Here is a 72089-nt window from a genome sequence, read left to right on the forward strand (position 1 = left end):
CGTTCAATGTTATTAGAGAATTCTTGATGGGAGGGTGTCGTTATAGATTAATTAATATCTGCACTGATTTCTTCGACAAAAACTGTGGGAATGAGGGGGGGGGGGGGGTGTTGTGTATGTGGTATGTGTACAGCAAATTCCAAACGACGCAATGGCAGCTTCAGGCACCTGCGCCGGTATTAAGACATAGCATGACATCACGAAGGAAAGTGACCATTTTCAAAAATATGTGTAGTCTGTAAAATGCTGAGCATGTCGGTGAGGATAAAGTCATTAAGTGGAAGCAAGCTGACTTTATTATTACAAAATTACGCGCTTTGGACGCTGCCATCAGGAGATCTGTAGGAAACAAGATAAAAATTTCTAGAATTGGTTACAAAACCAAGATAATCAGGCACATAAAAATATTACGAATCATCAGAAGACACACGTCCCGGAACATCATGTTCCTCACGGATGTCAAAAGCATTAAACGTTGTGGACGACGCCGGCTTGGCCCGGCGCTCCACCGTATGCTGAGCACCGTGGGGCATGAGACTGCCACCACCCACCTACGTACCTCATTGTTTGCCTCTTCTTACTTTACTGCTTTAATATTGTCGGTTCGAATGACGTTCGTAACATTTTCAGTTTCCTCACTTTTACTGTTACGTATATCCCGGCTAGAAAGTATTTTCATTCTGCTATTGATTTAGCCGTTAATGGAGATGGCGCGTGGGGGTCGAGGGGACGGGGGTGAGAGAAGAGGGAGAGCCAGATGTGGATGAGGTGTGGCTCGTCGTAGACAAGCCCTCAGAGAGGCGTCCTCAGCTCCTGATATGCATATCGGCCCGATTCATGTACTCTCCAAACCATTCCTCATCTTTGGTATCAATACTGCTTTTAAGGACTCAGTCCTTCGTACTACCACAATTCCATCAGATTTCTGGCTGACACTACTGACGCCAGATCGACTGTATTTTAAACAATGAACTGAAGAAGTCGCTGTTCAGTCCCTTCACCCCAGCTACCAACCAACGAACCCACACACGCCTGAATACCACCACCCTCCCTTCCTCCCTCATTTCACCTATAGAACGACTTCAACGCACACGTTACGGCACCCAGCTTGAACACAGCGTTAAAAGATTAGTTTTTTTTTTAATCTGTGGAACTATGTTTTTTCACGTCTTACAGTAAAATGTACTCGCATTTGGGAGGATGGCGTCTTAAATTTTCGTCCGGCCGTACGGATCAAACTTGTCCGTCATTTCCCTAAATCGCTTCTGGAGTATGCTGGGATGGTTCCTTTGAAAAGGGCACTTCCGGTTTGCTTCCGCATCCTTTCGTAATCCAAGCTAATGAGCTAAAATTTTAATCTTCCTTCCTTCCTCCCTTCCTCCCTACCTACCTACCTCCATTCCTTCTTTCCTTCCTTCGTTTTCTCACAGAAGGGAATGCCTCGTGCTCTTTTCAAGTAGTATCGCGCGTTGGCTATGCGATAGGACAGTTCTAAAGTTTAAATTGGCTCTGAGCACTATGGGAGTTAACTGCTGAGGTCATCAGTCCGCTAGAACTTAGAACTACTTAAAACTAAATAACTTAAGGACATCACACACATCCATGCCCGAGGCAGCATTCGAACCTGCGACCTTAGCAGTCGCGCGGTTCAAGACTGTAGCGCCTAGAACCGCTCGACCACTTCGGCCGGCGCTTAAATTCCTATCAGCGATAACATCGTTACGAACGGCGAATCTTACACGCCGGGCATGTTGCGATCAGGAGTAGTGGAGCGGCTGCTGCGGAGACGCGTGCACAGACGCAGCAGCACCATCAGCCGCCGTAGAGTGGCGCTTCTGCGGCTGGTCCGGCGCGGCGGCAAGTAGCCGGCCGGTCATCCACCCGGCGCGGCTGGCGGGGGCGGCGTTGGCGGAATGTGGAGCGTCTGGCCGGCCACGCCCCCGGGTCGCCGGCCTCTCCCCCTCCCCCCACTCTCCCCTCTGCCCACCACGTCTGCCTTCCTAGACGGCGCGCAGAGGCATGCCGCTGCAGCCAACTTCCGGCTATCGAGATTTACACGGATTCCTCGTCTGTGCGGAATGTGCGGCCTGTGTGTATTCCTCGTAAAGCTGTAGCCGTAAAAGGTTCCACCACAATGAAGAGATCCAACTTCCCAGCGCTTTACAGGTCATCAGAGACGCACCATTCGCTCTGTTAGAGAAGGAAGAAATACCCTGTAGTCTCCTTCGTGGAACTAAGAAAAGGAAAGCTGCCGGCAACTCGAATACTACAACCAGATAGAGGGACACTTGTAGTTTAACGTGGACTGCGAACCACGTCATATTTCGCAAAAAAATGGTTCAAATGGCTCTGAGCAGTATGGGACTTAACAGCTGTGGTCATCAGTCCCCTAGAACTTAGAACTACTTAAACCTAACTAACCTAAGGACATCACACACATCCATGCCCGAGGCAGGATTCGAACCTGCGACCGTAGCAGCCGCGGGGTTCCGGACTGCGCGCCTAGAACCGCGAGACCACCGCGGCCGGCCATATTTCGCATATTTCACTTTAATAAATTGTTTCGCGTGACGAAACAAATGATAAATCCTAGAACTAACTGGAGTCGAGCCTCGATCTGACACTAATCCACTTTTTATGGATATTCCTTTTTATTAACTGTAACATTTCGTGCAAGGTAAAGTCATCTATTTATTTAAATATCTTCAACATTTCAATATCCTGTCAGCAACTGTATAAATATTAATTTTAATAATGAACAGCCTCAGTTGCACCGTTTACCTAGAAATTTACGTAGGTTTCAGGCGGGATAACCCAACCTTCTTCAGAATAACAGTATCTATTGTTTGTCCATAGTGGACTTCATCAAACTAAAACTACAAATCCATAAATTATCGTCAGAATGTAAAACTTATCTGGCACTGCCTCGGCCCCACTTCGCGACCGCGATGCGGCAGCCACGATTGCTGTACTGGAACTTCCTGAGGAAGGATTCGAACCTGCGACCGTAGCGGTCGTACGGTTCCAGACTAAAGCGCCTAGAACCATTCGACCACATGGGCCGGCGATGGTTTACACTATTAGTTCATTTCAAGTTCGGGGGTTAAAAGGAAATCATCACATTTTAACTGTATTCGTCAAAAGGATACAGTACTGATGAATAACACTGGAAAAATGTATTCCATTCTGAAAGTGATGTGCAGACACAAAGTAAATATCTCCTTTGACAGGGAAGTGGTAACGTAACCGAAAATGTTTATCAGTAACTACATATAACGCAACAAACCAAAGAGAACATTATGCACAAAGTTACACACATTCTTTTTTATGTACATGTGCTGGATAATGCTTACGAATACCAGCTCAAAATTTCGCTGTATAACTATGGAGTAAAAAAACCTTTTGGAATTGAGAATATTGCTGTCGCGACTGGTTTAATCAGGTACATTAAATGGTGTTCAGCCAACAAATAATTCATCAAAGAAGAATTACTTACTGGGAAATAATACCGAACTTCTAAAACGCACTCTAAAACGAAAAAGACGCACCATGAAGGAATAATCCGAATGGCATGAAATTGGTATGCGTGATGTAGATATGAAGACAAATAAATGAGTACAATTTCAGAAAAAATGGACGATTTATTAAAGAGAGAGAGAGATTCACAAACTAAGTAAAAAATGCGTAGGTCCACCTCTGACCTTTATACAGGGCTGTTAGGTAGTTATTACACGACGTCCTGAGGGATATCGTGCCAAAGTCTTTCCGATTGGCGCATAACATCGTCAAAATTCCGACCTGGTTAGAGGGCACTACCCATAATGCTCTAAACGTTCTTAAATGGGGATAGACCCACCGACTTTACTGGTATGGTATGGTTTGGCAAGTACGAAGATAAGGAGTGGAAACTCTCGTCGTGTGCGGGCTGGCATTATCTTGCTGTGATAGTTTGCCACGGAGGGCAATAAAACGGGGTGTAGATCACCGTCGACCTACCACTGTGCTCTAAGGTTGGCGCGAAAGACAACCAAGGGGCCACTGTTACGAAAAGAAATGGCATCCCACACCATCACTTCCGGCTGTCGAGTCGTATGTCAGGTTGGTATCCCAACACAATCCGGACCGTCTGCACACACATCTTCGCTGTTTATCGGGGTTAAGTCTACATCTACATCTAGTTCGCAAGCCACCGTACGGTGCGTGACGGAGGGTATTCTGTAGCACTACTAGATACTCCCAAACAGAGTGAGGAAAAAACGACTGTCTATATGCGTCCGTGTGAACCCTAGTTTCTTGTATCTCCGTGTGAAAAAAGTCAAAATTATTTTTCTTTTTAAACACTGAGCTACAGAATTTTCCCTGAGAAAGACAACTCAAACTTCACCTATTCATTTATTACTCACAATATACGAGCCCAATGTAATATGACTGCTATACATTGACAACAAGACTTCCAATAATTAGCACAAAAGAATGGCTATGAATTGCAAGAAATCCTAACAACAATACAAATCAAAAATACGAAATTAAAGAAATAGGAAACTACCTCCAAGCCTGTTAATTGCCTAAACTTATTTAAACCTCGAATCCCAACAGTGCAAACCCCATTCTTTTTCATAAGTTACCTGCCTCACAAAAAATCTTCATAACACGAACTATAGCAACTACAACAAGTAACAACTGCAGCCAGCTAAATAAAATGATTCTAATTACTATAGACTCTAACTACTAGGAGGCAAATGGTTAGCAAAATAAAGATTTCGTTAAAGAGCAAACGATGTATTTAGAAAATTTTACCTTATTCATGTGACACATAGATCCAAAAATTATATACATTATCAACAAATCATCCATCATCATACACTTCCTAGCGTATTTTCTTATAAACACAGAATTTCATATCACTTTACAATGCATGTCCTACCAACACAGAGTCTCCAGTAAGAATATCATGTCCATACACTACCATATCCACTCGCTAACTGCTAGTCCGCCCACCACAGAATCTCTTGCCGAGGGCGCAGAGCGCTGTCAGCGATATTAACACAGTCTATTCGCTGCCAACATACAAACAGGCTACTTACACGTGGACCTTAAGCGGAATGTGTATTGGTGGCGGCAGTTAGCTTCAAATGCCGGTTCTATAAATTTATAAATTTTCTCAGTAGTGTTTCTTGAAAACAATGTCGCCTTCCCTCCAGCGATTGCCATTTGAGTTCCCGAATCATCTCCGTAACACTTACGTGTTGTTCGAATCTACCGGTAACAAATGGAGCAGCCGGTCTCTTTGATTTGCAACGATGTCTCCCTTCACTCCAACCTGGTAGGGATCCCAAACACTCGAGCAGTACGCAAGAATAGGTCGCACCAGCGTCCCTTATGCGGTCTCCTTCATAGGTGAACCATTCTTTCATAAAATTCTCCCAATAAACCGAAGTCGACCGTTCGCCCTCCATACCACAGTTCTCACATGCTCGTTCCACTTCATCTCGCTTTGCAACGTTACGCCCTGATATTTAAACAACTTGACTGTGTCAACCAAGACACCAGTAATACTCGCTTCGAGCATTTCAGGTTGGATCTACCTACTCAACATTTTAGCTGCCATTCATCACACCAACTAGAAATTTTGTCAAAGTCGTCTTGTATCTTCCTACAGTCACTCAACTTCGATACCTTACCGTACACCACGGCATTGTCAGCAAACAACCGCAAACTGCTGCCCATCGTGTCCACCAAATCATTTATGTATATAGAGAACAACAGCGATCCCATCACTCTGCCCTGGGGCACTCCTGACGATACCCTTGCCTATGATGAATTTCGCCGTCGAGGACAGCATTCGGGGTTCTATTATTTTAGAAGTCTTCGAGCCACTAGCATATCCGTGAACTTATTCCACACGCTCGTACCTTAGTTCGAAGCGTAACTCATCACTGAAGGTAATTCTACCCCAACCAATGAGATTTCAGACCGAAGACGTGTCTGGAGATGTCCCGGACAGAGGGGGGGTATCAACCGGATTGTCGCCGCCGTGTGGCCCCACAACCAGGACTGATGGTCTGCGGCACCAGCTCTTCTCACGGCGGGACTCCTTTGGTTGTCATACGCGGCATGCTTACAGCCCAGCGTTGTCGCTGTTGTTATTGTTACCTTCAGTCCGAAGAGGGCTACTCAAGCTAGTGCAAGCCTTCTGAGCTCCAAATAACTACTGCAACCGACAACCTTCTGAATCTGCTTGCTCTACTTATCTCTTGGTCTCCCTCTATTATTTTTACCTCATACTCTTCCCTCCAATACTATATCAGTGATCGCTTGATGTCCCAGAATGTGTCCTACCAACCAATCCCTTCTTCTAGTCAGTTTGTGCCACAAATTTCTCTTTCCCATAGTTCTATCCAGTACCTCCTCATTAGTTACGTGATCTACCCATCTAATCTTCAGTATTCTTCTGTAGCAGCATATTTCAAACCTACTAATCTCTTTCTGTCTAAACTATTGATCGTCCATGTTTAACTTCGTTACATGGCTACACTCCATACTAATACTTTCAGACAGGATTTCCTGACACTTAAATCTATACTCGATGTTAACAAATTTCTTTTCTTCAGAAACGCTTTCTTGCAATTGCCAATTAAATGTTATAGCCTCCCTACTTCCGCCATCAGTTACTTTGCTGCCCAAATAGTAAAACTCATCTACATTATCTCATTTCCTAATCTAATTCCTCACTGGTTTGTTTGTGGTTGTTATTGTTATTGTTGCTGTTTTTGTACTGCTGGAGGGTCCTGGAACAACATCAGAGGTAAAGGATTGTTTCCTTGTTGCATTCACAGCATTACCATTGGTAGAAATGGCCAAATCACAAAGCGCAGTAACATTGAACTGACTTGCTGGTAATTTATCTACACTTGGATTATCTTCAGCACCCGATTCTTCATCTGTTACGTCATCAGTTGAATTTAGAGGAGGGTGTAACGCTACATTCACACCAGTATTAGGTATTTCCTCACCTTTTGATTCTAACATGTCCAAAAAGTCCATCAGTGTACATCGTTTTCTGTGAATACAAAATGACAACATTTAACCCTGACGCTCTTCTGGAAGAACGGTTGAAAACATTATTGAATTACAACTGACGAAAACTTTCAAACGTAATATGAACCCATAAATAATATAGGTTAATTCTTTAAGATATTATATGACAAGTTTCAGAATTATTGACGCAATATGAAAGAAAATATACATACCCATCGATGACAAGGTCAGTCAGTTCGTCCATGGTAAAAGCGGCCCTATTTTCAAGACACAGTTTCTTACTATGAACGGCAGCGTCAAACTGACTGTCGCAGCGTGCAACTGACTCTGCCTACTTCATATAACAATGCGGCACAGTCCGTTGCAACAATGCGTTATTCGCAAAAATAAATAATTTCAACAGTGAGTGACGTCGTCCTTCCAGAAGGACGTCAGGGTTATATGGGTTTGTCCTCTGGCCATTCCTGCTTAGCCATTTTGCGCTTCCTTTCAGCCTCATGTTTTAGGCATTTACATTTCATTCCATCTGTTTCATTTGCTACATTTTTAAATTTTCTCCTTTCTTCAATTAAATCAAATATCTCTTATGTTACCAAGGATTTCTACTAGGCCTGGTCTTTTTACCTCTTTGATCCTCTGTTGCCTTCACTATTTCATGTCTTAAAGCTACCCGTTCGTGTTCTACTGTGTTCCTTTCTCCTGTTATAGTCATTCGTTGCCTAATGCTCCCTCTGAAACTCTCAGCAACTTCTGTTTCTTTCAACTTATCCAGGTCCCATCTCCTTTATTTCTTACATTTTTGTAATTTATTCAGCTTTAATCTACAGTTCATAACCAATAAATTGTAGTCAGAATACACATGTGCCACTGGAAACGTCTTACAGTTTAAAATCTGTGAAAATTATTGCATTGCATTGTAGCAGTTCCCAATTATTTCAGAATAAAACGGTCATTTAATGTCAGTGACACCATCTTTCTGAGGCATCTACATCTACATCTACATCTACATTGATACTCCGCAAGCCACCCAACGGTGTGTGGCGGAGGGCACTTTACGTGCCACTGTCATTACCTCCCTTTCCTGTTCCAGTCGCGTATGGTTCGCGGGAAGAACGACTGTCTGAAAGCCTCCGTGCGCGCTCTAATCTCTCTAATTTTACATTCGTGATCTCCTCGGGAGGTATAAGTAGGGGGAAGCAATATATTCGATACCTCATCCAGAAACGCACCCTCTCGAAACCTGGACAGCAAGCTACACCGCAATGCAGAGCGCCTCTCTTGCAGAGTCTGCCACTTGAGTTTATTAAACATCTCCGTAACGCTATCACGGTTACCAAATAACCCGGTGAAACCAATCAATTAGTAGCAAACAGAGGAAGGGACATCACTACGTTAGGTAAAATGATCTGAAAATAATAGCTTACGTGAAAGTAGCTGGATATGAAACTCATCCGGTTTTATAGCGATATAAAACGGAAAATTAACAGCAGTAACTGCACTTGTAGCTCAGTCGTCATAAAAACACAGGTAGACATAGTTAAGAGAAAGGAAAACCGCCAATATATCATCAAGATTGCACAGAACGGTGCCGGTGTCAGATGGTACTTGCAAGGTAACATGCGACGGTCTGTGAAATTTTTCCGCCACCTTTCTGTAGATTCTTGATGATACATTGGCGGTTTTATTTCGTTTTTAATTGGGTCTTCCTACCATTTTATGTTTTTATGACGGCTAGAATCACACTTCCAGTTACTGTTGCGTCCATTTTCCATTTCATATGGCTTTATGACGGATGGGTATCATATCCAGCTACTTTTATGTAGGTTTCTATTTATTTTCAGTTCTTTTTACCTACGTAGTGGTGCAAGACAGGACCATATCTCTTCCTCTGTTTGTTACTAATTGGTTTCTTGTTTTTATAGACAATACGATGATCCTCCAAAAGAGTGAAAGCGTGATTTTCATTAAATAATCTAGCAGTCAAAACAGTTTTTATTGTGTAATATAAAATCTGGATCAGAAATCTGTCTTACCATTATATATTCAGTCTGAAACCTTCCAGTGTCTCCAGGTCTCTTCCACGTATACATCTTTCTTTCATGATTCTTAAACAAAGTGTTTCCTATGATTAAGTTATGCTCTTTGAAAAATTCTACCAGGCGGCTTCCTCTTTCATTAGTTTCTCCAAATCCATATCCACCTACTATTTTTCCTTCTCTTCCTTCTAGTATCGAATTCCAGTTCGTCATCACAACTAAATTTTCGTCTCCCTTGGCTGTTTGAATAATTTCTTTTATGTCATCACGCATTTATTCGATCTCTTCATCTGCGGAGCTAGTTGCTATGTAGAATTGTACTACTGTAGTGGGTGTGGGCCCGGTATCTATCTTGGTTATGATAATGCGCTCACTAGGCCGTTCATATTAGCTTATCCGCATTCCTATTTCCTTATTCATTACTAAACCTACTCCTGCATTACCTTTATTTGATATACTGATACACCTGTATTTACCTTACCAGAAGTCCTGTTCCTCCCGCCACCAAAATTCACTAATCCCCCCCCCCCCTATAAGTAACTTCAGCCTATGCATTTCTCTTTATAAATTTTCTAACCTACCTGTGCGATTAAGGGATGTTAGATTCCACTCCCCGATCCATAGATTGTCAGTTCTGTTTTTTTCCATTATAATTACTGAGTCCGTAGCGAGCCAGTGGGTATGTTGGACCTTCCATCGAGCTACGGACCCCCTTGAAGTTGTCTCCCGCAATCGGAGACGAAACGTTGGGAATTGATACAGAATTCATCAACCGACCACGGCATAACAGCCCGGATAATTATAATGGACATGATATTTCCGGCCGTGAAAGTATACATTTTAGTATCAGTTCTCTTTTCCCTAATGAAGAATCCTCCTGAGTAGTCCTCGCTCGGAGATCCGAATGGGGGACTATTTTACCTCCAGAATATTTTACGAAAGAGGATGCCATCATCATTTAAGCATACAGTAGAGCTTGCATGCCTTTTGGAAAAATTACGGCTGGAGTTTCTCCTTCGTTTCTTCTGTTCGCAGTACCAGCACAGCAAGGCTGTTTTGGTGTATATTACAAGGCCAATCAATCTATCAATCATACAACTGTTGCCCCTGCGACTACTGAAAAGCTTGCTGCCCCTCTTCAGTAACCACACGTTTGTCTGGCCTGCCGGCTGGAGTGGTCGAGCGGTTATAGGCGCTACAGTCTGGAACCGCGCGACCGCTACGGTCGCAGGTTCGAATCCTGCCTCGGCCATGGATGTGTGTGACGTCCTTACGTTAGTTAGGTTTAATTAGTTCCAAGTTCTAGGGGACTCATGACCAAAGAAGTTAAGTCCCATAGTGCTCAGAGCCATTTTTTTTTTTTTTTTTTTGTCTGGCCTCTTAACAGATACCCCTCCGTTGTGGTTGCACCTACGGTACGGCTATCTGTATCGCTGAGGCACGCAAGCCTCCCCACCGACGGCATGGTCCATGGTCCATGGGCCATGGGCTGCAGCCTAGCGATGTGTGGAGAATATTCTATTCCCCGTCTTGTTGCCCTTCATGGCAAGCTATCCAAGCAAGATAATTATCTCCCACACATGGCGAGAATTTCTACCGTTTGTGTTCCTACTTGCTAAACCGAACCCTGGCCAACAAGGTCGCACAATTTCTCCCCAGCTGAGAACGTTTGGAGCATTATGGGTAGAGTCCTGCCACCAGGTCGGGATTCTGACGCTCTAAACGCACCGTTCGGACATAATATGACAGGATATCCCTGATGACATCCAACAACTCTATCAATCAATGACAAGCGGAAAAACTGCTTGCTTAGTGTCAGACGTGGACTAACGCGTTACTAGTTTGTTCAATTCGTAAAGCTCTTTCGCTTGAACAAATCATACAGCTTTTTGAAATTGTAATCATTTGTTTGTCTATACATGTACATCACGTCTACTGATTTCCGTTCCCATTCTGATTGCCGGCCGTAGTGGCCGAGCGGTTCTAGGCGCTACAGTCTGGAACCGCGCGACCGCTACGGTCGCAGGTTCAAATCCTGCCTTGGATGTGGATGTGTGTGATGTCATTAGGTTAGTTAGGTTTAAGTAGTTCTAAGTTCTAGGGGACTGATGACCTCAGAAGTTAAGTCCCATAGTGCTCAGAGCCATTTGAACCATTTTTGAACCCATTCTGATAATTCCTTCGTAAAATAATTCCTTTGTAAAAAAAAAAAAAATACGGATGTCTTAGCTCGCCTGATACACGAATATAGACTAAAGTAATGGTTACATAAAGCACAAACTGTTTGGGAGCGCATAAAATGCCTCGTGAGTAGATTAGTGACGACTTCTTCTCACTAACAAAGTTTAACGACGTATCTTATTTCCACCATTATTATTACTTCATTTACAACAAACAGAAGTTATTGGTCGAAAACCGCTTCGGCTCTCCTTATTTAGCCGTAAGCCAATGTAGTTTCCACGCAGTGCATAATTTGAACAACTTTTTACTAATGGGTGCGATTGATGTCATTGAACGTATTTTTATGGGGGTGATTTACCATTTGGTTAAAGGTTGAGAAATTTTTTATGGTATGACACATTTAAAGCAGCCTCGGCCTTCCTGAAGACTAGAAAAGCAACCATTTATTTTCATTGTAGGATGTAGGATGACAGTAACGGGAAAAATGGAGTTCGTTCTATTAATACTTAACGCTTGGGTAGATTATTGCTTAAAAGGATGCACTACTAGCATCTTAATACCCACAACGATGAACAAAGCAAAATAACTTGCCATAGTAAGTTCTGCAATTCAGAGACTCTTCTGTATTTGCTTTACATAATCATTTACAATGATTTCAATAACATAAAGATGCTTTTCGATTATGTATACGAAATTTTTAATTTAACAATATTCACAATGTTCAGGACGAATGCTTTGATATTTATGAACGGATATTTGAATAATATCCCAGAAATTAATTAGTTTTTACGACAAATATGGTGCAGCTCTAACTTTGTCTTGAAAGAATTATAGATCTTTGTTATATACTGCGTGGCCACTATTCGAATTAGTGTTACTCTTGCACATCTAGTAGTGCTTCACCAGTCGGTCTTCAGCTTGTTAAAACATCGGGCATATGTATTTTGGGATAAACCGATAACACCCAGTACTCTTCCAGTTCTTAATGGGCAATTTGGGACTGAGCAGAGTGTAAATGCCGTATAAAAGTGGTGGATGACACGGAAATTGGTGAAGCCACGAGAAGAGCAAATAGTCTTAAAAATGTAATCCAAATTTTCTGAAACTGAGGGCATATGTAGGTGCTGTTACTGTTCGCTCTTGAAAGCAAGTTGGTAGGTGTTAAACACAGTGTCGTTTATTTCAAGTAACTGATTATAACTGTAGTTTCTACTGCTACCTTACTTTCTGATATCGCGGTTTTCTAAAGTCACGCCACTCAATTAGCGAAAGAGGTTCTTAATACCGGAAGCGTGTGGCGTAGGACGAAACCAAATGCATCCTTAGATAGGCTATAAAAGAGTCATTCAGCAAACGATGAGGACTGCTGGACTCCACGAGCGTCTCGATGACTCACTGGTATTGAAATTCTTTTAATAGTTACGGATGTATAACCTGATCGGTGTGTTGTCATAACGCATTTGAAGGTAGTTTCAAAATCTCTGATGGCAACGCACAGTCCTTGTTCGTGTAAATGTTCTCGAAACTGAGTACAAACAAATGTTACACTACATGCCGATAATAAGCTAACATTGTATAAAGTAACTCCGGTTTCCGAAAGTAACTTTGATTTTGTGACTGCGAGGATGCCTCTGTGTGAGTGAGCAGGGACGTTCTTTGTAATGGCGCTAGACACACACACACACACACACACACACACACACACACACACACACACACACACACACAGTACATTTATATGATTTTTCGCGATATTAACTATTTTATCAGCTATAATTCTATTACGCGTTGCATAACTCTTTTTGTCATATAATGTACTAATTTATTCATACACAATTAGATTAGTATACCTAACAAAGAATAATATTAATAATAATAAGCATATGTACACAATATGAAGCAATAAGGTGCTAATACCAAACTTTTGTTTTTAGATGGTGTTCTATGTTGTAACCGTTCATCTTTAGAACCTAAAAGGGATGTAGTGGAGATTGGTAACGAAAGATGCAACTGGTTTAATTTCAGGTATAATTTTGTATGTGGTCTGCATTTGCTTCGAGACTGTTATGAACACATAAATAGCGAAGTTTAAAACTAATTTTTCAGAGGCAATTGTGATGATGTACGTGTCCTAATATCAAGCATACTCAGCTTTTTCAACTGAAAAACTGAATGTCGCTGAGGGTGCTAGTTACACGCTCATATGAGATGAGTTGCACCTCGAAACTCATTCAGATGTCAGTGCGATTCTCTTCTGCTGCAAAAGTGTGAATTTTATCATTTCATCAGAAGAAATTTCAACCAGGCGAACAATTCTAAGTATCTACTCAAGTGCTGCCAGGGTCCACATGCACTTCTCTCAGCTCAGTTACTGAGTCACAGTCGATTTTCTTTATTTTATTTTTAAATAATGGAATTATCACGGAGGCTAACAAGAGTACCTTGCGTACTTACCCTCACCGATTTGATTCATGTTGATATGGTGTGTAGAGTATAGCTAGAACTTAGAAAATTTTGGAAATTTGTGATTAAGGTCTTATGGGACCAAACTGCTGAGCTCATCGGTCCCTAAGCTTACGCACTACCTAATCTAACTTAAGCTAACATACGCTAAGGACAACACACACACACACCCACACATTCCCGAGGAAGGACTCGAACCTCCGACGGAGAGAGCCGCGTGGACCGTGACAAGGCGCCCTAAGTCACGCGCATTTGCGGTGCGGTGCTAGAACTTAAACTTCCCTATAGAGGAAGGAGCAACTCTCAACCGTTTTCGAGAAAATAGTGTTTGAAAGCTTTAGACATGCGTGTATATACTATTGTGTGGTCGCTAAGAGGCAAAAAGTCAGTAACCAAGTGATGATTAAGTGCTTCATTTTTTAAGCGCAAGGTCTCTGGATCGAATGTCGCTCCTGGTGATTCTTTTTTTATTCTCATGTAAATCTAACAACAGATTTATTATGGCTGTCCGAACTATCAGTATTTGATATGATACGATTTATTCAAATGGCTCTGAGCACTATGGGACTTAACAGCTGTGGTCATCAGTCCCCCAGAACTTAGAACTACTTAAACCTAACTAACCTAAGGACATCACACACATCCATGCCCGAGGCAGGATTCGAACCTGCCACCATAGCAGTCGCGCGGTTCCGGACTGCGCGCCTAGAACCGCGAGACCACCGCGGCCGGCTTATGATTTATTATCTGCATATATTTATGCCGAAAAATAAGGAACAAAATATTTTTGTAAGGACAATGGAAACAAAGGATACACGACCATTTTGAATCAGATCAGTATATCTTCGTACATCCATAGTTGAAATTGGGGACAGTGGGACGTCAGCTGGTATAAATTTATATTAAACATGAGGAAATTCCTCCAGCTGTATTTAAGGTGTCGATTTTATTTTGGCAACTAGTTTCAACGTTGTAACAACGTCATCTTCAGGCCCATACACTTGTTGACGTCATCTGCGTGCGGCTGATGCTAGAAGTCAGTGGTGAGATACGGACATGCTGCGCCTTGAAGGTTGTTAGTAACTCAACTACTAACTCAACTTACTAGCCACCTTCCACATGTAGCACGTCCGTATCTCACCACTGGCTTCTAGTACCAGCTTCACGCAGATAACGTCAACAAGTGTATGGGCCTGAAGATGACGTTATTACAACGTTGAAACTAGTTGCCAAAATAAAATCGATACCTTAATACAGCAGGAGGAATTTCTTCATTTATAATACAAACCAGAATAGTCTTTTTATTGACATTATTGTACCTTAATTTGTGACACGTGTGAAGCACTACACGAATCAGGATGATACTGATGGCAGAAACATGTAAAACTATACTTATTGTCGCATACAGCACACGTAATGAACGCAGAAGTTTTGCACGAGAATGTTTTTTTTCCCTCAATGTTTGTACTGCAAAAAACTTTCTTTTCCTTCATAAAGTTTTCGGTCACCGCAGTTTCGCGGTGTAACACGTATATCCGACATCACCGAATATTGTTGCAAATAACTGATACTGTAAGATTGAATTTTTATGCGGTGTTCTCTTGAAGCTATCTCTCTGTCGTGTTCGATTATGTACGAGCAATTCTGTAGTCACTTTATAAAGTTTTTTACCTGCCTGTAAAAATAAACGTCACACGGCTGCACCCACGGAGTACATTTAGGATGAATTACATTAATACTGCACGTTGGCAGACCCTCCCGATCTTGAAAGATTTCGTCATACATAATCGGGTTCGTTTGCCCTCCCCATGAATCGAGGAGGAAAAGAAATTCTTCTCCCACATGTGGCTTCGAGATGTCAATTACAAATTCTTTGTATAGAAATGTTGTGAATTTGCCGGACTTCTAAGATGTTGTCATAAAGTTTTTGAGTTTGTGTGCGAACTCAAAAGCTGTTCTTTGCAGCCAGTAGTCTCTTGCAAGCAAACTAATGTCGTTGGTAGTAATTTTTCAGATAAGGTGACAGCGTACTGCGCAGTGTACATATACTCACAAATTAGCGTCGTATGGACTGTAAAAATAGTGTCGTAACTGTTGTAAATGAACCGGGTACTTTTATTTGTATTTGTGTAATAAGTAATTGATTCCGGCATGAGGACTAGTCTGCACGCAGAAATTTTCTGCTGCGTCAAGGACTTGTTGCAGTGAAGCGCTATCCTCCTCGGATACAGAACTGGTAATTTTCTCTGGCGAATCTGATGTTTTCTTTTGAAAAGCACGACCCACGAGTCAGAAGCTTGAACATTTAAGTTATGAAATTGGGTAGCAACAGCAAGAGTCCGTTGCTGCAGATTTCTCGTCGTCACCTGCTAATTACATTCTCGAGCTTCCATGAAGCGACCGTAGGGCTACGAATCAGCTGTTTTAAGTTTCTCATGGCTTGTTTTAGCTTATTTTACATGTTCTTCTTATCTTTTCAAATATTTTGTGCTTCTGAGGCGTGAAGCTCCCCTTCTACGAAGGAGAATATTGCTCATGATTGTGGTGTCCACGACAAATAGGTCTAGCAGCGGATATTGCACGCATAGAAGGAAGGGCGTTACGAATGGCCACAGGTTTGCTTGACTCACGGAGGGCGTCAAGGAAAAAACCTGAAATGGCAGAGTCTATGAGAAAGGCTTCGATTGTCCCTCGAAAGTCTGCTCCCAAAGTTTCTAGAATCAGTATTCAGTGAATAATCTGGAAATAAAATTCAGCATCCAGCGTATCGCTCCCGTGTCGTCCACGAAGACAAAATTACGGTAATTAAAGTACTCACAGCGGCAGTCATATATAATCTCGTGCAGTGGTAATTAATGCACATACGAAGCGAGCTACACCGATCAGTTAAGGCAGGTGCCAAAGAAACTGCGTGTTTTACCTGTTTGAATTAAAAAGAAGTACAACTGTCGTACCGAACAACAAAATTTCTCAAGAGTCCATACGACATTACCAGAGTAACAGATGTCTCCGTATGACCTGGGCATTTCCTACAACTTCAGTAATTTTGAGTACATGCTTTTGGCTACTGGGTCATAAACCAAAACCTAGTGTCTACTCGCTACTGTGCTTGGAGAATCAGCGTATGGGCCGTACGAGACGAGTCTGCACACTGCACGAGCTAGCTGCAGCGTGGGTCCTTTTCCTTGCTCTGTAAGCCTTCTGCCCCTCGGCACGCTTCCTTTTTGTCAATTTTACCCTCTCCCTCTCTCCCCGCCCCTCTCGCGTTCCTGACCTGAGAGACCAGATTAGTGAGCAGCGCGCCGACCCTTTGAGTCTGCAGTGACCCTTCGCCCATTGTGCCTTCTACCCTTCCCCATCGCGGCATTATCGACCGACTATCGGGGTGTCATTTCGATCGCTTCGAGGGGGGAAAAATCCAATCGCAGCTCCGCACGGGGCGTTGCCTGTCCAGCCTAGCCAGCTGATTGGGGGAATTCTCCACGCAGTCGCCGTCGAGGCACAACGCGGTTGGCTGGGGAAACAGCTGGCCTGTTGGCGATTCTTTTGTTCGCGTTTCCATACTACACGCCAGCTGCACAGGGAACTAATCCAACTTGCGATGTATCTTACTAGAGGGGAAGCGAACCGGGGCATTGTCAGCGTTAATCTATTAAAAATATCCGCATGGGTGGGGATGTACTATATGATCCCGACGCCGAAACGTTTACAGATTTTGCGAAAACTTTGCTAAAGCGTACAATTTAGCATTAATGCTAAAGCGCAAATTATTTGTTTTGAGTACAGTGTTTGTGTTCATCCGTCTGCACATATTGATTACTCAGTACAGATGGTTAACCGTAGTGCTAAGTGGAAATATAACACGCTATGCTGAGTTGATTGTCCATGGTCCTATGGTAAACGCGAGAGATTATCCTAATGAGTGACCGCTGCCTCACGGGGTGCCAATACTGGAGACGTGTGTCTGAGGACGACTCCACTATGGCTGCCGCCAATGTCGACTTAAGAAACCAGAGCCGCTGCTTCTCCTTCAGGTAGCTCTGCAGTTGCGCAAACGGATGTGGGTAGCCCCTGGTTCCACTCCGCACACCAAGGAAACAGCCTTGTAGAAATCACTGATGGAACTCGGGTCCTGCCATCTACAGAACAGGACAGGTTGTATTATTAAAATGTGAAATAATTTCTGTAGAACTAGCTACATTAATTACAGGACAAAATTGCAATACTGACTGTGATTGTTCTTTATCGTTGAGAGTGAACTTTCTGCTTTCAACATCGTCGGCTGTTGCGTCGGGGCTACTGTGATGTCATGCTCTGGTTCCGCACCTTACACTTCGTGTGCGCAGCATGTACACACTCCGTGGAAGTCAACGGAGTGCTGCGTCAACGGCGTCGATTTACCATAGGGTCGAAAGTTAACGTTCCTGCTGTGACACCACAGTGGCAGCAAACAGCAAACATACACTACACCCAACCAACTCGCTTGTGCCTTTCGTCGGTTACACTTCACAAACCACATCACTGTTCTGAAACTCGAAGAGATTACAGTAAACTTTCAAAATGCATGCATGTTTTAAAAATCTGTAGACTTTATGAAATGAAAAGTTATATTCGGCAAGGTTTCTTTTTATTTTGAGAGCTGTTTCTGTAGCTTTAAAGGAAATCGGTTAAAAAAGATGGCCATTCATGTCGAAACGTTTATGGAAATTATGCTACTCACTCAAATAGCGAACTTACATTTGCCTACTTACGGAATTTTATACCGTTGTGTCCTACAATTTCGCTGATAGGACCACAAAGATCTCGGCTCAGGTGCAAACAGCTCTATGAATGGTGCAGCTTCTTGAGTAAGAAGTGTTTAAGAAATACTATGCGATTTCCATCTATAATTGTAACAGATGTATATCTCGGACAATTATGGAAAGGGTTAACGTTGAAACAAATCATTCTCCATTGTATGCTGGCATATTGCTCAAATCCGTACTACTGTGGACGAGCATAGGATACTAAGATAGCGAAAATTGTGAAAGGCCTGTTTTTCCCAAGGAATATTGACAGGTAAGGTGAAAAACATAGTACTCAAAGGTATTAGCAAAACCTAAGACAAAGCAACAATAATAAACGCTGCAACTAGCCGCACTTTTCGTTGAGTAAACAAATATGTTTTCGTGTACATCAGTACCCACATTAAATTAGGATGATTTAAAATTAGCGTACTGAAAATCATTAAACAAAATAAATTAAGAATGCAATTTTTATACTTGCTTGATTATTGTTCGAAATGTTCTACTATGTTTGGCAAAAAACATTAGAAAATTTTGCGCTTGAACAACAAATAATTATTCCCACGCTCGATCAGTGCACGAAATAGAAATAATTCTTATGATACATTATAGGAGACTCATCTAGTGTCTAAGACTTTTCAACGGGTTTTCTGCAAGAATGTTTCAGAGTAGCCCAGTGGTATAGGTACATCACATTTTTGTTATTACGTTGAATCACCGAGAAGACCAGTAGCTCGATATTATTTTTGGTTGTGCAACCAACGGGGAGGTATGTGCTTACACTGGAGGAGGGGGAGGGGGGGAATCGATTGCTACCCACAGTGTAACCTATTAAAAAGTTTACACTCATTGTATTTGTTTATTAATATTACCCCGTAGAGAAATTTTTCTCAGGAATTATCCTCAAATTGTCAGAAACTAAGTTTCTGATGATGTATTCTCAGTGTCATTATCAGAACTGCAGTTATTGCAAGCGTAATTATTCTCGAATTTTGCTTAAAACGCATGAGCCCATTCCGTACATGCACCTCGAGCACTGAAACCACTGTTTTCGTAGCCTCGATTTCAAGTACGGTTCATTACACTCAACGCAGGAACAGTTGCAGTCGCCTTCGGGTGGCCTGACGCTGGTCACCATCAATCCTGCCGAGATACTTCCTGGCGTTGCTGCATTGGGCAGGAACTGAAGGAATATCATAGTTCACTTACTCTTCCACCCATCACGTGCACTGTAAGTGAACTTCTTGAAAGGCACAAACATTTCACTGAGAGTTGGTTTTCGCGTCATGCCTCTGTTCTTCTTATTGAAATTTCTCATGTCTTGTAAAGAAAATGCAGAAGTGGCAGCATTTGACATGGGGGAGGGTGTTACATTGTAACAACTACCTCCAACACAAGTGTAAAACTGGACTCTACATGTGGGCATTTTGTAACTGCGTGAAACCTAGCATCAGTTTTCTTTTATACACAGACTTTAAACTTACAAATCATGCAATACGGGACTTCAGCTGATACAGATACAGGCTACGCCATTATTTAAAGAAAATAAACCCTACTCGTAGACGGTAAAATTAGGAGCAGACGCAGAAACGTACCGTCCGTGGCTCAGGTAAAGTAGTATCAGCAAGTGGCGCAGGATCTCAAATGAAAGTACTAATATCATTTAGAAGGAAGTTGAGTTGCTGCCGTCGATTGATTCAAAATTAGAAGGTAACATTTTGCCACGCGTAGATAATAGCCCAGCTATTGCCTCCATAAAATAAAAAGAAACCGGGAATGATAAACTTTCAAGGAAGGTGGTGATTGCCGGCCACTGTGACCGAGCGTTTCTAGGCGCTTCACTCCGGAACCGCGCTGCTGCTACGGTCGCAGGTTCGAATCCTGCCTCGGGCATGGATGTGTGTGTGGTGTCCTTAGGTTAATTACGTTTTAGTAGTTCTATGTCTAGGGGGCTGATGACCTCAGATGTTAAGTCCCATAGTGCTTAGAGCCATTTGAAGCATTTTGAAGATGGCGATTTTCTGCCTGATAGTTGCCAAATCAGAGCTTTCGTTCCGTCTATTAGTACCCCTTAGTCAGTGGAACGATAATCCATAAGATCCTTCGTGTTGATACGTTATAAGAAAATATGCTCTTTTCACCCTTTTTAGTGGTATTATTAGTTTACCAGTGACGTAATTTTCCTCCAGTGCCAATGTTGCAGTCCGGTATAAGGCGTGACGTGCAGCTGACTCTGCACAGTCCTTATTGGAAGTAACATATATCTTCCATTACTCCTGCCTAAATTGTAAATGAAGTTGTGTCCACCGAGGCATCAGAAGTACGAGCGTTAAGTCGATAAGCATGAGAAACTAATTTTTTAAACAATGGAAAATCCAGGATGGAATGTAACGATATTATGAAAAGGAAAGTTGCTACTCTCCATGTAGCGGAGATGCTGAGTCGCAGATAGGCACAACAAAAAGCGTCACAAATAAAGCTTTCGGCTAACAAGGACATTGAGAAAAATTAAAGGCACACGCGCACGCGCAGCTCACACACAATGACTGCAGTCTCTGGCAACTGAAGTGTGGCTTCAACAAGAGAACACAATTTTCAACGGTACTGATCTGCAACAGCCACCATGATTTCCGATGAACTTGGTCCACCGTTACACAAGTTTTTCGGTATCCTCCGAAATAAAAAAATGTTGCACAGCAAGCCACGTATACAATGCTTCCTCAACCGGTTTATTAGAGCTGAATCGACGGCCTCTTAAAGCATCTTTAAGGCAACCACCTCCAGTGATAATGCCTTTCAGAAAAGTTTCACCTTCGTTAGCATGGTGGTACAGTGAGTGCTGAACAGATTTTCATTTCTCTAGTGCGTTGCGTCAAGTTAGTTTGGACCACATATCGCACCTACTTTGTGAAAGTTGAGCCTGTTCTGCATGACTTCATATGCTGAACTGTGACTAATCTGCATATGGTTCGACACGTCAACAACAGTCTTTCGTCTGTCATGCAGAACTAAGGCACTAACTTGTTCAATACAAGCATCAGTTGTGGCTGTAGCTGGACGACATGCTCTTTGCTCATCCTTCACGTTTGTTCTACAGCTTTTGATCTGTTCAGCCCACTGGTAAACACTTCACTGTGACGAAACATTGTCCCCACATTGTGCAACCTTCAATGAATTGACGCTTCTGTAAACCACAAAAAAAAGTACAGAACTGGTGCAAACAGAGTGGGGGTGGAGCGAACTTTGATGTATAATGAACACCATTACGGTCGACAGTTAAATTGCACCACACCAGAAAAGTTCAGAAAGTAAAGGGTCTGATTGATCGAGACTGTAAACAGACCATCAAATAGCTCTGAAACACTATGAGAATAAGCTACGGTACATGTGAACGTGTTCTGTTCGAAGAACTAAACATGAGGATTACGGCGAAGTTTGTGCCACAGCAGCAGTACGATCCAGATTTTCTTTTAAAGCTTGTCATTTGTGACTTAAGTTAGATTTATGGCTGCGGCTCTGAAACTACGCTGCCCGCGGCTCAAGGTCTAGATCACAGGTTCAATTCCCGGCTGGGTCGGGAGTTTTCTCCGCCCGAGGACTGACTGTTTGTGTTGCCCTCATCATCATTCGAGAAGTGCAGAGACTGGAAATGGAAAGATTTCGAACTTGTACGCGCGCTGACGACCACGATGTTGAGCGGCCCACAAACCAACGTCGTCGTCGTCATCATCTGAAACTAAGATATGGAGAAGTCGTCCTTTACTTCTCAAAAAATCAAAAGTCGAGAGTAACTCAGCAGAGCGGTTCATTTTTGAATAGTATTGACGGGATTGTTCATAAGGGATTCGTCGCTCCTGGTCAGACGGTCACTTAAGAGTTCTGTCGCGACGTTCTAAGACCTTCGAAAGATAGAAAACATCTACAAGAAGTGGTACACAAACAATTGGATACTCCACGTTCACAGTGCACGACGGCACCGGTTCTATATTATTCAGGAATATCTGACCAAAAAGTAGATGACAGTTGTTCTCCAGCAGGCCCACACACAAGACTTAGCTACGTGAGAATACTTTCTACTTCGCGAGATGAAAATAATGTTCAAGTAGTGAAGGCTGGTAACATGCGGGAAGTTAAAGCTGAATCGCAGATGGTAGTAAACACCATATGAAATATACTTCCACGGTGTATTTCAAAAACGGGACAAACGTTGAGATCGGTATATTTGCTCCCAAGAGGGTTACTTCCTATATGATGGCAAGATCTAGCCAAGACTTAATTTTATTTCCGTTTCGCCAATCTGTGGACTCGAAATTTTGACTGAACTTTTCCTTCTCCTTGAGCCTGCCACTCAACTTTAACCCAGTACTCCGCATTCGTTTAGTATTCTGTTGCCACCTCGCGTCAGATTTTTGTTTTCCTTCGTAATGAAGGTGCTCTTGGAGTTTCTACTTGAGCTAAATGTGCTTATGAATATCCTCCAGTGTTGCGCCAATTTCTCACAGTTTTTCTTCCACCTCAGTGGAACATGCCTACTTGGTCTTATTGTTGAGAGAGAAATGAAAGATCCGATGGTCCTGCCCTGTAGGACTATGGGCGTGGAAAACAGTCTTTGTCTACGAGTGGTATTTGTGATATTTTCTTCATGCATAGAGTTGATGGTGATGTAAATTGTATCACGATTTTCTTTCAATGGGGCTAAAAATTTCGATAAGGCCTGTCTTCTATTTTAAGTTTTTCGATCATACATTGCCTATTCGTAGCAAGGCATTCTGAGGCATGTATGGTCTCCGGCCGTATTACTGCACAGTAGTGTAGTACCTTGGAGTCGACAGTAGTTTTGTCTCGTAAACACTCTGGTTTCGCTGATATGCTGTTTCTATTTTTCTGATTGGTGCTGCACAGGTGATGCATAGGTGTGCGGCTCTATCCACTCTTCCCGCTATATAAGCTTCGCCGGCAGGAGTGGCCATGCGGTTCTAGCCACTACAGTCTGGAACCGAGCGACCGCTACGGTCGCAGGTTCGAATCCTGCCTCGGGCATGGATGTGTGTGATGTCCTTAGGTTAGTTAGGTTTAAGTAGTTCTAAGTACTAGGGGACTGATGACCTCAGAAGTTAAGTCGCATAGTGCTCAGAGCCATTTGAACCATATATAAGCTTCTCCGTCCGCTGATCTCCGATTCCTATACCTCTAGTGCTATATTGACATTTCTTGAAGTAGATCCAGTGTCTTGTCTTTGCTGGTTGTGTCGCCATTCAACAATTCGTTTTGCAGTTGTGTCTAACGAATCGGAACAAATTGCGAGGTCATCTGAAAAGGCCAGTAGTCAACTGTCAAATTTTAAAGATGTTTGTCACTTATTCTTTGTCGGAGCAAATGGAGTAAGGCACATTGTGGACTATGATTTACAATACTGCACCGAACTGCGAACGCTGATGTTGCTGGGCGAGCCCGTAGGAAACATCGGTTACCCACTCCACAGAAGATTGTCATGCCACATGGACCGACAGTGTGGGAAAGCGATTAGAGTAGTCTGCGTTGTCGTCGAACGACGGCATGTGGCAGGGTGGGACTTCTCAGTTTTGACCCCAAGATGGTTAACTTCTAGTACTAATATTTAATCGTCTTTTATTCTGTTTTCCGTAGTTCCTTAATTGCTTCAAAATTCATGGAGGTATGTTCCGTTTATGCAACTAAATGAAAGTCCGTCTTGTTTATTACCATACCCGTTTAGCTTCTTTCATTTGTGAAGCATCTTTAGAGCCCGTTATCAGATTTGATGCCAAAGAAGATTAAGAAACCAATTTGACAATGCTGACGCCTTACCGACACTGACGTCTATATAACTAAAATTCTGTTATTAAAAACTGACCTGGACAGGTTAACAAAAGAGTTATTTTAATATTGTGAATGAATGGAAGACTTAACGAACCTGTCAAGAATGTGCGCCCTGTGATGACAGACCGGAAGGAGTTAGGATGACACACCCTAGTACTGTGCTGACTTCCAGATGCGGAATGCATACAGATCACGAGTGCTACATTTCGCTTACGAAAAGAAACTTAATTAAAATTTGAATAGGGCGTCGCTTTGAGATCGAGAAACATGAACATAAATACTGTTCAATGTTTCTCGAATGTTTCTCAAAGATTACAATCGGATCCCACAATCGTCAGTATGGTTAGTAAGTTGAGACTGGCTCTCATAAAGGATTCATCGTGAAGACGCAATTTCTTCATTTGGGTTTTAAATAATAAATTTGGTGCATCCGATGTATTGACACTTTATTGTGGCACTGTAGTAGGATCCCCGAAAGCCACTATGAAATTCACCGTCCATAAATAGCATGCTATAATCTGAACCCTACGGAGAAACGAGTGGTTAGTGCGTCCGACGTGGCCAGCTCGTTACGGCAGGCACTTACAATTAGTCTCATTTAAGAACGGAAACGGTACATAGTTAGGTATCACCTGGTTGAGATCACTGCTGAAAAGTTAGAGAGAGAGTTCATGTCCTTCTCCGATTCGCGACGTGATTTCAAAAGTATCTGAAATCGCACAGACTTCAGATGTGGTGTTTGTCAGATAAAAGCCCTAATTTTATTATCTAACTAGGAGGGGGCCTCCGAGGTGAATCTCAAGGCACCTGCACAACCTTGTAAGGTAGGGTCACCGGCATCGCACTCTAGTCATTCATCAAAGTAGGTCTTCACTTGCGAGCAATCGACGAAACTTTCCTTTCATGCTCTAGAACCTTAGGAGTAAGTTTTGCAAAGTTGATATGTAATGCGCCGGCCGGAGTGGCCGAGCGGTTCTAGGCGCTTCAGTCTAGAACCGCTACGGTCGCAGGTTCGAATCCTGCCTCGGGCATGGATGTGTGTGATGTCCTTAAGTTAGTTAGGTTTAAGTAGTTCTAAGTTCTAGGGGACTGATGACCTCAGATGTTAAATCCCATAGTGCTCAGAGCCATTTGAACCGATACTGCATGAGTAGGGCAGGAGTAAGTGAAGAGCGAGAGCGAGAGAGAGAGAGAGAGAGAGAGAGAGAGAGAGAGAGAGAGAGAGAGAGAGAGACTGAGACTGAGAGTTCGGTTCGTGGCCTCGGTGTGGGGCGTGGGCAGCGGGCAGCGGGCCCCTGTGGTACCCGGAAGGTGGCGGGCGGCGACCGGTGCGGAGCGCCCTCCACTTCCTCCAGCTGTACGCATTCCGAGACGTTCTCAGGCGGTATAAAGAGCGGGCGGACAATGGCTGGCGGCCGGCCAGACGGCAGCCGGGCACAAAAACGGCGGCGCGCGCGCTGCTCGCTGCTCGGCGCTCATTATCCCAGCCTAGGCCCCGGCCGCTCCACACTCTCTCAGCTGACGCGGTCAGCGCGCCGCGGCCGCCCGCATATAATGCACTCGCCGCGCCGCGCCGCGCTCTCACGCACCAAAACACGGCCCGCCTGCACCGGCTGCTCCACCTGTGGCCACATCCTCATCTCGCGCACTCCTCAACTCAACACGCACCTCACCTAGAGCAACCCATACAGTACGTGATAACTTGCGTTCGCACATGGGAGGAACTGCGAAAGACGGAGGGTACGCCTCTGCAGGGCGAGGCACAGAAAGGGTTTCAGCGAATATACTCAGCTGGGCACATAGTATCGACTGCGGCATTCAAGTTAGTAGGTCTCCTGATGTAATGATATACACTACTGGCCATTAAAATTGCTACACGACGAAGATGACGTGCTACAGACGCGAAATTGAACCGACAGGAAGAGGATGCTGTGATATGCAAATGATTAGCTTTTCAGAGCATTCACACAAGGTTGGAGCCGGTGGCGACACCAACAACGTGCTGATATGAGGAAAGTTTCCAACCGATTTCTCATACACAAACAGCAGTTGACCGGCGTTGCTTGGTGAAACGTTGTTTTCATGCCTCGTGAAAGGAGGATCAATGCGTACCATCACGTTTCTGACTTTGATAAAGGTCGGATTGTACCCTATCGCGATTGCGGTTTATCGTATAGCGACATTGCTCCTCGCGTCGGTGGAGATGCAATGACTGTTGGCAGAATATGGAATCGATGGGTTCAGGACGGTAATACGGAACGCCGTTCCGGATCCCAATGGCCTCGTTTCACTAGCAGTCGAGATGACAGGCAGCCACGTCTCGATCCCTGAGTCAACAGATGGGGACGTTTGCAAGACAACAACCATCTGCACGAACAGTTCGACGACGTTTGCAGCAGCATGGACTATCAGCTCGGAGACCATGGCTGCGGTTACCCTTGACGCTGTATCACAGACAGCAGCGCCTGCGATGGTGTACTCAACGACGAACCTGGGTGCACTAATGGCATAACGTCATTTTTTCGGATAAATCCAGGTTGTTTTTACAGTCTTATGATGGTTGCATCCGTGTTTGGAGACATCAAGGTGAACGCTCATTGGAAGCGTGTATTCGTCATCGCCCTACTGGCGTATCACCCGGCGTGATGGTATGGGGTGCCATTGGTTACATGTCTCGGTCACCTCTTGTTCAGATTGACGGCACTTTGAACAGTGGACGTTACATTTCAGATGTATTACGACCCGTGGCTCTACCCTTCATTCGATCCCTGCGATACCCTACATTTCAGCAGGATAACGCACGGCCGCATGTTGCAGGTCCTGTACTGGCATTTCTGGATACAGAAAATGTTCGACAGCTGCCCTGGCCAGCACATTCTCCATATCTCTCACCAATTGAAAACGTCTGGTCAATGGTGGCCGAGCAACTGGCTCGTCACAATACGCCAGTCACTACTCTTGATGAACTGTGGTATCGTGTTGAAGCTGCATGGGCAGCTGTACCTGTACACGCCATCCAAGCTCTGTTTGACTCAATGCCCAGGCGTATCAAGGCCGTTATTACGGCGAGAGGTGGTTGTTCTGGGTACTGATTTCTCAGGATCTATGCACTCAAATTGCGTGAAAATGTAATCACATGTCAGTTGTAGTATAATATATTTGTCCAATGAATACCCGTTTAACATCTGCATTTCTTCTTGGTGTAGCAGTTTTAATGGCCTGAGTGTACTTTTTTAACTGCATACGATTGCTCGTGTGAACACGCTTGTAACCGTTCAGTAGCTGGCACGTATGTATCCGTGCAGTTGTCATCTCTCCAATTCCAACGACGTACGCAGGGTGGTAAGAAACAGTCTGCAAAGCCCTTAAAGGTGGGTCGTGCTGGGAAATAATTAAGAAGAAAATTGGTACGTCGTGCCGTTTCCGATTTAATTAGCATTTACGTTAGCCAATCAGGTCATTTCGAGCGCAAATTCAAGCGCTCCCCTAAGTGCGGTAATGCACAGACATCTGTGTGTCCGTGAGTTACCACTCCTTCAAATGCTCATCACCAGTTGAAACGTGCTTTCTTCGTAAGCGATAAATTTAAATTAGGAAACCAAACTAAGAATACTTTTGGTGACAATGTCTCTGACAGGGTACTTGACTTTCGCAAACAGCAAACTGATCTGCTCGACTAACGTCAGTGCTAATTAAATCGGAAATGGCGTAATGTATCAGATTTTTTTCTTTGGTACTAAGGGCAAACCACCCTTCAAAGCGTTTCAGACCGTTTCTGACCACCGTGTATAAGAGACGGGAGCCGACCGTGCCGTGAGTGCTAACGTCAGCTGTATACTTTTCGAGGTTTTTTTACTAAATGTACTCTACAAAATACACACTGGGTGTGGACAATTTGCACCAAAATCCGTATCTCTTGCTTTACTTGCATGAAGGAACAACTACTGCAGTGGAAACAGTTCGCATCAACAGAAAGGTACGTGAAAACTTAAAGCCTTAATGAAAACAGGTCAGATGGAATTTAGGCCGACACTTCGAAGTGACTTGGCAAGATATATGTATGTACGTCATACATACCATACAACTGCAAGGATACTAGCTGTAAAACGGACCGCCGAACTAAAGAAAATTTAAACTAAAAAGTGCGTTCAGTTAAGGTGTAGTAAATAAATGCATGCAACTTAGATGACGAAATGTGTTCGCCAAAACCCACATTGTACATGTGAGTGTTGAATTCTTGCGTTATTCAAAAAGTTTATATCGGAAAGAATAATTCAGTCACAGAATTTCATTTCGGCCTCATTCGTCAGATTTTAAAGACATGCCACCAATAGTAAAAAGCATGGGGAAACCGTCGATCAGGCGAGGATAATTCATTGCGGCGCAGAGAAAAGCACTTTACAACCATAGTTTAATGGTCAGTAAAACAACACGGAATTGTAAGGAGATGCATCATATGCAGTACCCATACACAAAAAAAAATAGTTATCAGTTTACTGATGTAAATGATGTTATGTGGGACTGTGTGTTGCGCGTAGCTCCCAAATATAGCAAATAACAAAATTCATGAAACAAGTTTGTTTGTACGGTTATCTTGCTTTAGGAACTGCAACTACAAAGAATATTCAAAATACAATTTATTATTGGTGAGGATAAATAGAGAAAAGCGTGCGATGCTAACGACTCGGCAGTGTGAAAGAGTTTTGTGGAGCTGAAACGTTGCGCAAAAATATCACACAGATGTGCTAAAATTGAAAGGTAAGACGGTGGAAATCGGCTACTGCGCTATAAACACGGCCAATTTCGCTCTCCGTCGTTGTGTGAAGCCTTTAGACCTCTTGTTTACGCAAAACCTGACGCCTATACCTGAGTACGTGTGCACATTTGAAATTATGTTGAATAATTTATACTGCTGCAGTCACTTTTTACTAATTTTTTACTAGTACAATGCATTTCGCCAGCATGCTGCCATCATCAGGTGCATTATACAGTTACTTATACATTAGCTGACTGGTTATGTACATTAGCTGTATGTGCCAGTGGTGTTAGGAATCAAAAAATACACCTGTGTGGAAGGATAAATCTGTTACAGTGTGTACATTATGCGAATAGCATGATTAGGTAATATATTAATACGTTTACTTACATTTCTGGTGGCTATTTCATTTTCTGGCACACAGAGCACAGTAACAGGTAAATCACAACTTAGCATTTTCACAAACATCTGTTTACATCGTTCCAAAGAGTTTTAAAATCTAAGATAAACTACTTACATTTTCAAAGACTGTTCACATCGTTCCAGGGAGTTATAAAATCTAAACTAAATTACTTACAGTTTCAAACACAGTAATATATACCTGTAGTGAAGATAAGGACTTTTTTCTAGATGTATTGGCAATATGGAGAATGTTACATGGATACTTAATGAAAACTATTCTGTCAATGAAATAAACATTTAATGTTGGAGAAGTTTTTGAAGAAGTCAACATTATTACTTTCAAGCTTATCGTTTAATGATACATCCCCATGTGCTGTGCCATGAATGAAGAATTCCAGTTCTTCATGTAAGTCCATTCGTCAAGTCTATTCTTCAAAAACTTCTCCAAATTTGGACAACGAGCACAAACGCCCGTAATAATCGTTACGAGACCAGTTAAAAGTGCTGCTGTATTTTGTAACAAAAGTTACTCGATTGAAGCTGGCCAGAAGATAACGTAGTATATCGTCGAAACTGGTAGCCTAGAAATAAACCTAAATAACGGCGTTTGGTATTGTTTTATTGGATATTGAACAGCCGTAGTCCCATACTCCAGCCAGAAGATGGAGTTACATTTATGTCATCTAACTCCCACACCGTAAACTCACTGCTATGTTCATTGGTAAAAAATTACTGGAGAAAATCAGCTTATATCGAAGGCAAAATTCTCAGAAGAAAGAAAAAAGAAGAAAACACTACTTTCTACAACGGTTACCACAATTCCCTTGTTTCCTACATAATTAATCAGAAAATTACACACACTCCATCTACTTCCATTATCTTAACACGAATGGTAACTTACGTAAGGCTTGCGTGAGAGTTTTCATAACCTCACTGCTCTCATTACGTGCAATAGTGCATCTGTCCTGTTAAAGGACAAACATGCCCACGTGGACAATGGTGCTGTCAATTGACACTTAACATTCACTACTGACGTCATGTGCACAATGTGTTACAGCGTACCACTACGTAATACATTTCTTCATACAACCTCTTGTTGTGTACCAGCTAGATAATACCACGCATTGACCAACATTATGCTATTAAAATTTACCACTATGACATCCCAATTTTGCGCTGATGCTGGAGTGCCTTAGTATTCACTTTCTGTACTTGCTTCCACACATGGTTTACTGTTTCAGCAAAGTTTAGTACAAGTTACTTGTTTGTTCCCACCGTCTTTTAGTAACTTCGGATGGTAATTGTATCTTCCTTCCATACACTAAATTGTAAGGTGAGAGACCAACATAACATGCGCTTTTGTATTATATGTGGTCATGACATGGGGTAGGTGAACATCCCACTCATTATGGTGACTACTCATGCAATCACGATTGCTTTGTAGAAAAGTTTAGTCCTCCCGTCAGCGTATGGGTGCTACGGACTATTTCTTATTTATTACACACGCAATCATGGGTGACGCAGTTGTTTGTCAATTTAGACATGAAGTTAGTGCCCTGATCCGTTATCGCTAATTCAGGTATGTCAAACTGCATCAGCCAGTTGTTTACCATCGCTTGCGCTAGTGTACTTGGTTGCTCACATTATGAAAAATGGTATATGATAGAATGTAGTGGTTTGAATCTGGCATACATCTAAACATACGCAATCATCTCTAGTGATATTGTTGCCTCCGGTAACCTCTGAAGTGGTGCTTGTTGATTACTGAGGTATGGATGTTGTGTGCATCATACTGATCAGCATTCTATTTTCATGTCCTCCACCAATAATGGTCAGTTAACCTTGAATGTTCATGAGTTTCTTTTAACTCTTTGTTACGTTGCAGCAGTTACTACAACACATGGCTCAAGCCTCACGAAACATGAATTTATAATTTGCAGTTGGTCGTTTTCACTGTCACAGCAAGCCACCTAAGTGAGCACTGGAATAGTTCTTGGCTAGGGGGTGTGGTTACTGGCGTTTGTGATGGAGTAAACGTTACTTCGAGCGTCGATGGACTGGTGTGAAGTAGAGAAGGGATTTTTTTATTTTACTTTTTTTTTTTACAGCAATGTGGATACATCTCCCGGAATTGAGTGCCAAGACTTTGGGGCAGTAATGAGGAAGTCTGTGGCGTTATTGACGGTCAGCATTGGTCGTTTCCAAGCTGCTGGGGCAGCAGCCGGGATTCTACAGGCGGGTTACACTTGGAGGTGTGGACAGAGGAGCAATAGAAGTGGCGACAACAACACGGGTCCGTGTCGAAAGCTGTGGTATATGTGGCTGGCAAGTTGTGCTGGACTGACAGGCCAGTAATGGGATGTTGGCCAGACTTATTTCAGATCAGTGTAGCAGGCCGAAGATGTGACAGCGGACACATTTGCAGCTGTGGGGGTTACGAGATAGATGGAATGCGAGTCAGTTGGTGCAGGGCCGAGAACAGATAGCCTTCTAGGAGCTGGTATACGAAGCTTTTGAACCCAATGATCATTTTAACGTTGCGTTTTCTGAATCTCTTGACATGCAGATAACAACTGAATTGTGACAATATATTATACTCAGCATTTCCTTTCTATACTCAATTCCTCTCAGTCTTATTTAATTACCTTCATGTATAAGCGACTTGATTTTCCCCGCTGTAAAGGCGTTGTGGATGACAACTAAAGGAGTCTTGTTATGAAAAGAAATAGCACATCAGACAGTCACTCCACGGTATTGGGCTGTATGGCGGCTGACAGTCACGTTCGTATCCCAACAGCAACACGTCTTGGCTTGCCGTCGAGGATCAGTTCGAAGCAAGACTCGTCACTAAAGATAATTCTATTTGTTGTGGGTTGGCAGGAGAGCCAACATCGGGTACTAGAGGAAGCCGAAAGGCACGCGTTTTAGCTCACGCAGGCTGGCGTGAGGTCTGGAACAGGACAAGGAAATTAGACTTAAGAAAAACGGACGTAGCTGGTGGAATACTTAACTTTAATCCATTAATGATGAGCGTCGCTCTTGACGGTACATGATTACAGTATCAATAGTAACTGGTAATGGCGCCTTGCTATTGACGTAGCTGAAGGCTATGCTAACTATCGTCTCGGCAAATGAGAGCGTATTTTGTCAGTGAACCATCGCTAGCAAGTCGGTTGTACAACTGGGGCGAGTGCTAGGAAGTCTCTCTAGACCTGCCGTGTGGCGGCACTCGGTCTGCAATCACTGATAGTGGCGACACGCGGGTCCGACGTATACTAACGGACCGCGGCCGATTTGAAGGCTACCACCTAGCAAGTGTGGTGTCTGGCTGTGACACCACATTCCTCCCGCGCAAATCGGCGGACGGTTGTGGCATAAGGCTTCCGCCCGACGTGGGGAGGACCCCATGTTGACGTATGCGACGAGGTGGGGTGCCTAACAACAGGCGAGGCTGTGCCACCCGCACCCTGCCATTCGGACCGCGGGGAGCTGGGAAACGCCTGAAAACCTGCTCCAGGGTGCACGCCAACATGCGGTGTATGCGCCCGCAGAGAGACAGGAGGGGCTGAAGGGTCGACCTCCATCGGGCCGGGGCACCCGACGGGCGAAGACGACATACGGTCCGGAGCGGGCAAGAGCTCCATGTCGGAGGACAACTGGTCACGGGAAGCGATCGGCGGCGCGTGACCCAGGGAGGCGCCCGGCGGTTGCAGCGACGCGTCCACCACGGGCGTCGCCGGCGGGAGAACAGGCGGCGGCGGCGGCGTCGCCATGGGGCAAAATGGAAGGCAGCGTCGGTAACACCTGGGGCTAAGGCGTGCCAGTAGATGGGTCCCCAGGGCGCTGACCGGACGGCACCGTCGCTGAAAACAGACGGGGAGCGGCAGATCCCGTGCGACGACAGAGACGCAGCTGATTGAGATGCCGACGCACCTCACCAGAGGCCCCCAAAACCAGATACATAGCGCAGCTGAGGCAGCGAAGAATGCACCCTTCGAACCAACGCCGTGAACCTCGGTAGTTGCGGTAGTAGACAACGTCACCTGGGGCAAAAGTAGGCGGCTGCCACTGCACAGGAACCTGATGCGGCGGATGTAGCAAAGACATCAAGGTTCGATGAGGGCGACCGTGGAGCAACTCAGCCGGCGAGCGAACATCGCGGGGCTGAGAGCGATACGAGGACAAAAAGAGCAATAACGCTTCCTCCCGAGAATGCGACTCTTTCAACTTCAACATCTGTGACTTGAAAGTCCTGACCAATCGTTCAGCGGCACCGTTTCACTGCGGTGAAAACGTCGCGGACGTCAGATGTTGAATACCATTGGCCTTGCAGAATGACTGAAATTCTGCGGACACGAATTGTGGGCCATTGTCGGAAACAATAGTCGGTGGAAGACCTTCAATGCAAAAGATAGCGGATAACGCTTGGATGGTGGCAGATGACGTCGTGGAAGACATCTGGACAACAAAAGGAAAATTACTGAATGAATCTACCACAATCAACCATCGAGCATTCCAGAATGGACCAGCAAAATCGATGTGTAAGCGTTGCCAAGGGGAAGTGGCTTTTGGCCATGCAAAGAATTTCCGCGGTGGTGCTGATTGTTGTTTGGCACACACCATGCAAGAAGAGCACGTATTCGTAATCGCGTCATCGATTCCGAACCAAGTACAGTGCTGACGAGCAAGTTGATTCGTTCTCACTATACCCCAATGTCCTTGGTGGAGAAGCTGTAAGACAGAAGACTGTAACGAACGTGGGACCACGACCCTGGACTGATCATTATCAGAACGCAACAGCAAAACACCACGTCATACAAAAAGTCTCTCCTTGTGAGCAAAAAATCGGCGAACCAACGGATCCCCGATCCGTGACTTTGACAAGGGCCATTGCGTAGCAACAAAACGCAGAACGGTAGCAAGGACAGGGTCGGCAGCTGTGGCTGTAGCTACACGACGAAAATCAATCGGAAACGATTCGACCACGTCATCGGTTTCCGAATCAATGAACATGCAAGCAAGTTCGGAGGAATCGAATGCTCTATCCTCAGCAACAGGCAAACGGGACAACGCATTGGCGTTTCCGTGCTTAGCAGTGGAACGATACAAGATGAAGTGGTACTGCGAGAGGAAAATAGACCAGCGAATGAATTTCTGTGCTGTGCGTGGGGGTACAGGCTTGGTCGGATGAAAAAGCGATGTCAAAGGTTTGTGGTCTGTGATGATGGTAAAGTGATGACCATACAAGAAATCGTGAAACTTTGTAACACCAAATAAGAGAGCCAATGCTTCTTTCTCGATCTGTGAATAATTTCGTTGCGCAGACGAGAGCAATTTGGATGCAAAGGCAATAGGGCGATCGTGCGAACCATCTTTGTGCGCAAGCACAGCACCGATCCCGAAATCCGATGCATCCACCATCAACAAAAGGGGCTTCCGGGGATCGAATGGCGTAAGGCAAGTATTGGAAAGCAACGCCGATTTCAACTGGCGAAAGGCGCGTTCGCATTCCGTCGTCCAGACGAACGGAACACTACGGCGTAAGCGATGAAGCGGAGCTGAAATGGAAGAGGCCTATGGAACATAGCGATAATAATAGTTAAATTTGCCCAGCACACTCTGTAGCTGCTTCAAATTCTGCGGCGAAGGCAAGTCTTGTATGGCACGGAGGTGCTCGGGACTGGGATGTATGCCTTGGGCATTGAGTACATGTCCCAGGTAGGGTAAGTCACGAGCAAAAAACACACATTTGTCCTTCCGCAAGTGAAGACCATTTTGTCGCAAGACCTGAAATAATGTTCTGAGATTGGCTAAATGTTCTTCTTCCGTCTTTCCGGAAATCACAATATCGTCCAGATAGTTTGTTGCAGTAGGGACCGACGCACAAACGGTTTGTAGATATTGCTGAAACAATGCAGGGGCGGATGCACACCCGAATGGCAGTCGTTTGAATCGATACAAACCAAGATGCGTGTTAACCACCAAAACGCGCTGGGATTCTTCGTCCACCGGTATTTGCAAGTACGCATCTGCTAGGTCCAACTTCGAAAAATATTTACCCGGGCACAGTTTGTCAAAAAGATCGGCCGAGCGGGGTAAAGGAAAAGCTGCAGTCACTAGTTGTGGATTCACTGTCGCCTTGAAGTCCACACAAAGTCTCAATTTTCCAGAAGGTTTTGGTAAAATTACTAAGGGTGATGCCCAGAGAGAAGCCTGCACACGTTCAATTACACCTTGTGATTCCAAATCGTGTAATGTTTTTGCGACCTCATCACGCAATGCATGGGGAACATTGCGGGCCCCGAAAAATTTCGGTTGCGCGTTTACTTTCAGTTCCAAATGTGCTTTATAGTTCTTAGCGTAACTGAGGCCCGGCGCAAAAATGTCTGGAAATTCTTCATACAGACGAGAAACACTGTCTGAAGGCACAGTCTGGTTCACTGATAGGACCTGATTTACTATAGACACGTTAAACAACTAAAATAAATCGAAACCAAACAAGTTCACTGCAGAAGATGAACGAAGGATGTAAAATGACAGAAGTTTTGTTTGTCCCTTGTATGTTGCAAGAAGGCTGCACTGTCCTAACACGGGTATCTGGTCAGCCGAATAGCTAGTTAACTTAACAGTTGTGGCACGCAACGGAGGTGTGCCCAGCAGTTTGTAAGTGTCCTGATTGATAAGTGAAACTGCAGCCCCGGTATCTAGCTGGAATGGTATCACTTTGCCGTTAATGTCCAAGTCCACAAAAAGATTATTGTCCTGCTGATGACAAGAGCGACTGTCTCGTGCAACGTGAACTGACACTGGTACAAAATCACTTGCGACTTGACGGGAGTTCCGGCGATGTCGACGCACACTATTTTTGGGATGAACACAGCCACTGTTAGAGAGAGTGGCACTGGGCGGAGTGGCATGAACTATATGAATTTCCATGGGCGAAGCGTCGCGAGCCTGAGTATCCTTGGTTCGATTCCGATTCTGGCGCGAAGCAAAGGGCCTGGAATGGTTTTGAGCTTCCATTCTGAGCTTTTTCTGGCAAACACTTTGAACATGTCCTTTTTTATTACAGTAAAAGCAAATAGCTTGGCGTGATGGGCAATTCTATTGCGAATGTCTAGTAGCACACCGCGGGCATGATTTTAGCACTGCATTTGCTTGCCGGCGCGGTACACGTGGCTGAGAGCCTGGCGGCAGTGGCGCGGCCGGGCAGGAGGGCTGTTTACTGTTCCGTGCAGCTCGTCCGGCGGGCCAGTTAATCTAACACACGGGTGGCGAAGTTGCAAATGATTCCTGAGCAAAGTCAAGTGTGTCCTGCCGATCCAATATGTCCATCACTTGTTGAAGGGAGGGATTGACTAGTTTCAAAATCTGTTCCCTTATACGAACAATGGAAACGTTCTGTGCAATTGCATCACATAGCATAGTATCTGAATAAGGGAGTCCACATTGACACTCAAAGCACAATCCCTAGTAAGGCCTTGCATGGTTGCAACCCACTCCCGATTAGTCTGACCTGCAGTACGTTTTGTATGAAAGAAGGTATACCGTTTGGCAACTACATTGACTGATTCTTTGAAATATGCATCTAATGCAGGCAAAATTTCGTCGTAGGACAGAGTTGCTACGTCGCGTCAAGGAAATAATTTGACTATCACACGGTACGTGTGCACCTCGACGGAGGACAAGAAAAAAGGCTGCCGCTCATTACCTTGAATTCTGTAGGCGGCGAGATGGAATCCAAATTGGCGTGACCACTCCGTCCAGCTTCCCAGTACAGCGTCAAAAGGACGAAAAGTTGGTGCAACTGCGTGTTGTGGCTGCGTTAGCAGTGGAGCGGCGGCTGCCGCATCGTTTTGCATTGCACGTTGACCCTGGACGAGCTGTCCAAGGGCATCCAATAACGCCTGCGTCTGCTGATTCTGCAAGCGATAAAATTCGGACAGTACATCTGGAGATTATGGCGAAGCCATGACACAAGTAAATCAAGGAAGTATAAAGAAGAAGACCGTTTTAATCGTCGTCGCCAATATGGTCGGCAGAAGTGCCAACACCGTTTTGTTTGAGGAAGCCGAAATGCACGCTATAAGCTCACGCAGGATGGCGTGAGGTCTGAAACAGGATACGTAATGAATGCTATAAAGAAAAGTACGTAGCTGCTGGAATACTTAACTTTAATCCATTAATGATGAGCGTCGCTCTTGACGGTACATGATTACAGTATCAATAGTAACTGGTAATGGCGCCTTGCTATTGACGTAGCTGGAGGCTATGCTAACTATCGTCTCGGCAAATGAGAGCGTATTTTGTCAGTGAACCATCTCTAGCAAGTCGGTTGAACAACTGGGGCGAGTGCTTGGAAGTCTCTCTAGACCTGCCGTGTGGCGGCGCTCGGTCTGCAATCACTGATAGTGGCGACACGCGGGTCCGACGTATACTAACGGACCGCAGCCGATTTAAAGGCTACCACCTAGCAAGTGTGGTGTCTGGCTGTGACACCACACTATTCTCATTGATATTCTAGGTTGAAGACGCTTCTGTTAATGTCCGGACAGTCCGTCATCTGTGCGGACTTTCAGTCAGATGTGGCAGTAAGAAGTGCAACTTTGATTGCAGGGATGTTTTAATATTGACTGGTGCATGGAAGTAGAAAGACAGAGGGTGAACGTCGGACACATTTCAGACTAAAATGTGCAACTGGTTAACCACCTGAAACATGGTAGGGATTCGACGATTCTTGAAAGGTTACTGGCTGGCACTCAGAAGAATTATTATTCAGCCAATCAAAATTATCCAGTACCCAAAAAATGGAGGTCGAATGTTTTCTTGTCAGAAGCGCTTTGCAGTTAGTTACTCGATGGACAGCCTCCTCCATGGGAAGACTTTACTCCAGGCTTAAGTAGGCTGGGAGGCTCCACCAGGCTGAGATGAACGTACAAGCAGACAGAGAGGCGCTGGGGATACAATGACAGTGACTTATTTTGGAGCCACTTAAGTTCCCACTTGCATCTTATCAGTGTTTTGAGATCCAGCCACAATATCAAAGCGAACTACAGGGAAATCTGAATACTTTGTAACAAGGTTCAGTAATTTCAGTCTTCACATTGAAGACTTATTTGCAGTTGGATGTGTAACATGTTTCCAGCTGTGGAAAGAGATATTGCGCATTTCGTTTTGTAGTACTTTCTCTCTTTATAAACTAAATTTCGGATATCACGGTCCGAGACACGCGAATGTCATTGTTTTCTTCAGATACACGTTCACCTCAATCATATTCCAGATATCCTATTCGAATTCCCAAAGCCTTAGTCTAGTAATTAAACGTTGATTCCATTTGTTTATTGTGAATTTAATGAACTACATGTGTAACAGACTTAGTTCGTTGAGTTCTTTCTATAATTTCGTTGTCAGATAAACTCCTTTATCACTATTCTGATGGGTGATGGTTTGGCCATGTATATCTGATATAAGTAAATCATGTGTTATACATGACCAAATGTTCAGTTAAAGATTCCAATTAAGGTACACCACACAAAAGTCACAGGATAGGACGTTACCTGCACTTGGCACTACGAAACAGTTGATTAACCAAAGTGGAAGAAATTCTGGGACTATCTCTAGCGAAAATCTCCAGAAGGAATTTTACGTCTACAGCTTCTCACATGATTTCGGCCATTCTGTTATGCCAGTGTTTTCAATATTTAGAAGCTTTCGAAAGTGAAGGGTAAATGACGTAGTAAAGTGAAAAAAGTATGTTCAGAGAAAAGGGATATGTAAAGAGATATTAAACGCATTTTGAGTGCTCTGTCATTGCTTTATTCATTTCAAGTCCAGATTGCAAAATGCTTAATTGACACAGATCTGCTTGTTTAATTGTTCGTTCGTTACGTTAAGTTTACTTGTGTAATTGCTGGTTGTGAGTGTTATTTGCAGAAGAAATACGTGCCTACCGTAAAACTGTACAGTTGTTTAGTTCGATTCCTAAGTACGTCACAAGTAAAAACACCCACCCACTCCCTCAGCGCGACCCAGAGTCGGAGTGAGACGCCGTACGTGTAACGCACGCACGCCGGACCCCGACAAACGGCAGCTCGCAGTAACAGCGCTAACAACGGCACGGCCGCAGGCCGCGGCGAATGGATCCGCCTGTGCAGTATTTACAGCTATTGTTATGGCGCCTGGCGAAGCAAAAAGGCCTGCCACGCCGTTACGGCGGGTAATTTATTCAACCAAATTACGCCGCCGGCGCCGAGTCCGATGCTGGCCGTGCGATAGCCGGCCGTCGCTCCCGTCGCGGCGCCAGAACTCATCTGCGAGTCACTGGAGGGTCGCGTCCTGGACGAGCTGCCGCGGACGAGCTGGCGCAGTGGCTTTATACTCGGCAGGACAGTGGTTCGGATCCCCCGTCCGTCCATCCAGGGTAAGGTTTTCTGTCACTTCCCTGAATCACTTACGGCGAATGCCTCGATGGTTCGTATGACAGGACATTGCCGACTTTCTTCCTCATTGTCCCCCAAACTCAGCCTGTCCTCCGTTGCTAATGACCTCATCATCGACTGGAAGTATAACAGTAATCTTCTTCGGCTGCTTCGTTTTTCGGCACTCCAGACTTAGAGCCTATTTCACCTGCAGTTCCAAATCTGAAGTTGGTACTGAAAGCCATAAATAACAGTACTTGAAGAAGAAGAAGAAGAAGAAGAAGAAGAAGAAGAAGAAGAAACTTTCATTCGCTGGCATAAAGCCAAGCATAACTTAATTGTAGTACTATTATTTAGTATATAGTACAAAACCCTCTGTTTTACTTGTAGCACTATCTTTCACATCGGTTTTTATTTTGTTACAATCTGTACAAAGATAGTAAAATGATCTGCGACATGCAATGTATGTTTTCCAGGACTGAATCCCGTTGTTCTTATGTTGAAAGTTCGCATTGTTCTGTTCTCTATGCCCGAGATGGCAGTGACCGGATCATGCCAATGATATGCTCCGTATTACCTGTATGACGGCCGAGAACACTGGTTCAGTGCGCCGCTCTTATATCATGACGTCCCATAGTGCTCAGAGCCATTTGAACCATTTTTTTGATGACCCATGATTGGCAATATGCTAAACTGTAATTTTTACAAATACCCTTTTAGGATTATATCACCACTTGCAAACAAAGAAAACATGTTTGACGATTGGAGTTCCAAATTGTTGCACTTGCTAATCCGTTCCCGTGCCATTTGTTTCAACGAAATCCGTACCCCAGCGACTGGAGACGACGTGAGCGAATCGGGCCAGTGTGATGTACGAGACAATCGCAGTATAAACCTGTTATGTAGCTACATGTTCAATTCACGTGATACTGCTCTTGTAAATGTTAGCACTAATTTAATTCTTGTTCCTAACAATGCTTCAATATATAAAGTTCGACGTATAATCTCCGTGTGTGTCTTCAAGCGTGAGTGCTTCAGGAGGAATGCAATAACACGACGCCTAAACATAAATATTGTCAACAAAAACGTAATTAAAAAGAAGAAATGCGTCCCTTCAACTAATTTTCAATAGAAAAAATATCTGCAACTCAGAACATTAGTAGTCCTGCGTGGCACTGGGACAGAAGATACGCCGTTTTATAATGTGAGCATTCTCACGTCGTTTCGCGCCGTACTTCATGTTTCATGTAAACATTATATATCCCCGTCGGTTTTTTTTTTAGGTATCGGATCGATAAGTTTTCGGAAATGGACCCCATATTCCACTTTAAGTCGAAGAGATGTTTCACCTAGTGATAGTTTTCCACGCATTTAGTAGTCCGGCACCTGGAGATTTTTGAACATTACCTCTGCTACATTTCTTCGGTAATCAACAAGTGTTTCCTTTATCAGCGCGTGTAATTTTTTAAATGGAGCCATATCCAATACCAAAAATAAGTTTGGCTCCGCTTTCGTTCCTACGAGCGTGACTCGTTATGTTTAGGTTTTTAGTTTTGTTCCGCCTTTGTTTCCAGGAGTCAAACTCGTGAAAGTACGCGAGTTAGTGACTAAGTTAAACAACAGGTTTTCGTGACTATTACTTGCTGCTTGACTGGTTGGCTACAGGTGATTGGAAGTTGAGAAAAAAGTATCATACTTATTTCATCAGAATGTTACTCATCGTGTCTTTAATCAACTGAAATATGCAATGTAATAATTTTCTTACATTTTCATAGTCAATAGTAGTAGCGATTACAGGAAGAGAGAAATTTACTGATCTAAAACATTTAAGGAGTTTCACAAAGTTCTGATCAGTATTTCAGCGACTTAGCTACGTGCACACAGAGAGTAAACCAAAACATAATGACCACTGCTTACCAAGAGGTGGAATGTCGCCTGATAGCAGACATGTGACGCGGCAAGAAAAGTATGCAGGGTAAACACGAATAAAACCGACAGACCACAGTGACGGATTCCTGACAGGAAATGACGGGAAAACGTCCTGTGAACATGACTTCGAGAATGGAAGGTGTGCGTGTAACCATAAAAAATCTTCCTAGGACACCGTATACTGCTGCATCGCTTCCACGTCACAACAGGTGTTACTCACTGCTGCGGTTAGGGATAGTACGGTCGTGCAAGATACACACAATCGTACTTCGACTTACACCATGGCGACGAGCCACTCCGAAAGAACAGACACCATATCCATATAACTCTATGGCTCTGGCAATACCGGCCATGACCTCCTCCTTGTGTACGGGTGCATTCATATTACCCGAACTCTTACGGGACTTGGTAAGAATGTCTTCCACGAGTGATGAGTGTGTTGGGGTGGGACACTACGAATGTAGTGTGTGGACATATGAGGTGAGAATGTGGGTCTCGCGGGAGGCGTGCACGAGATAGTCCCTGCAGTCGCACTATCCTCTGTGCCCTCGGTGGCTCAGATGGACGCCGACACAGTAGCTCAGTGTGTTCGGTCAGAGAGCTGGTTGGCCTCTGTAATAATTAAAAAAAAAAACTGAGTGGAAGGATCAACAAACGAACTGGAATGGATGTCATGTGACGTCCGCAACGATCAAACACAACGATCAATAACGAAAAAAAAAAAATGGATAGAGCGTCTGCCATGTAAGCAGGAGATCCCGAGTTCGAGTCCCGGTCGGGGCACACATTTTTACCTGTCCCCGTTGATATATGTCAACGCGCGTCAGCAGCTGAAGGTATTAATATGTAATTCTAATTTGCCTGGAGTTTGTCCTTATCCAGTAGAGATGGATAGAGCGTCTGCCATGTAAGCAGGAGATCCCGAGTTCGAGTCCCGGTCGGGGCACACATTTTTACCTGTCCCCGTTGATATATGTCAACGCGCGTCAGCAACTGAAGGTATTAATATGTAATTCTAATTTGCCTGGAGTTTGTCCTTATCCAGTAGAGCCCGGCCCTCCATACCAGATGTACGCACAGTCCACCGCCTCCCTCCACGTTGTCTGCCTGAAAGGACCCATGGCGACACAAACGAGCGAAAAGGACTTCAAATGTTGTGTGATGTGTTTGGTGTCTGTGAGGGTTCTTCCTTTTGGGGTAGCCGTGCTGCATCTCGAATGTTTCCATCTGCTTGGTCGCACACAAACACCATCTCGGCTCGTTCCCGATACGAATACCGGACCATTCAACTGCTTACAGTTCCCTGCGTCAATTTCACAGCCTGCAACACACAAAGAACACACGGCACGGGGTAAGAGCAACTTTCATTCGTCAGCGCCCTATACCGTGGCAACGATGTGTTTCCGGGCACATATTCATAGGACCTTTTTTTCCTCCACTTTAGTCAGGAATCCGTCGCTGCACTTTGTTCATATTACTAACATTCAACCTGTACACACGGAACAGAGACGAATATTGAATCGTTCTGGCGACAAAGCAGGTCGCAAGTGACGAAATCAACTGACATTAGCGGCTTTCACAGAGGATAGATTGTTATGGCGTGCCTGGGCAGTAGCATCTCCGAAACAGCGGAGCTGACGTGCCTCTGGGAAGTTTGAGCCAATTAACTTTGGCAATGTACATAATTATGTTTCCTCGTGCACTCAGCCTTCGAAACAATTGACGATATTTTAGCAAGAACATAAAATATCCTCTTACTAGGCACTGCGGCATTAAAATCTCCTCTTGTTCCTGTTAACATAATGTTATCAGTTTTTGCTCACCTCATCATTCGCCAGACTCGTGCAAACTCTCGTAGGTAATGCCATTTCGAGCGTTTTTTGTTTTCAGTGTGTTAATGTGCTGTAGATGTCGTTTCAAGTTCGTGCGTTGTACCGTATGTGTGTGGTCTGAGATTACAGACAAGAAGGAAACGTCTGCAACCCGGTAAATGCACTGTAGCAGCGCTAAGGCGGGTGCGTAATTTAATAACTTCGTCTTATTGACGAGCCAGTGTCAATGGTGATACGTATCTCATTTCAAGAGATACCGTGGAGGAGCTTAGAACGTAACTAAGAACACTGCAGGATAGTCTACCAGTAGGAAATTTTATGGAGCCACTTGTCATCTCCTTGCCAGCCAAACAAAAAAATTAAAATACTTTTCGCTACATGCGATGCGAATATCTGCCAATCGTGCATAAGCGATTTGGACTATGGAGGAGCAAGTAAATCCTTGGCTTCATAACTGCCTCGGTTATTGATTCCTGCTTTCTGTTCTCAGAGCTTGCTCTCTGACCGAATGTATCTGTTTTCATTTTACCACTATGATGTAGGTACCTTTTCAAAGGCATTTGTGGTGGATGCACCTTTCCGCTTCATAAATGTCGTTGTACGCGTGCGTGCGAAAGAGAAATTCTGTATGTTCGAAAAAAGATTGAGATATGATTTGACAACTACGTTAGCATGATAGTGACCTTCCTGCTTCACAGAAGCATAGCTTGTTACGAATGTGGTGCGCAGTAACGTATACTGGTTGAACACTTTACTTTAGGTGACGACATGACCAACGAATTCCATGTCAGGGCAACACACGGTTATTTGATATCTAGCTTACATGTTTTCTTAACAATCACAATTCAAGAGTTTCTGTCCACACCAGTACAGTAAATTAATATTTATTCATTTTGCTGCACGTGGCACATGGCGCAATGAAATATTTACGAAGTGTTTCGGATTTAAGATACTGAACGCACAGTTGCATAGATGAGCTTTCACTTCTAGGTATGTTAGGTAAACGCAATTTATGTAGCACGTTGTGGAATTCTGCAGCCCCACACGTGTAGCTGAGCGCTTCTTATGCTCGTCGTACCTTTCACGACAGCGCAGCAGATGCCGCAGTCCCGCCGCCAACTGTGTAAGATTTCAGGCCCGGCTGCGCCGTCACTGACCTCGCGCGGCACGTTGCAGAAAGCTGCTTTCGTCACTTCCGGTGAGTCAGTCCCGGATGATGATTTAATACGGTCACGTAACGAGGCTCTCACTTTGGAAGCTCGTCTGCTGTACAGGTAATTGCTCTCAATCGTAAAGCGTGGCGCCCATAGAAACATCGTTGTAGTGGAACTGGATGACAGGCTGCTTGAACGTCTAAGCTTGGCAAAGTAATAAACTCTTTTTTTACTATTAAGGTTTGTTCGCGTTCCACTCATGAATAATGTGATAGTGTGTTGGGAAAATGAATAGCTTATTGTCCTCGGTGCGAGCTGATATTGGGTAAATTTTATCATCATAGGCAGACATAGAAGACGTAAGAATATAATTGTAGATATGACTCCAAAGAAGATTAATAGTCAGTAGATTTTCTTTATATATTAGGCGCCTGCCTTCTAGAGTCACCTAACGGTGAGTTTCCAACATTCTAGGACTCTTCAAGCTTAACTTTCTATGACCAAACAGATATGAATTTTATAAAATACATCAGTGTGTCATGAGACTGCGCTCTCTCGTAGACAAACTGCAATTCCACAGTTTCTTACCAATGAATCGAATCCTGCCACTTCCTTCACCTACGACTAAAAGTACTTGATCGTTTCGCTTCACATACACCTCACTGAGCGCAGCGGCTTACCAATAATACTCTGGTCTGAGAGAGAGCAATGAATCTTCTTTGAAAACAAGACAGTTTCTTTAACCTCAACTGAATTAATAAATTTAATGATTAGAGTATTAATATTGAGGGATTGGCGTGATATTGATTCATTTGTGAAGGATCACACTGTACGGATCAGCAAAAGTTTAAGGATTACTGGGATTTATTCATGAAGCGATCGTCTTCATATTTGAAGTCTTAAAGAGGCAGAGTAAGACACTGTAAAGAAGGATATATGAAATATTGTTCCATAGAAGTAAGAAAGACATGAGGTATAAACCATATCAATTACTGCGAATAACAGTTTGTCAGTGGGAAATGTAACCTCTAGTCACAAGCAAATTCCTATGTCCTTGTGTAAACCCTATAGGTCCCTCACAGATACATTCGAGACACTATGCAGCATTAAAATATTATAGTAATAACAGAAAAGAATCGAAAACTTCTAAAGAAATAAATCACTCGTGGCCGGCCGAAGTGGCCGTGCGGTTAAAGGCGCTGCAGTCTGGAACCGCAAGACCGCTACGGTCGCAGGTTCGAATCCTGCCTCGGGCATGGATGTTTGTGATGTCCTTAGGTTAGTTAGGTTTAACTAGTTCTAAGTTCTAGGGGACTAATGACCTCAGCAGTTGAGTCCCATAGTGCTCAGAGCCATTTGAACCATTTTTTTAAATCACTCGTACATGGGATTAAGTATGCTGAAACATTACAGGATGATTGTATACAACATTTTCACAATAAAATACTGAATAATAGATGTAATGTAACTTACACATTCAATATAAGAAATTCAGATATTACTTTCATTCCTCGACAGGTGGCTTTGTTTCATCTGTTACACTATTCGTGGTAGTCAGTGGAATAAAATACAAAAATTCATTTTCTCCTGCTCAGCACTCCCAAAATTAAATTCTGAAATTGAAACAGACTGCTACTTCGAAGTGACACTAACAGATGAATGTAGCGCTAGTATGGTTAAGTGTCCAAAAGAATGAAAAGCTACAAAATGCACAGCATGAGAATAAACATCACATAAGTAAGTTGTCTAAGTAGAAGATACTCTTAAAATTTTACATCTCGCGACGACGAGAAATAAGTAGTTGGCAATAATCCTTCTAGCAGTAACTTACTAACGAATTTTTTCCAGGGGCTTCTTTTTCTATAGCCATCGATATCCTTACATCTTCCCTAGGATCATCACATTCTGTACACTGTTGCTCGTTAGAATATGTACTCCAACAGTAAATCTAAATATAACTCCTGATTTCATAGAGAGCCCCTTAGGCAAAGGTCACAAAGATGTGTCGTCCGTTCTTTCTACAGTTAATACGCGTACACGCGTATAGCAAAGCACCGTTCGTGTAACACTGAGCTTTGCCGTTTGTAGTCTCTCTCTGCTTGGATTAAATACGCCCATCTTAGAACCGTTTGACCCCTTACATACGTTACTAGATAGATTTCATGTATCTTCAATGTGGCTGGTACATCGAATTTTCGACAGTAACAGCCTCTGTTACATTATTTTAGCTGCTGTGTATTTTATGCTTATTTTGAGTACAGGTTTTATGAAATGGCTGTAAGCTCATCCTTCAGTATTTTGTGCTTTTATTTTAAATTGTGAATGAACGTGAGTGAGAATGGAACAGAATGAGTCTTATTTCCGTATCACATTTTACATTTGAGGGCGCTATTCAAGTATTTTAACCCACATCTGTGTCTAATTATATTAACGCCATGTTTTAATTCAAAATGGCCGAAAATTCCATTTTTACCACATTTTTGAAAGGCATGTGTGTCAAGAATATTGGGACGAAAAGTTTTTTCCATTGGTGCGTTACAAAACTTGCTACAGTCTATTATTGGAAGGAGTGTCACGGCCGCCGAGGGACGCTCTCAGCCGGAGACGCTCGTCTCAGGTAGAAAACCTGTCGTGCAGTGACGCACGCTGACAAAATGATCTTATTGCAGAGTGCATGCAAACAAATTCGCCGAAAAAGCTGACGAATAACGTGGCAGGCTGCCGAACGCAGCATATCCAGCTCAGCCAGATCGGCGTTTCTCGCAAAGAAGAACGATGGAATTGTTCTCCAGGAACAATTCGAGTTAGAGGGTTGATATACGCTTCTGGAATTGCAAACTAAACGTGAACAACGAAAACACTTTCTTTTGCCAAAATTGGTCACGACATAATTTTTGGCCAGTCGTATTAGATTAGTAATTTTGAATTTAGGAAATCTAACTTCATATTTGTGTTCATCAACATCAAAAATGTATAACATGTATTTATTACACAAATGTAACATACACTTAAGTTTCTCCTAAACTTTAAACAGGCTTGGTTCAAGAAACGATTTTTCGAAGCTGCGTGCAGCGTAGAACAAAAACGGTTCAACCAATTAACTTCTACCTCTGACCAGAGAAAAGTAAACACTTTTCTTTGGAGCTTATACCTATAATACACGAAATTTGGTAATGTTAAGCCTTTTTTTAAAAAGCCACAAAGAGAGGAGACACTAAAAAATCGAATTTGAGGTTAGAGTTAGCACCATGTCGTTAAATTTAAGGATATTTTATTGTGGTTAGGTATAAGCTCCCATAAACTTAATGTAGTATCGACTGATATTATCCATTTTTTATTACAGATAACTCCTGAGGGGCTAGACTGCATACAGTCTGTGTACTTGAGACTCACATGCCCTTGATAAGTACATACTTACGGGCGCCATGTTTCTTCTTCCTTTCTATTGAAAATCTAAAATAAAGGTGAAAGTATGATCAATTACGATCCCCAAATATGTACTTTGTATGTCTTTCATTGTTTCAAAAAAATTCAAAACTTTTCCTATTTTTTTCCTCATTTAAATGAGAACCTGACCTTTACATGGCAATGTGCGACCTACATACTGAGTGCTCTTTCCTACCAATTATACCAATAAAGCAGCAGTTTTCGCCCTACACAACGCAATGGTTCAAATGGCTCTGAGCACTATGGGACTTAACTACTGTGGTCATCAGTCCCCTAGAACTTAGAACTACTTAAACCTAACTAACCTAAGGACATCACACACATCCATGCCCGAGGCAGGATTCGAACCTGCGACCGTAGCAGTCGCGCGGTTCCGGACTGCGCGCCTAGAACCGCTAGACCACCACGGCCGGCTACACAACGCAGAACAGTAGCAAACCTAAATCCACATCTGTTCTCTGGAGACGAACTGCAAAGCGTGTAGCAGAGTTACTGCCTATTGTACCATAATAGGTTTTCTTCCCGTTCCATCTGAATGACAAACGCGATTAGGGCGGCCGCTGAAAGGCTTCTTTGTGTAATTAGTCTAATGTTGGGGTCGCGGTCCCTGTTAGAGCGATGCGTAGTGGGCTACAGTATATTCCTAAGTTTCAGAGTCAATACCGGTTCTTGACAGTATGTAGGTAGCCCTCCATGGAATATTACACAAACGAAATGAAGGAATTAGTTGTCATTCGGAAATACATCAATGGCGAAAGCTCAAAATTTTTACCAGACTGAGACTGGAAACCATTTTTTTTTTTTCCATTTCTCGCGAACGGTCGCCTTGTCCGCCTAGGGCATCAGAACACGATTCCAGATCGACTCAAATTTACGATTCATCCACACTCTACCGACGTAGTGTCCCTGCCCAGTACCCTCATTACTAGCAGCATATTCCCATAGGAATTCGAGCGTGTTGTGCACTGAAAGGATTCATTGGGCCACCTCTCTCGAGTGGTATATACGTCGTGTCCGTTCTCTCGGAAATGTCCGAAAGAACGGACACCACATACACATATATTTCGTGGAATAGTTGACCCCTCAGGCGTCTACCATCTCAGTTTTTTTCTACATCCCCATGACTTTCCCCTACATATAACAATTAGTGCCACTCTTCTTTGAATAAGTTCAATTTCCCCTGTTGTTTGTACTCTAACAAGCCAAAACACTATGACCACTGCCCACCACGATGTTGGATGCCTCCTGGTGATGTTGTGGCCACGTGACGCAGCAAGGAAAGAGTGTAAGCGTAAGAGAGAGAGACGATTGGGCAGTCGTTACAGCGAATACACGCGCGGAAAACGCGGAAATCCACTGTTATAAGCGGTTTTGACAAAGAGAAGATTGTTTTGGTGAGGCGGCTGGAAACGAGAAGCTCTGTAACGGCGGAGCCAGTCGGCTGTTGGGGCACTACTGTCCTGAGCACCCGTGGAAAGTGGTTGAAGGGTAGTGAACTAACGAGCAGGCCACGTCGTATTGGATGATCACGAGTCATCACAAAACATAGAGGGCGGAGGACCCTCCAAGGTGTAATCACGGACAGGCAGCGATCTGTGGCAGAACTGACGACAGTAGAGTGCTGATGCGGCACAAGTGTTAGGAGCACATCGTTCAAAGGCCAGTGTTGAACATGGAGCTCCACATCACACGACCGTTGCGTGCTCCTGTGTTGACCGAACGACATCGTCAGTTATGCAAGTCCATCAGGTGGATGGTTGCAGTCATCCAAGCGAATGACTACATGATACGTGCAATTGCACCACAGATGAGGCCGGTGCGAGCAAAATTATGATACTGGGGTGCTTTGAATTGAGCTTCTATGGGACACCATGACAGCAGCGAACTTCCGGCCCGTGTGGCCGAGCGGTTCTAGGCGCTAAAGTCTGGAACCGCACAACCGCTACGGTCGCAGGTTCGAATCCTGCCTCGGGGATCGATGTGTGTGATGTCCTTAGGTTAGTTAGGTTTAAATAGTTCTGAGTTCTAGGGGACTGATGACCTCAGAAGTTAAGTCCCATAGTGCTCAGAGCCATTTGAACCACTTGCCCGGGCCACGCCTACAGTTAATTCTACATCGCTTGAAGCAAACCGTACGCAGACAAACAATAACTGACAGCTGGTCGAAGAAATGACTTCATCTGTGGAGAAGAGCACGACAACCCTTTGTTCAGCAAATGCCACCTTTATGACGTACAGAATATGAAAATAGCAAATATAGGCTAAGGCCGAAACACGGGTAATGACCGTAGTATTATTATGGGCGGGATCGTGGTCTAATATAGAGGGTCTTGCAGTTAAAAAGGCTGCAGCGTTCCACGGTCTACGTGACACACAGCAGCTGCTACACGTGGAGCAGCCTTTCACAGATTCACACGCCGACGGATGGCTGTGGACGGGAGAGGCGCTGTTGCACGAAGGTCGCGACACAAGCGCATGGCCCAGCGCCTGTCCGCCTTGCTGCGAACACGCCTGTGTATTTTCACTGACAGGCAAAAATAATGTGTTGTAAGCTCTTTGTGTACTTGTCTTCAGCTCGAATACTGGTCTCCTACAGCTCTTGATGTTACACTATCCTGTGCAAGCCCCTTCATCTCTGTCTAACTACTTCAGTCTGATCCTGCTTATTGTAGTCAGTCTTACGTCTCCCTGTATAATTCCGCCCCCCCCCCCCCAACATCCTTTCATTGTCAAATTGACCTACCCTTGATGAACCAGAACGTGCCCTATCAATCAGCACAACTCAAAAGCGCCTGTTGTCTTCCTGTTTGAATTGTTTGTCGTTCACTTTTCACTTCCTTGCAACATCATATGCCATATAGTTCAGAAAATACTTCTAATACTCACATTTGCATTCCATGTTAACATATTTTTCATGTTTAGGATGTCTTTCATTGCGTGTAATAGAGTTTTACATCCTCTCCACCTCTCTTATCGTTAGTTACTTTACTGACCAAGTAGAATACACACTTTTAGTGTCTACGTTTTTAATCAAATTCCATCAGCACCGTCTGATTTAATTCCATTACTCTTGATTTACTTACGTTCACGTTCATCATATAAGCTTTTTTAAGACGCTGTCGATTCCGATCAACTGCTCTTCAAAGTCTTTCGCAGTCTTTTCAGCGCATTACAGTATCATCGGTAAACCTCAGTTTTTGTTTAGTCGACATGAATTTTAATTCTCTTTCCAAATTTCTGCTTGTTTTCCTTTGTATTTTGCTCAGTGTATGGACTGAATAACATATGGGTAGACAAGTACCATGTCTCTCTTCCTTCTCAAGTACTGCTTCCATTTACGTGTTTCTACTCTAATAACAACTCTTTGGTTTTTGTAAAATGTGTAGATAAATGTTTACTGTATTGTATCTCCGATACCTTAAGAATTTTAAATAGTGCGTTCCAGTCGAGATTGCCCAAAGCTTTGTCTGAGCCAACAAAATGATATCAAAATAGTTTTTCCCGTCTTCCAGCTGTCTTCTTATATAAGGTGAAGATTCAGTATTACACCTTTCGTGCTCCTACATTTCTCCGGAACAGAAAATGACCGCCTGAAAAGTAGGTTTTTACCAATTTCTTCCAGTCTTCTGCAAATAATTCGTGTATACAGAATGAGATTTTCACTCTGCAGCGGAGTGTGCGCTGATATGAAACTTCCTGGCAGATTAAAACTGTGTGCCCGACCGAGACTCGAACTCGGGACCTTTGCCTTTCGCGGGCAAGTGCTCTACCAACTGAGCTACCGAAGCACGACTCACGTCCGGTACTCACAGCTTTACTTCTGGCAGTACCTCGTCTCCTACCTTCCAAACTTTACAGAAGCTCTCCTGCGAAACATGCACAACTAGCACTCCTGAAAGAAAGGATATTGCGGAGACATGGCTTAGCCACAGCCTGGGGGATGTTTCCAGAATGAGATTTTCACTCTGCAGCGGAGTGTGCGCTGATATGAAACTTCCTGGCAGATTAAAACTGTGTGCCCGACCGAGACTCGAACTCGGGACCTTTGCCTTTCGCGGGCAAGTGCTCTACCAACTGAGCTACCGAAGCACGACTCACGTCCGGTACTCACAGCTTTACTTCTGGCAGTACCTCGTCTCCTACCTTCCAAACTTTACAGAAGCTCTCCTGCGAAACATGCAGAACTAGCACTCCTGAAAGAAAGGATATTGCGGAGACATGGCTTAGCCACAGCCTGGGGGATGTTTCCAGAATGAGATTTTCACTCTGCAGCGGAGTGTGCGCTGATATGAAACTTCCTGGCAGATTAAAACTGTGTGCCTGACCGAGACTCGAACTCGGGACCTTCGCCTTTCGCGGGCAAGTGCTCTACCAACTGAGCTACCGAAGCACGACTCACGTCCGGTAAAGTTTGGAAGGTAGGAGACGAGGTACTGGCAGAAGTAAAGCTGTGAGTACCGGACGTGAGTCGTGCTTCGGTAGCTCAGTTGGTAGAGCACTTGCCCCCGAAAGGCAAAGGTCCCGAGTTCGAGTCTCGGTCGGGCACACAGTTTTAATCTGCCAGGAAGTTTCATATCAGCGCACACTCCGCTGCAGAGTGAAAATCTCATTCTGGAAACATCCCCCAGGCTGTGGCTAAGCCATGTCTCCGCAATATCCTTTCTTTCAGGAGTGCTAGTTCTGCATGTTTCGCAGGAGAGCTTCTGTAAAGTTTGGAAGGTAGGAGACGAGGTACTGGCAGAAGTAAAGCTGTGAGTACCGGACGTGAGTCGTGCTTCGGTAGCTCAGTTGGTAGAGCACTTGCCCGCGAAAGGCAAAGGTCCCGAGTTCGAGTCTCGGTCGGGCACACAGTTTTAATCTGCCAGGAAGTTTCATATCAGCGCACACTCCGCTGCAGAGTGAAAATCTCATTCTGGAAACATCCCCCAGGCTGTGGCTAAGCCATGTCTCCGCAATATCCTTTCTTTCAGGAGTGCTAGTTCTGCATGTTTCGCAGGAGAGCTTCTGTAAAGTTTGGAAGGTAGGAGACGAGGTACTGCCAGAAGTAAAGCTGTGAGTACCGGACGTGAGTCGTGCTTCGGTAGCTCAGTTGGTAGAGCACTTGCCCGCGAAAGGCAAAGGTCCCGAGTTCGAGTCTCGGTCGGGCACACAGTTTTAATCTGCCAGGAAGTTTCATATCAGCGCACACTCCGCTGCAGAGTGAAAATCTCATTCTAGAAACATCCCCCGCAATATCCTTTCTTTCAGGAGTGCTAGTTCTGCATGTTTCGCAGGAGAGCTTCTGTAAAGTTTGGAAGGTAGGAGACGAGGTACTGCCAGAAGTAAAGCTGTGAGTACCGGACGTGAGTCGTGCTTCGGTAGCTCAGTTGGTAGAGCACTTGCCCCCGAAAGGCAAAGGTCCCGAGTTCGAGTCTCGGTCGGGCACACAGTTTTAATCTGCCAGGAAGTTTCATATCAGCGCACACTCCGCTGCAGAGTGAAAATCTCATTCTGGAAACATCCCCCAGGCTGTGGCTAAGCCATGTCTCCGCAATATCCTTTCTTTCAGGAGTGCTAGTTCTGCATGTTTCGCAGGAGAGCTTCTGTAAAGTTTGGAAGGTAGGAGACGAGGTACTGGCAGAAGTAAAGCTGTGAGTACCGGACGTGAGTCGTGCTTCGGTAGCTCAGTTGGTAGAGCACTTGCCCGCGAAAGGCAAAGGTCCCGAGTTCGAGTCTCGGTCGGGCACACAGTTTTAATCTGCCAGGAAGTTTCAATTCGTGTATATATTGCTATCATGACTTGAGATGTTACTGTTAATATTCACACTCGTCACGCCGTCAGCACCTGCGTTCTTTGGAATTGGAATTACTACATTCTTCTTGAAGTCCGAGGGTACCTCATTGTATCATAATCTTCCCTGTCAGCTGCATCAGTTCTGTCATGTTATCGCCTCCGAAGGATGTCATTAATTGTGACGGGACGCAGTCAACTCATTTTTGAGTTCATTTCCAGTGCACCTTAGTGAACTGAAAATGTTCTCCAGGTGTGAAATGATTCCGGTCTTGAGGTCAGACGGGGCCAAATGTAGTGAATAGGGTGCGTGTACTGATAGTTGATACTTCAGAGGCCTTAGTTTTCGGTTTTTCACAGATTTCTTGTAGGTAAATTTGTCTGCTAAACTTTAATTTCTATACTTTTGGAATCCGGGCATCTTACTACCCACTCTATGCATTCTTTCATCTATTTGGTCCAAAGGATTTGGGTAATGTTTGTTAGTCCTACATCCCTTGCAAGATAATCAATAAAAAAGTTTTTTACATTCATAATTAATATCGAAGGTATGATTTCAGCAAGTAAGGCTAGCTTCGCGTTTTTTAATGTAAGGGTACAGACATCTTCTCACTATATTCATCGTTGTTATCTTTCCGATGAGCAAACTCACGTTCCATCCATTGCTGGAAGTCAGCGTACAAAATCTTCTGTACATTCTTATGCAATCGGTCCGAAAGTCGTAGGTAATCTAATAGTCTCCGCATTTGCGTCAGCTGTGTCAGACACCTTAAATTGCCAATCCTCCAACCACAGAGCAGGAATTTCTATGGAGTGTGTAAAGCATACTGTGCACGTCCGCAATATCAAATCGGAATGACCTCAGTACAAAGTCAGCAGGCAAACAGAAAATTACGATGAAGGACTGGACGAATTGGGGGTTCACATAATTAACCATCGTTTATTAAAACATATTTATTTAAGGAAAATAACTAAAATCAGATAGATTAAGACTGTTCAAACAACACACTAAACTTTTCAGATTTAATAAATTACACACCTTAGCTCAGTGGCAATAGTTACACAAAAGCTGTGTCCGACAGCGTTTCTTAGATTTCAAACTCGAAATTTCCAATTTCACGGAGCACAACTCAGAAAATGCTTCAACAAATGAACAAATAATTAATAATTAGAAACAAAAGCCTCTTTAAGACAAGACGGAAGCATAACTCATATCAAAAGGTTAAAAACGTAATAGCTATGCCAGAAGACAGAGTAAGTTACAGCTGCCTCCAGACAACTAGGAAAAAGAAATTCTTAAAATACACCTCCAAGGGCGGCTGGATAATTCAAAAAAGTAAACAGGTGCACAAATTTATAGAGCTGTCTTCAGGCAGACAGAACAAGTTTCCTTAATCTCGCTTCAGTGAACAGTTAAGTAGGAGAACGAGAGTGCACATATTGATATAACTGCCTTAAGTCAGTAAAAGTTCTCTTAAGGTATACCCTGGAAAACACGTACGTGATTCAGTAAGTAAACGTGTATGCATAGCGGCTCAAGAACGCCATTTAAAAGGGAGGAGAACCTATAATTAGTACTCAGAACCAACTTGTAACAAAAGGAAAATAATAAATAAATGAAGGTGAGAAAAGGTCACCACCAGGAAAACATGTAAATAACGAATAATCGAACAATTGTCCGCCCCCAGTAGCTGAGTGGTCACCGCAACAGAATATCAATCCTAAGAGCCCGGGTTCGATTCCTACCTGGGTTGGAGATTTTCTCCGCTCAGGAACTGAGTGTTGTGTTGTCCTAGTCATCATTTCATCCGCATCGACGCGCAAGTCGCCGAAGTGGCGTCAAATCGAAAGACTTGCACCCGGCGAACGGTCTACTTGACAGGAGGCCCTAGTCACACGACATTTTATTTATATCGAACAAGTAAACTGAGGTGTCACCGCCAGACACCACACTTGCTAGGTGGTAGCCTTTAAATCGGCCGCAGTCCGTTAGTATACGTCGGACCCGCGTGTCGCCACTATCAGTGATTGCAGACCGAGCGCCGCCACACGGCAGGTCTAGAGAGACTTCCTAGCACTCGCCCCTGTTGTACAGCCGACTTTGCTAGCGATGGTTCACTGACAAAATACGCTCTCATTTGCCGAGACGATAGTTAGCATAGCCTTCAGCTACGTCATTTGCTACGACCTAGCAAGGCGCCATTACCAGTTACTATTGATGCTGTAAAACATGTACCGTCAATAGCGATGTTCACCAATTATGGATTAAAGTTAAGTATTCCAGCAGCTACGTACGTTTTTTGTTAGTCTCATTTCCTTGACCTGTTCCAGACCTCACGCCAGCCTGCGTGAGCTAAAACGCGTGCCTTTCGGCTTCCTCTCATAGTGGATTGGCTGTCTTGCCAATCCACAACATAAACCTAGTGAGCTATAACTAGTCTTGAGATAGAGAATAAATTTCTTCTACGCTTCAATTCACAAATGGCTAGTAAACGAACCCATAAGAAACCTTTTGCTTTTTACACCCAGTGAACCTCAAATGTGCCACTTAGATACCATCAACGGGCTATATTTTCACAAGTCCGGACGACATCTCAATGTGACACGTGCGATTCATATACAACCAAGAAACATGTGACCATACTAACGGGGTTCGACACAATGTTCATCAAGAGCACTTGACTCAGCAAGGCCCGAAACATCAGAATGTACACCATTTTATTACAGATTTCAAACAGTAATTCAAATAACTTGAATGAAGACAGCCCATTGCAACCAGCGGCGGTGCGTTCCATGAAGCCGGTGTACAAAGGCGACGTTAACAGCCACAATCTACATCTTCATTTATACTCCTCAAGCCACCCAACGGTGTGTGGCGGTGGGCACTTTACGCGCCACTGTCATTACCTCCCTTTCCTGTTCCAGTCGCGTATGGTTCGCGAGAAGAACGACTACTGGAAAGCCTCCGTGCGCGCTCGAATCTCTCTAATTCTACATTCATGACCTCCTCGGGAGGTATAAGTAGGGGGAAGCAATATATTCGATACCTCATCCAGAAACGCACCCTCTCGAAACCTGGACAGCAAGCTACACCGCGATGCAGAGCGCCTCTCTTGCAGAGTCTGCCATTTGAGTTTGCTAAACATCTCCGTAACGCTATCACGCTTACCAAATAACCCTGTGACGATGAGCACGCACAGGGTCCAGGTCCAAGTCAGTCAAAACGTGCTACAAGACAGAAAACTGAAAACAGACAAAGGGAGCGTCTAAATACCAGTGTCATTCTCACTTAACACAACCTCGTGACCTCAGTGATTGTGCAGATCAACGGACACTCCACATGATACCCTTCATAAATTGGCCTGAGGCTAAACATGGTCGCACTTCAAACAATGCTCAGGATTGCCAAATCATCGAATTCACTGCTGAACGTGGGAAAGTGAATTGCAATAACAGCTGTCTTTGGTTGCTACATTTTACTGTAGCCCCTTCCAAGGCTACGCCACAAGATATTGGGTCGCGCAAAACGACTCAAATCAGGCAATATATCGGTTCAGAACGCTCCTTGCATAATGTGACTTCCAGCGAGAAGAACCAACAGCGAATTCAAAAAGCCAAGACCGCACCAATGTTCTGTTTTTTGGTAACACCCGTGCCCACAACAATTAAATAGAGAGAACATTTAAAGGGCAACCAATCACTCCGTGGCACGTCAAGTTCAGCCTGACGGCACATCGTGCACAAAGGCCCTGCGCGGCTCGCCCTCTGGTCCGGCGTCAAAACACGGGCTGCCCGGGCGATCCGCTGCCGCTTCTCACCGTTCAGTGTGGCTCCACCACACCCCCTGGCGCCACAAGCTCCGACCCTTCAGACACGGAATACGCCAGGCGCACCGAACGGGAATTCAAAGAGGGAGCCCGCCATGGCTCACAAAGTATATGCGAAGAGTTTCCTATTAGTCTATTCTTCTCTTATTTTATACATCTCGTTACTAATAATGGAAATTTTGGATAACTGTCACTGCTACAGATGCTAAACGAAATATCTGAAATGAGGAACTGTTACTTCTCACAGGTGACTGACAGGATCAGCCTAGTAGCGCGCAAGCAATTCCGCACAAATGGTCCTTCGTTGCTCTTTATGGTCTTTCCTTAGGCTGCGAGGAGTCCAGCGAGCACACATCTGCCCACACGTTCCAACATTGCAGCATCCATCTAGGCGTTGGTGCCCTGATTGCTTCACGATCAAGCAGCGGCTGTGTTGGGGTTTACGTGCCGGGAAATGGTGTCTCGGCAAAACAGTCATGATTCAAGCTCATATAAACATTACCCGTTCTAGACAAGCAGTATCAGTCCCATCTGCAGCCAGTTATGAGGGAAAATCTACGCCTGTCACAGCTGTAACTATTAGATGATGCCTTCACTAGCTCCAGGTATGCCAGTTGTAACTCAGTTCAAATGCTGTTGTCTTGGTGCATTCCAGCTGGATGGCGACCTACAGCTAACTTCCATCCAATGCTGGCCGCCTGCACCATAACAAATATAATCCAGACATCGGCAAGAGATAAGTATTAAAATGCATGATGAGACAGCGGTCTGGTTGCAGGGCCTTCCCGGATGCGCCACGTGCGTCGACAAAGGACTGACCAGGGTCGGACAATAGTAGGGTTTTCCCCATTAGGGTACCAAGTGGCCTGTGTCAGCCGGCCGGTGTGGCCGAGAGGTTCTAGGCGCTTCATTCTGGAACCGTGCGACCGCTACGGTCGCAGGTTCGAAACCTGCCTCGGGCAGGGATGTGTGTGATGTCCTTAGGTTAGTCAGGTTTAAGTAGTTCTAAGTCCCATAGTGCTGAGAGCAATTTTTTTTTTTTTTTATCGTGACTGGCCGTCGGGCGCGAAATTGCTATTGTTTTAAATTTGTGAATGAACTTAACCTCTTCAGTCCTGGCGATAAAATAAGTAGAGAAAACATTTCTCATCACTTGTTTTGCTATTGTCACGAAGTTATTTCATGAATTACACTGTTACAATTTTTATTTTTTCTAAATTATTCAAGGTACTTCATTTCTTAATCAGTGGAAGAAAAAAAATGCTTTGTAACTCATACAATTTTTATTCATGGAATTTAAAAAGCTGTTGTTTCTAAGTACGTACAGAAATGTATATTGCACTTGCTGTAATCGGTCCGAACGCCCCGTATTTATGCCTTGTAGTAGTGCGGTCATAATGTTTTTAACTGGAGCTATCGTGGTTACTTGTTGACAAAGCCTGTTGGATTATGTCTTGGCCTTCTCCGGCTAACGCTTGTTCGATGACGTTTCTGACGTTTCAGAAGTCGGCATGAAGTGTCGCCATTTTGCCACCAGCAATGAAGGGTGAAGCTTTGACAATGCCGCCAACTCGTGCTGCCGAAACGACAGAAAAATCATCAAACGAGCGTCAGATGAAGAACCCAAGACAGAACCCAACAGGCCGTTTCTCATTCTTGCCACATACTGGCGAGCGTTCAGCCTCCCTTCAACAATTACCAAATCACTCATGTTGTCATACCCAGTATCTCCATATATACCAAGATTCCAAGAGGGGGCGCGGAGTGGCCTAGCGGTTTGAGGCGTCATGTCACGGACTACGCGGCCCCTGCCGCCGGAGTCCTCCCTCAGGCATGGGTGTTTGTGTTGTTCTCAGCATAGGTTAGTTTAAGTAGTGTATAAGTCTAGGGAACGACGACCTAAGTACTTTGGTCCCTTAGGAATTCACATACATTTGAACATTTGATTCCAGAACTTTAAGACCTATGTCTCGAGAATCGCTACTTTCTGTGACCATTCTCCAGGTCATCTACGGACGAGTTGGCGTCGTTCTAACCGTCACCAGAAGCGAAACCCATCGCTGAAAACCACAGAACGCCACTTAATGTCCCAGTTACTCTCTACACCAGGAGAATCTGTTGCCCCTGGTATGGCGTCAGCGACAAACAGTGTAAGGCCAGTCGAGATCTCATCCAAGTTTCCAGTAATGAATTCCGACAATTCTTCGTGACACATTTCTGTAATCTCTGCCATGATTTCATCTGTTGTCATCCATTGATTAGTCACAGCCAGTCGACCAATCATACGACATTTCCATAGTTCAGTCCTTCTGGAAGCACCTATACCTGCTTTCTTTCCACAATGTTATTCAGAGTTCATCTGCTCATCACTCGTTTGGCAGTCGTTAGACTACATTCAACTATTGGTGCGATCCGTCGGTGTGACAGTCGCATGTCCTTCATGCTAATGATCCGATCTGTGATGTGTCCGCACGGAGTTCCCGTAACGTTACACACCCCAAGCAGCCATCGTACACGCCAGTAAATCTTAATTTGCAGGAATGACTCTTCCCTGTACTGAAAACAAAGTCGCATAACGATACAATTTTAATTATCACATTCCCGAGGCATGGAAATGCTGGAATATTAATGTGCCAGCATTCGCTGAAGGTGCTCGAGGTATATCCATAGAGTAAATATCTCTGGAGTGAGCATTGCGTTCTGTGCATGTGGTCAACATTAAACTAGGATTGTCAAGTGTTTTCGGGACTTCGCTGTGCGTGTTTGCTTTCCGCAGCGTTTGAAGTTTATAATATCAAGAATTTTTGTTGTATTTCACCGTTTGTTGATAGTGTAATAGCGATGGTGAATTACTGTTGTTGCTGCGGATGCAAAGAAAAATATTTGAAAGAAGGGATAGTAACTTTTCATGGGTACATACCATGTAGCTCTAATTATAGTTATCGTATTAGTAAGAGACACTGTATATGTTAAAAATTTCAAGACGCATTATAATTAAGGCTTGATGCTGAAGACCTATTTTTCAACGACTTTATGACTATATAATAGATATCACGGCAGGTACAAAAGCTTACAAACAATCACTTCCTCTCGTAAATTTGCTAGTGGAGCAGGGAAGGGAATGGTTAGTTGTTTCAGCAAATACTATCCTCCATGCATTTATCAGTGACTTGTCGATTATGTATATAGATTACTCAGTCAACTACTTATTTAATAAAGTGGGAGCAAGTACGTAAAATACGTTAAATAAATACTTCGAAGTGTCACAAGTAAGAAAAATTGTGCTTTAGGTCGCAAAAATGAGAAAATAAATACGCAGAAATAGCATAAAAAAGGACGATTTAGCAGGGATATAATCGCTAATGTGTAACAAATTCGGTGTTTTTCGGACACTTGCAAAAGTTCTAGCGTACTGTCAAGTCGTTTTGCAAGACTATCACTGCAAAAATGTACGTCAGGCTCTGTAATACTATAAAGTGCCGTATCATACCGAAAACTACCAAAAATCAAGTCCATCTGAACTGTGACACCTATCGCAAAGAAGCAGGATGTAATATCACTTGTCCTTAAAAGTTATGTAGCTGGTTTATTCCCGGTATCAAATGACCAGAAGAAGGGATCGGTTGGTAGGACATGGTCTGAGGCATCAAGGGATCACAAATTTAGAATTGGAGGGCAGCGTGGAGGCTAAAAATCGTAGAGGGAGACCAAGAGATCAATACACTAAGCAGATTCAGAAGGATGTAGGTTGCAGTAGGTACTGGGAGATGAAAAAGCTTGCACAGGATAGAGTAGCATGGAGAGCTACATCAAACCAGTCTCAAGACTGAAGACCACAACAACAACAACAACATCAAATGGATACTGTTAAAATGTCTATGCAAAATATATAAATAATCCACGACACGTACGAAAAGAATCCGTCTGTAGTAGGGATGTAGTGACATTCTAAGTATATAGGGAGCTGTACGGACAAACACACGACGTCCCGAGAACACGTGACCAGGCCCGCAATGTATGTTGACAACACAAAATCTGTTCTGCGCATGTGAATGCTCACTCCAGAGATATTTACTCTATGGGTATGTCACTCCGTTTCCGTTATAGATGGAATCACGAACGATGGCGGTCGAGTTCAGTCTTTTTCTGCACATCTACGCCACTCATTTTCCGACAGTCAGTGAGTGTTGAGTAGTGTTTTCAGCGCTCTGCTATGAATGTCGTAGCCAATACAAGTATTAAACGTGATCTTAGAGTTTTTTAGTGAATTTTGATTTCGCAGCTGATGGTGGTGGTAAAACAACAAATTCTGAGGAAATAAATTCTGAACAAATTCTCGGCAAAGAAATTCTGAGCAAATTCCGAACAAATTATCGGTAGACGTAATTTTCAGTATACACGCCTTCTTCAAGTGCAGAGCACGTGTGTGCTATTATCGCAACAGTCGCTTGGAATCGGCAACAATGCAGTCCCCGTCCGGGTCTCGAGCTGTGCGAACAGCAATCGTTCGTGGGTCGAACTGTTACAGTGTACAAGGAATCACACTCCCGGAGCTTCACATGTCAACCTGAAGACACGTTACGGTAAAAAAAGTACTGCGCGGAACGTCGTTGTTGAGGGTGTGGTTGAGGGTTCCACTGCTGCGGTGGCTCCGCCCGTGGACGGAGGACGGGCGTCGCCCTTCACAGCGCAGCCGGCAGTCGGCAGTCAGCGACGGCCAGCCGACAAGTGAATTATGCAACGGCCGCGCGGCACAAGGCAACCGGAATAGGATACGGGGCGCGTGCCGGACCTGACGAATGTCGGTTATTTTTACGAGTGCCGGCCAAGGACGGCGCTAGCTGCTGCTGCCGCTGCAAGCGGGTCAACCGCGTGCTTCAGCACAGGACTGGGGCAGACACTGTTCCCAAAAAACACATGCGTGCTTAATTTCGTTTGAGGCTGTCCGGAGACACGGGCAGAGGCGGAATAATAAGAAGGGCGGGCGATCCACAAGCACCAGCTTCAACAGAAGCAGGTAATTAGCTTGGTGTAAGATGAAATATAGTACTGAGCACAGGAGACAGATCCGATAGGTTCCGGTACTAGTGTTGAAAGTAGACGGGAACTGCAGAACGGTGGCTAGTGGCTACATTGTGGACTGTTCTAAGGAGACGCTGCTGTGGTCGTTAAGAGACAGCAATAGACGCTGCTCTCGACGTTAAACCAATCTAAGCTCTGTAAGACTAGAGAGATCGATACCGTTGCGATATATCGAGTCTTACCTTTACCCATCTCTGCTGGGCCCAAGATAAGAGGAGACGCAAGTCACTTAGGATGTGGAGAGAGTTTTCGGCGCCTTTAGAAAAAGCGCATAGTTCTCACTCGTTAGCCTGCTAAATCGGCTCATGTAATGAATAATTGCAGATTAGGGCGCAGCCTTTATATGAACGCGAACAGGACCTCGAAGTATTCATTAAGTTTTTATTATTGTGCAGTATGGAGCAGTATATTTTTTCTTCACGTTGACCGAACAAAATCTTACAAGACAAGGGCTAAGTCGATTAAAAAATGTTCACTAGCTTTCGTATCTACATACTGGACTTTCGACAGGCGAAGGGATCTTCTCATCAACTTAAACGCGTAATAAACCATTGCTAGCCGTTAACTGTTCAGTTTCAACACGACTTTTCACCATAAAAGTTTGAATTACGTACACTGAAGAGTGGCAGCAGCACATGAGGACACTTGTGACATAGGCACTGGGTTGTGGAAGTCAGAACAGTGAAACATGTGCTTCGGAGTACAAATAGTCAGATTCAAATTAATACACCAAACAACACATAAAACTTGTAGCCGGCCGCTGTGACCGAGCGGTTCTAGGCGCTTCAGTCCGGAACCGCGCTGCTGCTACAGTCGCAGGTTCGAATCCTGCCTCGGGCGTGGATGTGTGTGATATCCTTAGGTTAGTTAGCTTTAAGTAGTTCTAAGTCTAGGGGACTGATGACTTCAGATGTTATGTCCCATAGTGCTTAGAGCCATTTGAACCATTTTTTAATACTTTTACTGAGCAAATAAAGACCTTATACAGTCCTCAAATTACCGGAAACTTACGCCTTTAACTCTATTATACATGATACGAAAAATCACACAGTATCATGCGTGTGTAATGCAAGTCTGTGTGTAATGCAAGTCTGTGTGTCAGTCCCTTTAAGTTACTCTTGAGGGTTATTTTAGGGATCTTGTGATGAGTGGCCTAGTGAGGTTGATGTTATGTATGAGAAGAAATTCTTTTCATATGACATTTTCTGGATTTTTAATCAGTGATGCAGATTGATGGTTGGTCCAAGTATAGGCCAGATTCAATTTTCGTCATCCGGTAGTCCATCACTCTTAACAACGAGTAAAAATAATATAGGACGCAATGCTGCTGACCGCACTGAGTATGTGTGATCTCAAAGTCAACCTCTTCGCTATAGTGAGTCCAAAGTATTTCTACAGCTACATATCAGGGGCTTATTGAAATAGTGGTACAAGTCCATTTTTGTTCATTCTGAGATAATGAGCGCTGAAAAATCTGCAGTTGAGATACCAGAAATACTCAAGTATATATACTGCAGAGTATATATACTACAAGTATATATACTGCAGATTTTTCAGCGCTCATTTAACTTTAGGACTCTGTATCTCAGAATGAACAAAAATGGACTTGTACCACTATTTAAATAAGCCCTTCATATGTACTTTGGAAGCCACCGCATGGTGCTTGACGGAGGGTACCTTGTCCTATTACCAGTCATTACCTTTCCTGTTCTATTCGCAAATAAAGGGAGGGAAAGACGAACTGTCTAAATGCCTCATACGAGCACTAATTTCTCTTACCTTCATCATGGTTCTTACGCGAAAAGTACGTTCACGACAGTTTGGACACGTCCTAGGCAGCGGTGGGATACCAATACGGCCTAGCAACCAGGAGTGATGCTCTGGGGTGCCTTTTCATTTCATAGCTTGAGGCTATAGATAATGCGATAGTGAACAGTTCAGTTGAAGAAGAATGGGCATCCCTAAAAGAGGAAATAATAGAAGTTGCAAACGAAAACATAGATACAAAGAAGGTAACTGCGAGGAAATCGTGGGTATCAGAAGAAATACTTGAGTTGATCGACTAAAGAAGGCAGTACAAAAATGTTCACGGAAATTGAGATATACAGAAACTAAAGCCTCTTCGGAATGAAATAAAAAGAAAGTGAGAGAAGCTAAGGGCGAAAGGTGGAAAAAGTACATACGGTCTGTGAGGGGGAGGGCTTCTCTGAGGACATGGTAGAAGGAACAACTGGAGTCTATAAGGAAGACATAAGGGATCCGGTATTAGAATCAGATCATAAGAGATCTGGAAGGCCTGAGATCAAATAAGGCACGAGGATGGATAACTTTCCATCGTAATTTCTGAAAGCAATGTGGGAAGTGATAACCAACTGAATATACAAGGTAGCGTGTAGAATCTACGAGACTGGCGATGTGCGATCGGACTTTCAGAAAAATATCACCCACACAATTCAGAAATAACAAGAGTCGGCGAGTGTGAAACTACCGCACAATCAGCCTAACAGCTCACGCTCCCAAGATGCTGGCAATGATAATACACAGAAGAATGGAAAAGAAAATGGACGATCCGTTAGATGATTGGCATTCGGAAAGGTAAAGGTGCTAAAGAGGTAGTTCTGGCTTTGCACTTGATAATGGAAATCAGACTGAAAAAAATAAAAACGCGCTCATAGGATCTACTGACCTAAAAAAAGCGTTCGACAATGTTAAAGGGTGCGAGATGTTGGAAATTACGAGAACAATCGGTCTAGGCTATATCTAAATAATATCTAAAAGAACCACGAAGGAAAAATAAGGTGGGAAGATAAACAAGGATGTTCTCTGACTAAATAGGTCTAACACAGGATGCAGTCTTTCGCCCTTTCTATTCTGTCTGCACGTAGAAGAAGAGACGACGGAAATAAAAGAAGGGTCAAAAGTGGAATGAAAACTTAGGGTGAAAGGATATGAGCGATGAGATTGGCTAATGACATCGCTATCCTCAGTGAAAATGAAGAATTACAGTATCCGACGAATGGAATGAACAGTCTAATGGGTACAGAATATGGATTGAAAGTAAACCGGAAAATACGAAAGTAATGAAAAGTAGCAGAAGTAAGAACAGCAAGAAGCTTAACATCAAAATTAGGGACCACAAAGTAGAGAAAGTTAAGAAATTGTGCTATCTTGGAAGGAAAATAACCCATGATAGATGAAGCAAGGACGACATAAAAAGTAGACTAGCACAGGGCAAGAGGTCATTACTAGCCAAAAAGTCTACCAGTATCAGACATAGTCGTACTTTGTGGATGGAGTTTCTGAGGGTGTACGTTTCGAGCACAGCACTGAATGGTGGTGAACCACGGGCAGTGACAAAATAGAAACACAAGAGAATCGAACCGTTTGAGACATGGTCTCCAGAAGAATGTTAAAAATCAGGTGGACTGACAGGATAAGGAATGAGATGGTTCTCCGCAGAATCATCGGAGGAAGGTACATGCGGAAAACACTGACAAGAAGGCACTGGGTGATTGGAGATCCGTTAAGACATCAGGGAATAACTTCCTAACTTCCATCGTACTACAGGGAGCTGTAGAAGGTAATCACTGTAGACGGAGACACATTGGAATACATCCAACCAATAGTTGAGGATGTAGATTGCAAGTACCTTTGTCTGAGATGAAAATAGCACGGGAGAGAACGCATCAAATCAGGCTGACTGAATTATCGCATGCTTTTTGAGTCATCAAACATGTGTTTAAACAGAAAAGTATGTAGTGGCGTACCTCATAAGGATTCAGGACAATGCTATGGCTACGGGCACAACAACCACAAGTGTAAAATGCAAGAAATTTTACCCATATAAGCGATTTGTCATCGTACCTTCATAAATATCATCCTACGTATAGGACTTGGCATCTGTGATGATTGTGCCGATACCTGCTACTATTGTGCTGAAGTCTCATTAGGGTTGTCATTATATGTTGTCATTTCCACTTTTCTTTGTGCATCGTGATACGCCATAAACATAACATACAATGTTTGGTGTAATGTAGCTTGGTAATGCCCAAAGGGACGAATTATGAAATGTATTCGCAAACTATGAGTGGGGTAAAATCACAGCTATATCATTTGCTGGAAACATATGAAAAATTGTGACCAATCGGGGCTTGAACCATGATTTCCCGCGTTACGCGAGCAGTCACCTGGTCACCTAAACGGCTCGGCTATCCGAGCACACTCCACGGATAGACCCAAACTCCTTTATGTTCCAGTGCCCGCTTCATATCACAGTTACGTGATTCGATTTGGCGTGGAATACGTTAGTGCAGTATCTGTATTTGAAAGTGTGTGTAAAGTTCGATGCTGTGTTCCTTCGGACATGCACGCATATACGAAGGAATACTGCATCGAACTTCACGCTCTCAAACATAGACACTGCAATAATGTGCAACGGGACGAAATTAGATAATCACTAATATGGTGTTAATCTTCAAACAAAAAAAAAAAAAAAAAAAAAAAAAAACGCCTCACGCGGGAAAATTATGCTGTTCAAGAAATTTATAGCGCTTGTGGATAGACGAGCAGAAAAGCCTTTTACTTTGGTCTATCTCTTTAAAGTACACTGAAAAATAAACCGGTACAATATTGGTCAATATTAAAAAATGCGCAACTAAAATATGTCTCTCGTTATAATGTTATGATATACACTACAATCTATAGAATTTGGGGAGAAAAGTAACTATAGACTGGGGAGTTAAATCTAGTGTCCCATCGTCTTACGACTCATTGTAGATAAAGCAGTAGGCTGAACCGAAAAGAATGGTGTAGTGGGAGAAGCAGGAGGAGAGTAACAGGACAACGAAGTGATTTAATAACGGAAGTTTTAAACCAGGACGGCAGCAAAATACACTCCTGGAAATGGAAAAAAGAACACATTGACACCGGTGTGTCAGACCCACCATACTTGCTCCGGACACTGCGAGAGGGCTGTACAAGCAATGATCACACGCACGGCACAGCGGACACACCAGGAACCGCGGTGTTGGCCGTCGAATGGCGCTAGCTGCGCAGCATTTGTGCACCGCCGCCGTCAGTGTCAGCCAGTTTGCCGTGGCATACGGAGCTCCATCGCAGTCTTTAACACTGGTAGCATGCCGTGACAGCGTGGACGTGAACCGTATGTGCAGTTGACGGACTTTGAGCGAGGGCGTATAGTGGGCATGCGGGAGGCCGGGTGGACGTACCGCCGAATTGCTCAACACGTGGGGCTGAGGTCTCCACAGTACATCGATGTTGTCGCCAGTGGTCGGCGGAAGGTGCACGTGCCCGTCGACCTGGGACCGGACCGCAGCGACGCACGGATGCACGCCAAGACCGTAGGATCCTACGCAGTGCCGTAGGGGACCGCACCGCCACTTCCCAGCAAATTAGGGACACTGTTGCTCCTGGGGTATCGGCGAGGACCATTCGCAACCGTCTCCATGAAGCTGGGCTACGGTCCCGCACACCGTTAGGCCGTCTTCCGCTCACGCCCCAACATCGTGCAGCCCGCCTCTAGTGGTGTCGCGACAGGCGTGAATGGAGGGACGAATGGAGACGTGTCGTCTTCTGCGATGAGAGTCGCTTCTGCCTTGGTGCCAATGATGGTCGTATGCGTGTTTGGCGCCGTGCAGGTGAGCGCCACAATCAGGACTGCATACGACCGAGGCACACAGGGCCAACACCCGGCATCATGGTGTGGGGAGCGATCTCCTACACTGGCCGTACACCACTGGTGATCGTCGAGGGGACACTGAATAGTGCACGGTACATCCAAACCGTCATCGAACCCATCGTTCTACCATTCCTAGACCGGCAAGGGAACTTGCTGTTCCAACAGGACAATGCACGTCCACTTGTATCCCGTGCCACCGAACGTGCTCTAGAAGGTGTAAGTCCACTACCCCGGCCAGCAAGATCTCCGGATCTGTCCCCCATTGAGCATGTTTGGGACTGGATGAAGCGTCGTCTCACGCGGTCTGCACGTCCAGCACGAACGCTGGTCCAACTGAGGCGCCAGGTGGAAATGGCATGGCAAGCCGTTCCACAGGACAACATCCAGCATCTCTACGATCGTCTCCATGGGAGAATAGCAGCCTGCATTGCTGCGAAAGGTGGATATACACTGTACTAGTGCCGACATTGTGCATGCTCTGTGGCCTGTGTCTATGTGCCTGTGGTTCTGTCAGTGTGATCATGTGATGTATCTGACCCCAGGAATGTGTCAATAAAGTTTCCCCTTCCTGGGACAATGAATTCACGGTGTTCTTATTTCAATTTCCAGGAGTGTATATAAAGATTGCTACAATCATCTGAACACCTATAGGTGATGAAAATTTGAACACAGAAATGGGATGTGGACGCTCACAAATAAAAATATAATACAAACAGGAACGCTTCTTCGAGTGTGTGTCTCACTAAAAATATTTCCATAAAGTTAGTACAAAACCACACTTCTTCATCTACATACATACTCCGCAAGCCACCATATGGTGCGTGGTGGAAGGTGTCTTCTACTCGTACCACCACTTGACATTCACTTCCTTTACCACTCGCAAATGGAACGAGGAAAAAACTGTTGTCGGCTAGTGTGGAAGTCAGCTCCGACACAAACAAGGAAGGAAAGAATTTGCGATGGCTGGTGGCAGAAATTGGAAAATTATCTGTACATACACTTTCAAATTAATGGAACACTACATTTCAAAAAACGAAACAAGCATAGCATCTCGTTATGGGGCGGCTTCCTGTGCCTCCTACATGAAATTACATTTACTATCACTACTCGCAGGAAGTAGGCTAAGTGTCGTCTTCTTGGTACTCAGTATTCGTGCTCTCGAAGTCTGCGGCCCAAATAGGCCGACCAGCGAGGGGTAACTGGTTAACTCAGCGATGACACAGGGCGCTGTACTCCGTCTCCCTGGATGTGCGGCGCTGCCCGCTCTTCCCACTGGCGCGCGGGTCAGCGCCCAGCGCCGTTTTGATGCCGTTTCGCGGCACTGCGGTGATTGGTGCGGACTGCACAAAAATGACTGCTTACGCGTATCCGTCCAGGTCCTAATTCCTCTTATTTTGTCTTCACGCATCTTACGCGAAATGCACGTTGGTGGCAGTAGAATCGTTCTGCCAATGCTGGTTCTCTAAATTTTCTCTATCGGGTTTCTCCCCAGAGATTCCCGTACGATTCACTAAACACCTCTGTAACCGAACCTACTGGTAACAATTGTAGTAGCACGCCTGTGAATTGCTTCGATGTCTTCCTTTAACCCAATCTGGTGTCGATCCGATATAGTGGAGCAGTATTCAAGAGTGGGTCTCACTAGTGTTTTGGACACTGTCTCCTCTGAGCTGCTCTTTCCTAGAATCCTCCATACTACCGCCGTTCTGTACTCGTTTCATCTCTTATCGCTTTCCAGTGTTGTGGCCCAGGTAATTAATTGGCATAGGTCTCAAGCAGCACACAACTAACACCTTATTTGAATAGTAATAGTTTATTTTCTCTAATCATCTGCGTTCGCAGCTCGTGGTCTAGTGGCTAGCATTGTTGCCTCTGGATCACGGGGTCTCGGGTTCGATTCCCGGCCGGGTCGGGGATTTCCTCCGCCCGGGGACTAGGTGTTTGTGTTGTCCTCATCATCTCATCTTCATTCAAGACATGACGAGATTGGAAATGGAAGGATTGGGAACTTGTACGGGCACTGATGACCACGATGTTGAGTGCCTCACAAACCAACATCGTCATCAACTTACTAATCTGCATGAACATTTTTCTGCATCTAGAACAAGCTGTGATTCATCACAACAAATAGAAATTCTAAATCACAACTGTACCCTCCTGTAGCCACTCAAGGACGAGGCCTAGTCGTACACCACAGCACAATGGACAAAAAGTTGCAGATTGCGGCCCACCCTAGCCGTCAGGTGTTGTTTGTATGTGGAGAGTAAAGGCGGCCCTGTCACACCTCCCTGGCGGCCCCTGACGGTACTCTGACCAACACTCGCTGTCCAGGACAACGACTTCTATTACTTAAGAATCTTTGTACCTCTCACATATCTTGGAACCCATTCCGTATGCTCCGAACTTCGTTGAGTCTGCAGTGAGGCACACTGACAAACGCTTTCGGGAGGTACGGGCATATGGATTCTCCTACTGGGCTTCTTCCATTGTGCGAAGGATATGTGAGAAAAGGGCAAGCTGAGTTTTGCACGAGCTATGCTTTCTAAACCCGTTCTGATTAGTGGACAATAACTTTTCTGTCTGAGGGAAATTCCTTATATATTAATTTACTATATGCTCAAGAATTCTGAAGCATACTTATGTTAAGGATAATTGGTATGTAATATTTCTGGTCCGTTATTTTACACTTCTTACATACAGGAGTCACTTCCGCTTTTTCAAGATCGCTAGGGACTTGGCACTGTGGGAGAGTTTCTTAATAAATGCAAGTAAGTGGCCAGTGTCGTAGAGCTCTCTGTAAAACCGGATTGGAGTTTGTAACGGGACATCCTCCTCCAGCATTACCTTTCCTCAATAGTAGTTGTCGATGCCAGTATTATTATTCGAATTTTGGACAGGTCAGTACAATCTCAGTTGCTTTTCTGAAAACTTTCATATAATTTTATACAAGGTATGTTATATTTCAAGCTAAAATTTATGAAAAGAAATTACTCTATAAAATATTTTGGTTTCGATGTTATGATCGACAAGTACTAGTCCTGAATGTGCAGTTAAAATTAGGTTTTAGAAACAATTGAAATATCGAATTATTGGCACACTTAAATTTCTATTGTTAATTATGCAATCCTGTATGGTTTACTATGTTTATTTCTGGATTCATTTACGAAATAATAATCGAAATTAATAATGTAACAGAAGCTGGTAGGGAATTCGTATGTAAGAAAAGTTGTAAACCGCTTGGAATATGGTTATTTCCGCAGTCGTAAGCATGCCTGTGATGTGATCGGACGTATTTTTGTATTTTCTGAGAACAATTTAATTTCGGCTCTGTTAATGTGAAAAATCGAAATACTATCTGATTACTAAAATGTGAGAAAATGTATTTTCGTAAAAAAGAAATGCTGCAACAACAGCCGTCAGATTTATTTAGTTCT

General features: G+C 44.1%; 2 non-coding genes across 2 annotated transcripts; both read left to right on the plus strand.

The window, feature by feature from the left end:
• The first annotated feature begins 52749 nt into the window (after positions 1–52749).
• Trnas-cga lies at positions 52750–52824 on the plus strand. The gene has a single exon. It is a non-coding gene; the product is annotated as a tRNA-Ser (tRNA).
• Positions 52825–53628: 804 nt separating this feature from the next.
• Positions 53629–53703, plus strand: Trnas-cga. The gene has a single exon. It is a non-coding gene; the product is annotated as a tRNA-Ser (tRNA).
• Positions 53704–72089: the final 18386 nt, after the last annotated feature.

Source organism: Schistocerca americana, chromosome 2, assembly GCF_021461395.2.
Source record: "Schistocerca americana isolate TAMUIC-IGC-003095 chromosome 2, iqSchAmer2.1, whole genome shotgun sequence".
Lineage (NCBI taxonomy): Eukaryota > Metazoa > Arthropoda > Insecta > Orthoptera > Acrididae > Schistocerca > Schistocerca americana.